The sequence below is a fragment of the Diospyros lotus genome, chromosome 9, assembly GCF_014633365.1.
Source record: "Diospyros lotus cultivar Yz01 chromosome 9, ASM1463336v1, whole genome shotgun sequence".
In the NCBI taxonomy this organism is placed as follows: domain Eukaryota; kingdom Viridiplantae; phylum Streptophyta; class Magnoliopsida; order Ericales; family Ebenaceae; genus Diospyros; species Diospyros lotus.
The window spans coordinates 4545828-4606775 of record NC_068346.1 but is presented as its reverse complement, the minus strand read 5'-3'; the positions used below and the strand labels follow the sequence as shown (position 1 = coordinate 4606775).

Here is a 60948-nt window from a genome sequence, read left to right as displayed (position 1 = left end):
TAGAATAACCCAAGAAGATAGACTTAATAGCTTTACTACCTAACTTAGGTTTTTTTGTTTAGCATTTAGTACATAAGCAATGCTACCCCAAACTTTGAAATAACTAATGTTTGGTTTCCTTTTGTTTAATAATTCATAAGGTGTTTTATCTTGTCCTTCGTGTAAAACCCTATTATTAATATAACATGTAGTGTGTAGTGCTTCACCCCATAAACTATTAGGAAATTTAGAATGTAAAAAGATAGCACTGACAATTTCTAATAAGGTTTTATTCTAAGGATAGCACTGACCATTTTGTGGAGGAGAGTTAGGAACAGAGAATACTTTTATTATACCATATTGTTCACAAAAAGAAATAAATTCAAAAGTTTGAAATTCACCACCTCTATCCGACCTAATCATTTTAATCTTCTTACCGGTTTTGTTTTCTATTTCTTATTTGAAAATCTTGAATTTTCCAAATGTCTCATCTTTTGTTCTTAGTAAATACACATAAGTATATTTGGAAAAATCATCTATAAAAATCACAAAATAACATTTACCTCATCTAGGCAAATAATCTTTATTATCACATAAATAAGTAGGAATAAATTCTAAAAGATATGTGGTTTTGAAAATGGACTTAAAAGATGATTTAGTGATCTTGGCTTGTGCACAACATTCACAATTTTTGTAGTATAAACATGAGAATACTTAAGAATATAGTCATGTGAAATCATACGATGCAAAGCATGACTACCTATATGACCTAATTTATAATGCCAATAATTAGTCACATAATCAACAATATAAGCAGAAGCACTTGTATCTTTATTGAGACTTAGAACATACATATTGTCTTTGACATATCCTTTCCCAACAAATAATCATTTCTTTGAAATGATTACACTTTGGGAATCAAACATGATTTTAAATCCATGATCATCAAGCTTCTTAATAGAAACAAGACTTTTCCTAAGTCTAGGAATATGATACACTTCATTGAGTGTAAGAATTTTTTCAAAAAAGAGATAAAGTTGCACGGTGCCAATTCTCAATACAACACAAATGAAGGAATTATCTATGTAGACTGTCTTTTCTTCATTTATTACCTCATAGGTCCTAAAGGCATTCATGTAGGGAGTGACATGGCATGTTGCTCTATAATCTAGCCATCATTCTTCATTCTTGTCCACCACTAGGATTTCAATGAGCATGGCTAGCATCTCATATTCTTTCACAACATCGGCTTCTTATTTCTTACATTTATGAAATCTGCACATTTTAGCCAAATGCCCTATCTTGCCACATACAAAGCAAGGTTCTCTCTTCTTTTTATTAATTCTTTGGACTCAAATCTCTTCTTCTTGTTTGAAAAGAATTTATTTCCATTATGAAACTTGTTAAACTTGGATTTAAAAGGTTTGGAAGAGGAATTCTCAATATTATGCACATTATCCTTATTAACAAGCATATCTCTCATCCTAACCTAATTCTCAATTTGAATGTGTTGAAATAGTTGATCTAAATTTAGAGATTTTATCTTATACTTTAACTTATTTTGGTAATCTCCCCAAGAAGGTGGAAGTTTACCAATTATACTGAACACTTGAAAAGTCTCAAAAATTGGTTCACCAACATCAGCACATTGAGAGACAATATCATTAAGTTCATTGACTTGATCTATAACATGCTTAGAATCATTAATTTTAAAGTAAATGTACTTGTTAATTAAAAATGATTTATTGCCACCATTCTTATTGATATACCTCTACTCAATTGCAACCCATAACTAATAAGCAGAAAAGCACTTGTGAAAGACGTTGAAAAATGCATTGCTCATGGAATTAAGAATCATTGAACGACACCCAAAGTCATCTTCCACCTAAAGTCATCCTCCATTGCTCACATCTTGTGGATATGGATAGGTTAAGACATATAGGACATTGGCCACAATTAGTTAGTACATGATCTTTATGCTCCAACGCTTGTAGTTCATGCCATTGAACTTTTCTAGTATTTCCACCTCTTGAACTTGTGGCTTACAAGAAGACTCTATAGGAATAATTATTGTCCTAAATTTCTTATAGTAATTAAGGAAAATGATAAAAGACAATAGAGGAAAAACAAAAACAAAATTAAAATATGTTAGGCAAGACGTTTGCAGGAAACTATCTTTAGGATAGTAATTTTCCCATTAGGTGCAAATAGTTTGATAGAAATCATAATCCTAGGATACAAGCCTAATTTTAAGAAATCAAGATTGCACTTTTTGATCTCTTTTACCACCAAAAACTCAACCAACAGTGAGAGAAAATAGAGTAAATAAAGAAATAGAAGACAACAAGTGAATGAAGAAGAGTTAATTGTATTGTGTATATTTGCACCCCAAATGTCCAAACTATTTATATGCAATGAAAGAGTGCTTCGAATAGACACCAAAAGAAATTAAAAACACAAATTATTTGAAAGAATCATGTCTATTAGAAATAAACTTATCCATTGGAGAAGTCACAACCCTCCAATTTAAAGACATGCCCCTTAAGTTAAAAGTCACATTGGTTCACTTTCTGGCCGTTACATTTTTAACGTTCAGATTGAGAATCAACTCTCAGGAGCAATAGTTGACCTATTCGAGAGCCTATTATGCAAAGTAGATCCAACCGAGAGACACTCTATTGGACAATCAACTCTTACACCATGATAGTTGACTTTCAATAAACAAATTATAAAAATTATATATAGTATTATTAGATAATATTAATATATAATAGTGGTCAATATGAAAATTAGAGAGAGGGGGGAAGAGATATAGAGAATTGATTGTACAACAATGGTGGCAGTGTTGATCAAGTAAAGAAAGGGAAAGAGCTCAATGGACGTCGATAAGGGAAGATCTAAATAAGTTGTGATAGTGATTGCAATAGCGATAGTGTTGATCCAAGAAGAATCAAGGGGAATATCTCAACAATGAGAGGTGAGACCTTAGCAATCAATAATTATGGCGGTGTTGATGGGAGAAGGATACAAGAGAAAGGAAGTGGATGTCAACGGAATGTGATACAGCTAGATGGTGGGTGACAAAAATGGTAAAAATGGGTTACGAAGTTAGATGTAATTTTTAAATTTTGTTGAGGGTGCATCAATTTTTTTTATCTAAAAACTCTAGCATTTTTGAAATAGCTTAAATGTTGCAAAAGAAAAAAGTTGGCTTATTGTATCTTTTCAAAACGCCAATAAGACAGTGCTTAAGCTATGTTTATTCCTGACCAAAAGAGGACGATCGGAGGCGGGATCACAACGGCATGGCGCTGGCTCTGCAAGCAGTCCGACGCTCGAGTCAGTAAAAAAGTAAGGAAAGATAGTGTATCAGTAGGTCAGAGGTCAGAACATACCTTGGCTCTGAGAAAAGTTGGCTGATATAAGAGGAAGAGACGTCCTCCTGCATGCATGTGTCGCACATTTGCAAGTGATGAGACTAACTATCCGACGTCGGTGGAAGTTCTCAGGTGGTAGCATGGTAGCGACGAGACCCTAATTAATATGGATGAGATCCACCATTAATAAGGATGAGATTCGAGACAGCCGCGCGGATACCCAGCAGAGGTTGTAATGATATTGTGGCAGGTTAACACTAGGCTGAGATTAGCCCTGAGAAGAGGGCCGATATTGGGGCTAAGGGGATGGCCGAGATTAGGCCTGAGGGGATGGCTGAGACTGGACCTGAATGGTCTAAGCTACACAACAGTTAAGTTAATTAACATAACCAAATGTATAACTCCAAAAAAGCTAGCCAACATTTAAGTTTTGAAAAAAGTTTTTAAGCAATCAACCCATTTAGCCAAACAAGCTTTTAGAGTCCTTGTATGAGAATGATGGAATTTTTTTTCCAAAGTAATACTTTAGTGAAAGTCAAGCTCAAAACAAAGATCAAATGCCTTGAGTTTGGATGTTTTACTTTTTGTGGGAATTATAAATAGGCTCTTGCCATGCACATGTGTGTAGTTTAAAGGCAAATGAGTTAACGTCATTGTGACTCATGATTCATATTATGTTATATTTTGGTAGTCTAGTAGTTTTTAAATTTATAAAAAGATATTGTACTATCAAATGATTTTTTTTTTTATTTACCGAGGGTGCTTGAAGTTCTCCCGACTAATCTCCAAAGACGGGTGACATTCCCTCATAATACACCTCTCGAGTAAATTTGGATGTGAACACAATCTATACATACTCAAAGCTAGACTTTTGATGCAGTCTATGCGAGATTTGCCTTCTAGCAATATTAATTATGCCTTCCAAATTGCCGCATTAATTTGAATCCCAATATTCTATGTAAATCTCTAAATATTTTACCACTACACCATATTCTTGAGGCACCATCAAACAATTTTCATTACACTAAATCTCCTAGGTAGGCAAAGGTTTAGGGAACACTCCCATATGGAACCTAAATCTTTTAACCCTAGAAATATTTTAATTATATGCTTTAATCTATAAAGCACTAACACTTTATATGGGATGTCGTATTAGTGTCATAGGTATGTTGGACACACTGACATACTTCAAATGTGTATTTAACACAATCAGATGGCATATCTAACACATTATTATTAAACTATTATAAAATAAAATAGGAGAGGACATGTGTAATAATTAATTTATAGAAAAAAAAGACTCGTAATAACTCACATTTCAAGAATAATATAACCATGGGAATTCGAGATTTTTTTTATAATTACACTCTGTCCCCAAAGATTCCCAAAAATCCATTTTACTTTCTTAACATAACAACCTCACTAACAATAAAGTTAACATGTGTAATATAGATATAATATATAATATAATATAAATCAAGAAATATAGATTAGAGTTTAACAAGAAATATAATATAGATCGAACCTAAATTTAAGTATGAAACTTCCAATAAATAATATTTGTATATATATCTAAGTTGACTCCAAATAACAATTTGAAGTTGTTTAATATGCAACATAAATAAAAGTGCAAATTCAAAAATTGAATTTAAATATGCAAGTGAGTTTGAAATTATAAGAATTAAATGTTTTTCGTGAATTGTCTATCAAATCTACACACACACACACACATATATATATATATATATTAAAGAAAATATATTTGGGTTGGGCTATATGTTCCAAAAATATTTTGCATAAAGTTTATGACATAAATAAATATTTTCGACAATTTAACACGCATCAGACAATACCACGAATTGCGTATTTATATATTTTTCAAAAATAACAACTAGCGCATGTAAGACCAATTTTCACATTTGATTACATATTGTTTAACAAAATATCATATAATCACATATTTTTATGTCAATTGTACAAATAAAATATCCATATCCCATACTTCAATTGTTTTCAAATAAATACTATAAAAATTTATGTTTGTGTTGGCTTTTGGTTTATTATTTGTAACCATGATGCACTAAAAATATTTTCCCAAGTCTTAAATGCTTATGAAACACTTTATTTTTTATATATATATTTTTCTTGATTTCTTTAAATTTTTCATTATTTTTATTTAATTTTTTTTCTTATTATTTTCTTTGTACACACTCACATGTCACATTACATACATCTCATCTCATTTGCATCTCACACTTACCTCATATTTGCATGTGTGATGCACTTGTTCGAACTATTTTCGTCTCTAGTTATCTTTTTTGATGACCTTTTCGTTACTGAACAATTGCAATGTCTTGATTCTTTTCTTTTCTTTTTTTTCTTATTTTATACTCTTTCATCTTTTTTTTTTTCTTTCATTTTTTTGGGGGGATCTCAAATCAATAATGAATCAATCATTGAACTGGTTTTATTCCCCAACACTATATTAGGAAAGTTACGATTTCACCAAAAAAGTCTCAACTTCAGTGAACGTCAATTTTCTAATAAATTATTAAAACTCACGCAAAATCCTACCAAGTCACTCATCAAAACACCCGATCAAATCTATATGAGCCCAAAAACAAAATTCAGCTACTCTAACTCACAATAATACCTCAAACTCTATCTATTTTGTAGACAATCGTGCATATTCCTCAACTAAGAATACTTATTTATAGTTGAAATTGACTAGTTAGATCATTCAAATGTTGTAATTTAATTTTTCTCTTCTTCTTCTTCATTTCTAAGTCAGGCTTTTCTCTTCATCTCTAAGTTTGACTTTTCTCTAGAGATTCAGCATTGGAAGGGTGGCAATATAGCAGAGCAAGTTACACTACAAGTTGCAAAATTTTCAAAAATTACACTCTGACCTTTTTATTTCATTTAGTTCTTAAAAGTGGAATTTCTTAAAAATTATTTCTTTCACGCCCCTTACTATTTCCAAAATGCCCTTAATACATCTAGACCTTTTGGCATGTTATTCAAATTGTCATTAGAATGTTCTCAATCACTTGCAATATTACAAAAATTCTCCGTGGCTTTATATTTTTTACTTTCACTATTTATGTAAACTTTTTTAAAATTTTGTTGATATTACAACACAAACACGACACTTATGCATTATATGCAAACACTTTAAAGACTAAAAATAAAATGTCATCTTTTTTACACTTCATTTTTTTCACTTGGTAATTGCACGATTCTTTTTTTTGTTTTTTCCATATGTTTGATTGTATGAATGTTAAATTTTCATACATGTTACACTTATATTCTCTAGATTTTTGAACAATGACTAGATTGGGAAGGACAAAAAGGATTGAATTGGATTGTAAGGTAATTGCTAAATAAATCATAGTTATTCATTTAGAATTTTGATTTCTAAATTTAAATATAAAACATTATTTTTAATTAACATATATTGACTTTGTTATGTTCTATATATATTTTTTAAATATATTGTGCCCCAAATAATGCATATTTTGTATTACAAGGAAAATATTTATACATTTGATATAGTAGGTAAAATAAGAATAAATTAATTTTGAGATAATATTTTATTTAACTTTTTAAACACTATTTGTTCATTTGTTTGAGGTTTTAAAATACTTTAAAATATTTACCAACTAATTAATTTTTTTTTTCAATATTTATTTCGAGATAATAGTTTAGAATTTTTCCAACTAAGTACAGATTTGTATTTTATAGTTTTCACATGATATTGGTATTTAAACTTAAATAAATATTTTTATTATTTAAGATAGTGTAGTTAGTTTACCACACATGTTATGAAATTTGAGATACTATAAGGTTGTTAGGTTTGATTTTGTCTCGAATTGTGCATTAATTATATCTATTTGACGAGTTAGACTTGAACTTTGGCTTGCGATTGACCTCATTTGTCATTCAGGTCGAGAAACAGATAAATCATGGGTTTATAGATATTCCATTTAACCTATTTGGTTTTAAAAACTAATTTTTAAATAAAAATATATATTTATCCAAGACAAATTCTATATTTAAAAATATATCATTTCATATATAATTTAAATAATATTTTATAACAAAAAAGTAAATAATATTTTGTATATAAAAAAATATGATATTGGTTTAGAAAATTTATTTCTTAAATATAAAATTTATTTAAATTAAATTAAATGTATAAATAAATAAATAAATAAGCCCATACTAAAAATAAAATATTAAAATTAGCTTTATAAACGAGATAAAAGTTTGGGATTGTAATCCAAACACGGCCTCGGTCCGTTCCCGTTAGATGAAGATAAGAATTAAGGTAAATTATATGAAATCTCTTTGTATTTAAGGTCATGTGCAACTTATTCTCCTGTACTTTTGATTGCATGAAGATACTCCCTTACACTTTTAAAATATTACAATCATCCATAATATGTTATTATTATACAGAATTTTATGCAGTAATCTATATACAAAATACATAATTCTACATACAAAATTTAAAGAAATGTAAAATTTTGCATTAGTCAACTAATAAATTACACAAAATTATGTATAATAATAATAAATTGTGGTTAATTATAATATTTTGAAAATGTAAGAAATCTTTTGATGCAATTGAAAGCACATGAGAGTAAATTACACACGACCTTAAGTGGAGAGGGTTTGATATAATTTACCCTAAGAATTATTACAAAAGTTTATGTGTGAAGGAGGAAAATTATGCTTTTAGCCATGCTAAAGCAACTTCGACAGGAGTTGCCATCTAAGGTGCCATTTCTGTAGTTGCCAAAATGGCATCTTGTATTAAAATTTTTTCACTCCAACAAGAGTGGCATATGGGGTTACAAAATGGTAACAATTTTCTTGCGGTGCCATTTTTTCAATCCATGGAGAGAGAAAAAAAAAGAAAGATTGCATTTTTCAATGGTAAAATTCAACGGCTATATTTCAATTTCTACAAATACATGTATTACCTAAAACAAGGGTTTAGCAAGCGAGGTGAGAGAGAGCCAGAGAAGCAGGGATTGACTAGTGAGGCAACGATTGATCAACGAGCGACGGAGGGGCGAATGAGTGAGCCAACAAGGGTGAGGGCAAGGGCGAGACGATGAGCGATAGAGCAAAAGTAGTTGAGAGAGGCAGCAAGCGAGAGCAAGGCGAGCGACCGAGGAGAGAACCGACAAGGATGATGTGGCGACCAACGAGGACGAGCAGCAAAGAACAACCGAGCGAGGGCGATGGGTGTGAGCTATTGAAGGAAGAAGGCAATAAAAAGATACGCAAAAAGAGAATGAATGTTTTGGATTCACAAGTTACAAATCAATTATACATATAATTATTTTTATTTTGGTTAATCAATTATATATATAAATATTTGTATTTTAGTTAATTGTTAGAATTTAAATTAATTGTTATAATTTATTTTAATTAGCTATTTTATACTCATTTGATTATAATTTAAAATTTGAGATTTAAAATTTTAATTATATTTTTTAATAAAAAATATTAGAACATTAAAATAGGACTGACGTCTACCTAATTCAAAAATACCATAACATTATTTAAAATTATAAATAAATGATTTATTAGCACCAAAATGGCAACTCCCTTTAAGAACGACAACAGTTTTATTAAATAAGTGATTTACAAATAAGTGTTTTATTTTTCAACACAGTAATCACTTTCCTTGCTGACAACGAAAGCACTTTCCGATATCAGCTGCGGCCCGTGGAAGAAGGTTTCCTATCCCGACGGCTGTGGACAGAGATCAGAGATGGCGGATGCTCAGAAGCCCAGTCAAAGCGTTCTCATCATCTTCAAGAGCATTGCCAAACGATTCAATCGCAAATTTGCTCAGATAGTATTCGTTCTCGCCAATCACAAGGTACGTCCTTGAGATCCCCCGGTTTTCTGCATGGATACGACTGGACAGGTTAAATTGTATGTTTGGTTGTCGAGAAAACGCGAAAGAGAGAGAGAGAGTGGTTGTGGTTGAAGTTGAATCTGAAGATCTTATTCCTTCGTGGAAATAAAAAACTATGCCATGCACATTTGTTTCTCTTGACTTTAACACCTGTCTTCTCCTCATTGTCCGTTTGCTGCGAAATAGAAATCGTTTTATCTCGACTGCCTTTAATTCAAAATTTCGTCAATTTGTAAGATTTGCGCGTTTTTTAGTTGTTTTGTTCATACAATTTTACACACAGATTATCCAATTTATGAATAAGCCAATTTAGAAATGGCGTTAGTTCGCAGATGTTGGGACAGACAAAAGGGCTTCAATAAGATGATGGGGGCATATTGTTGCTGAATTTGAATGTATTCATCTGCGTAGACTTAGAAATGGAAGCTTCCATTTGTGCAGGGGAATTGTTTGTGAGTTGTTTGTTGGCTGTATACTTGCAGTGCAGTTTCTGCTAAAGATTGAGTTCCCAACACTTTTTTGTGATTCAATCTAAAGGTGCTTTGGTGATGGCTGTCATGAATTGGGGGGGGAAGTGTATGTTGCTCTTGCTAAAGGCATCTAAATATTACGTGACTAAGGATAACATGAAAGAACAAAACAAATGTGGCTGTTTTTGGAAGAAATTTTCCATAAGAGATGAATTCTGAAAGTTTGAAGAGGAAAGAGCAAAAAGGACTTGCTATCTAGAAGGTTATTGGATCTGTAAGGGTTTTAGTTTAGAAGTGAACATACCCCAAGGGAACAAGGATAGGGAGAGGGGTCCTTGGTCCAAACCTGTCCTATGGCCATTTCCTAGTGAATAGACTTATAGCTCAAAGGAATCTATTAGACACTTTGTTCTCTCCTCATTCTGATCCAATTGGCTACACTATTATCATACCTGTCATCTATAGCCTTCTCTTCTGTTTCTCTTGCCCTCTCTGCTTGTCATAGAACATCTTTTTGCTTCTCCTTTCATGTAACTCAAGTCTTTAGCCTTTCTGCTTGGAATTTCCTACATCTCTGCTGGGGCAAATCTTGCATCTAAAAGTTTCCAGTTGGTTATGTGTTGTAGTTTTCCTATGTACCTTGACTGACAGAGGTCATCAAGATCAAAAGATCTAGGTTCAGATTTTCCAAAATATTACATAATAATACATGTGTATGGTATCTTACATATTCAATATCGTCTTCCTGTATGATAGCTTGGTTTGATGGTATGAATTTCTCCTGCACTCCAGCCAATGTCATTTCACAAAAAGGGGGAAAATTTTAAGGATCCTCATTTTATGCATCTGCAACCAATCAAATCCAAAGGAATATGCCAAGTCAAACACATGTCCCACTGTTCGACATACATTTACTTCATGATATCATTGAAGGAAAATAACATGCTTGATATTTTGAGGTGAGCTAACAAAAAAGTAGAACTCGTTCCTAAGTGGAGTGTTTGAACTTGTGTTGGACAATCTGGCAGTTGCCTGTATGGTTGTGAGTACCATACTGGACAAGGTATTGAGTTTGCCATTGGTGTCATAGGGTATTTATCATGACCCAATCTCACATTGGTAGTCCATTGAAGAGGTGTTGGGTATATTACTTGGTCTAATTAAGCCATAAGCCACCTTTAAGTACCACTTTTGAGTGAAGACTCTTGCTGTTACAAGTGGTGTTTACAGCCAACCTGAGACCACTACAATGCCTAAAAGTGCTAGCTAAAGGTGACTTATGGGTTCATAGGACCATGTAATGTACCTAAGACATCTCTAATATACTAATGATATGAAATTGGGTCATGAAAAACTCCCCTCCCTTTTACTTTTGGTGCCCTTTATATGTTAGGAATTCCATATCTCAACCTAACTCAAGCTACTTTCAGAACATTTTCCTAATCTGCACCCATGTGGTAGTCATCCCAAGTTGGGTTTGACAGCAGTTATAACATCACATGTCCTCACTCAAAAGGGCTAGATAAAGTTGACTTATGGTTTCATATGACAGTAATATATCCAAGACCTTATCGGTAGACTATTGATATGGGATTAAGTCATGAAAAACTCATGTCTTTTAAGTCTTGGTTGTCACGGCTCTCCCGTGAATTTGGAACACTCCTAGCCCGGAATGGATTAGGAGATGGTTTCTATCGGAGCAGAACAAAACAGAGCGAGGAAGAAAGAGAGTGACTGGGAAGAGAGTGAGAGAAGAAAGAGAGTGATAAAAGCAATAGATGGAAGAAATCGATTCTGATATTCAATTTGATGATTCTCTTTCCAACATAGCTTAGGAATATATTATATACAATCGATAGATGGAGGTGTTGCCACAACAGATCCTTTCCCCATTCGGTTATAACCACCCATTTTGTCCTATTCTACCCCCTCCACGTGGGGAATCTTTCAGCCTTACTAACTAATATTAATAGTGGAGTTACAGCAATAAAAAGAGCAAAATTACAGCAATAGGGAAATTACATTAGTAAGCGAAAACAAATTAAAATTTGATCTACTTGAATCAGCTATTCTTAGGACCCTTTTGTGACAATTCCCCCTCCCTTACACCTCTTTTGTCCTCAAGAAATGCTGAGGAGGCTGGCAGCTCTTGAGAATCGCTCGAGTAAATCAGGCAGGTACTCCCATGTGTTGCTTCCTGTTGTACCACCCTGCCACTTCACCAGCACTTGGATGAGTGGAACTTTTTTGCTGTTGTCATGACCCTAGGGGTTACCCAAGGATATATTAGTAAATATAATAGTAAGAGTTTAAATTCCCTTTTGTATTTTCTGTTATAGGACTTTGTCTTTAGCTAATAGGTAGTTGGGTTGTTTGTTACAATGCACATGGGTGCAAGTGGGAGGCTGTTAGGCTATATATAAGTCACAGCTGAGGATGGAAGATCAGACTTGAATTAATTAAATGAATATTCTCATTTCTCTCTCTAAGATTTCTCTCCAATCTCCCTCTTGTTTCTTCCCCATTTTCTCTCAATATCTCTCCCTCTTTCTACTGATTTCCCCCTTCCTTCAATTCTGATTTCTCTCCTAATTCCTATCACAATCCTAGCTAACCATGGGAATGTGACAAATTAGTATCAGAGCAGTCGTTCCTCGACTGTGAGTTCTAACATTTAGTAGTTGTTCGATCCGATTTTGAAGTAAACAAGCCGATTTGAAGTAGAGCCTACAATTCTTGGCTGAAGGCGAAGAAGAATTCCAGAAACGATTTCATAGGCGCTGTAATCCAAGCAATATTACAACTTAATTCTCTAGAATCCTCTCTGATTTCTCTCTTTCTCCCTCATTTCTCTCTGATTTCCCTCTCCCAACTCTATCTCGATCAACCTATTGATTGAGAAATCCTTAGTCAGATCTTCCGGACCTGACAATTTGGTATCAGAGCTCGCTCTTGGGCGTCGAGCGAATACTATAATATTGACATAATGGTTGATGGGACGAGAATGAGGCAGATGGAGTCCCAATTACAGCAAGTGACGATAGCCATGGTGGAGATGCAGTCGAGGCTAGGATCCTTGGAGTCTTTGATTGGAACTGGGGTGGATACCCGTATTGATCAGGCGACGGGGAGGTGGCGTGAAGAAAATCGGGAGCAGAGTACTTTGTTGCATGAGCAGGTGATGGAGCAAATGCAAATGTTCATACGGATGTTTGCATCACAACAGTCGGGAAGGTTGTCGGTGGAATTTCTGCCTAGGGAAAGGACAGAGCCCATATTCCCTGGAGTAGGAGCGGAGCAATGTCAGGAGGGTACTTCGGACTTTGAATTCGATATAGAGACCCTAGGTGAAAATAGGAGGTATGGAGTACAGGGGAATTGAACCCAACCAAATTTTCTAGTGCTGAAATTGGAGATTCCACCATTTGAGGGTGAACATCCAAAATGGTGGATAAGGAGGTGTGAAAGGGTGTTCTCATTGTATCAAGTTCAAGAACAGCAGAAGGTAACTTTGGCTGCGGCTTACTTGAATGATATGGGAGATGCATGGTTTCAGGGTTGGCTTACATCGAAGGAGGGGAGTCCTTGGCATGTATTTGCAGAGGACCTTTGTGCGAGATTTGGAGATAGAGATTTGAGGGATGCGATCGAGGAGTTCAATAAGCTAAGGCAGGATGGGACAGTGCAGACCTATTAACTGAAGTTCGAGGAGTTGAGATCCCTAATGGTAATGCACCAACCCCACCTAATTGAAGAGTACTTTGTATCAAGTTTCACAAGTGGATTAGGAGAAGAAGTGAGATCCATGGTAAAGATGATGCAGCCCCGGATAGTTAAGCAGGCTACTGATAGTGCAAGGCTACAGGAGATGACTATCGAGGCCATGTTTAAGAAACAAGAGGGAGATTGGAGAGAAATCTTAGAGAGAGAAATGAGAATATTCATTCAATTAATTCAAGCTTGATCTTCCATCTTCAGTTGTGGCTTATATATAGCCTAACAGCCTCCCACTTGTACCCATGTGCATTGTAAGTTTTGTAACAAACAACCCAACTGCCTATTAGCTAAAGACAAAGTCCTATAACAAAAAATACAAAAGGGAATTTAAACTCCTACTATTATATTTACTAATATATCCTTAGATAATCTTTAGGGTCATGACAATTCCCCCTCCTTGAGAGAGTTTTTGTCCCCAAGACCTTGCAGCAAGTAGCTAGTGGTTCATCCAATTCCCACCTTCTCTATTTGATTTATCTTTATTTCTTTCTCCTTCTAGGCCTTTTCTTCTTCCTCATTCTTAAGTGTCCAAGATCAAACCCAATCCTAATTTGGCCTAGAACTTCAATAGGAGCAACCTAATAGAGTTCAAATCCAATACACCTACCTTCTACAATAGCTGCCCAATTAAGATTGGTCTCCACTTTAAGAATACAATCAGCCATTGGTTCATCCCACCATGCAGTAGACAACATCTCAGATTTTCCAAACAACAACAATAACAACATATCCAGCCTTTATCCCACTAGGTGGAGTCGGCTACATGAATTCTAGACTTTCATGTATTTCTGTCTTTTGTCATATCTTCATTTAGACCCATACACTTCATATCAAACTTTAATGTCTCTCCCAAAGTCTTCTTGGATCTGCCTCTACCTATTTTTTTGATTAATTGTTCAATTTCATCAACTCTCCTCATAGGAGCGTCTCTTGGTCTTCTTCTCACATGACCAAATCATCTTAATCTAGTTTCTCTAATCTTTTCCTCGATTGGCACTACTCCTACCTTATTACGAATAACCTCATTTCTAATTTTATCTTTTCTTATATGGCCACACATCCATCTTAGCATCCCCATCTCCGCTACGCTCGCCTTTTGCTTATGCTGGTATTTGACTGCCCAACATTCTGAGCCATACAACAAAATTGGTCTTATAGTTGTCCCATAGAATTTTTCTTTCAATTTTAATGGGATTTTACCATCACATAACACCCCTGATACATTTCTCCATTTTAGCCAACCTACCTTAATTCTATGCGTGACATCTCGTGAATTTCTCCATCTTTTTGAATCACTTATCCCAAATATTGAAAATGGTCTTTTCTTTGTATGATTTGGTCTTCCAATTTTATTATAACATCCTCTACTCTTGCATTCTTAGTAAATTTACATTCCATATATTATGTTTTCCTTCTACTTAATTTAAATCCATTAGATTCTAAATTGTTTATCGACAACTCAAGCTTAGTGTTCACTCCCTCTTTTGTTTCATCCACCAACACTATGTCATCTGCCAATAACATACGCTATGGCACCTTTGTCTGAATGTGTTTAGTGAGTTCATCCATTACTAAGGCAAATAAGTATGGACTTAGTGTAGAATCTTGATGCAGTCCCATTGTAATTTTAAACGGTTCAGTATCCCCTCTGCATGTTCTAACCCTTGTCTCTGCACCGTGATACATGTCCTTAAGGGCTTGTATATAGGCTATTCAGACTCATTTCTTCTCTAAAACCCTCCATAATACTTCTCTAAGGACCCTATCATAGGCCTTTTTTAGATCTATAAACACCATATACAGGTCCTTCTGATGATCCCGATACCTTTCCATTAGGCGCCTCAGTAGGTATATAGCTTCAATTGTTGACCTACCAGGCATGAAACCAAATTAATTTTCCGAGATGTCTGTTTCTTTTTTGAGTCTCTGCTCTATTACTCTCTCCCAGAGTTTTATGGTATGACTTATTAACTTAATTCTAATAGGAGTAAAAAACGACACAACAACAGAAGTCTTATTCTCTTCGATAACACCTTTGACTTCTTCAGCTACCTCCCTTAGCTTTTCCCCAGCTACCATTGGCTTCCAAAATTCCTCACCACTTTGAATCTGCTGTAGGTGGAGAGAACTACTTTTAGAATCATAACTCGTAAAAGATTTCCCTTGAATGAAAGAGAAATTAGCATCCAACAATCTTAACTACTTTTTCTGTCAGAATTTCCTGTTTCCATGTTGGCAATCCAACAACCTCTTCTTCTTTGTGTATGCTGGATTTTTCCTTTATATGAACTTCTTTTTCAAAAATATTCGGTGGCACCTTTGCATCTATTATCCTATCCACCTGATTGTTACCGATTCCCTTTGGATAATGCCATTCACCACCAATACCATTTCCGATATTGTAGTCATCCTTCTTGTTATTGCTGCTGAAATTAGAATACTTCTTTTTCAGCCCAAAATCTAAAGTAAGCAATGAATCGCTCTTCCATAATCTTAACTTCTCATTCGGCTGCTCCATTTTAAGGAAGTCCTATTTATTAAAATTTTCGTGATAATTATCGAAGTATTCAGCGGGGAAATTGTAATGATACTTTTTGATCAATATCATCGCAAACTCCTGCAGCTTCTCACAGAACATACGACCAAATTCCTCGCACTCTTCATGAATTCCACTGCTTGTTTCTTTGTCCCTTCGGCTAGACTCATTCTCAAACTTCCTTCCCCATGTTTGATTCTTCTGGCTACACTGCTTCTTATCCCTGTTGCTGCCAATTGAAAATGCAGCCTTCTTTGGCTGTCATTGAGGCTCCATTCCAATTGAAAATAAAGCATTCTTCTGCTGCAATTGAGGCTCCAATGGTCTCCTACGTGCACTGCTCCCCTTAGCCGGTTTTTCATAATCAACATACTTTGAAGACTAAGGAGCTATATACATACTGCTCTTCTTCGCCTCTCCAATTCAAACAAAGTTAACCAGAATTCAAAGTCGAAATTACCCTTTGTTTACCTTACTAGCAACCTAGAATTCGATTGGAATCACCTCTTGTGGAATCCTCTTCACTGATTCGCTGTTATTAGTCGTTGGACTTCTAATCACTAAAATTGATTGCCTCGGCCTTCAACTTGGATCTATCGAAATTGTTGGAGTTCATTGGGATTTGCTTCGCACTTCCACTTCTCAAGATTACCAGATTTCACAACCGAATCATCTCCTGTTACGCCTGCAGATATTCGAACACTGGCTGCTAGCTTCACCACTAGAATCGACTGGGCTCGAATCTGCTTTTCCTTCCACGTTCGGCCTCAGCTATCAGCCCAAGCTCAATCTTCGTAACCTTAAGAAAGTGATATGTGGGTAGTTGTTGGAACTTCCAGTTCCGTTGATTCACTAGACTTTGGAATTCGCTACTCAATCAATTCACCAGAGTTGCCGAAAACATCGTCGCACCTGCCAGGCTAAGTCACCTTCAAGCCTTCTCAACCTAGACCTTAACTATGGAAACTGATTTCCCTGCCTTTAACTCAAATCAAAATCGTAGCCAAGGAACAACTACTGGCCAATCACCGTCCAAGGTTCCTAGCACAATTTGCAATCGCTTCTGATTCCAAAATCACCAAAATTCACTGCCAGTTCAATCGCTACACCCACTCTTGAGTCCAAATCTCAACACCCACTATATCAAGACACTCTAGAGTCCAACCCACTGCATCGCGGTTAGCATCGACACCTACCGTGGATTGGTGTCCGTCCTGGCTATAGAATTTTATTGGAATTTAATCTAAGAGATGTTCACCCGCTTCGATCTACTACCGGATCGCGAAATGCTTTGTGGTCACCTCCCTGAACCATGTTTGCAATAACAGAAATCCCGAATTTTGTCGTGACAAGGAAAGTTTGTCGGACTGCTCAATCACCTTCGTTCACCACTGCTCCAAAAATCGAACAAGCTTCTAGATCGCTGGAATTCCTCCAGATCCCCGAAATTCTCTGCTGGAATTGTCTGGGCAACTCACCTTCCTTGAGCGATTGTGATGCAACCAGTGAAATTCTCCAAAATTGAGAATCGATGGCTACAATTTCTTCAAAATTCTCCTGCAAACACCTCCAAGAATGGGAAGGCCTTGCTCGTCTTGGAGTTCCGTTCAACTAGAACTCCTGTAGGAGTCGCCGTTATCACGCCTGTCTCCACTACTCGCCTTCCTACTCTAGTTGCCTAATCGGATCCGTCTAATGGCCTGATGCTACTTCGTCTTTCAGTTCCGACTCTAGATCGCCTAACTCCACCACGTTTCGGACTTAGTCGACTCCAATCCTCCCTTTTGTTTCTTCCCCCTTTTCTCTTAATATCTCTCTCTCTTTCTACTGATTTCCCTCTTCCTTTAATTCTGATTTCTCTCCTAATTCCTATCACAATCCTAGCTAACCCTAGGAATGTGACAGTTGTAAACCACCCTCCTATCCAAAATAGCTTCCAATTCTTCCACTTTACTCGCCTCTTCTTGAATGTTGGGCATTGCTGGGTTCACTTACTCAGACCCTGCTATTTCCTTTAGTAAGGAAATATGGAAAACCGGATGGATTCGGGTCCCCTCCAGAAGCTATTGACAGTAAGCCACCTTACCCATCCTCTCCAGTATGGAAAACGAACCAAAATACCTGGGAGCAAGCTTTGAGACCAACCTTTGAGTAATAGCCTTCAAATGGGGTTTCCTCAATCTCAAATATACCTTATCCCCCACCTTAAATTCTCTATCACTTCTTTTCTTATCTGCAACTTGCTTCATCCTATTTTGAGCTAAACCCAACTCTTGTTTTAGTTGTTGCAATACCACCCTTCTCTACTGCAAGTATTTTTTACTGAGGCTGTAGTGGGATGTTCTCTTATAGCCGGTAATAGAGGAGGCTTGTACCCGAAGAGAGCTTCAAAGGGAGACATTTTTAAGGAGGAGTGGTGGCTAGAGTTGTACTACTACTAGGCTAAGGAGAGCCATCTATGCCAACTCTTGGGCTGGAAGATGCAAATACACCTCAAATAATTTTCCAAGCCTTGATTTACCCGCTTAGTATTCCCATATGTTTGGGGATGATAAGCATACGACATATTCAACTTAGTGCCCAACACTCTCATAAGCTCCTTCCATAGAATACTTGTAAAAACCTTGTTACGATCAGAGATAATTGTCTTAGGAACCCCATGTAGAGCTGCCACCTGATCCATAAAGATTCTAGCCACTTCTTAGACTATATAAGGATGGACCAATCCTATAAAATGAGCAAATCTGGTGAATCGGTCTACAACAACCATTATATTGTCCTTCCTTTCCGACTTAGGCAACCCTTCGATGAAATCCATAGAGACACTAGACTAAGATTGCTCGGGCACTAACAGGGGTTGTAAGAGTCTAGGGTAGGCCACATTCTCAGTTTTGCACCTTTTGCAAATGTCACAGCATAACGCAAACTTTCTTACCTCGGCCCTCAACCCTGACCAATGAAAGAGTTGCTTCACCCATAGGTAAGTGTTCTGGATCTCCGAGTACCCCCCAATGGAGACTCGTGTAGTGATTGCAGGATTCTCCTCCTGAGATCTTCATTATTCCCAATTACAATTTGGCCTTGATATCTCAACATCCCATCCATCAAGGTATATACCCTTCAACCCCTTCAGATCCCACGGCTACCTTTTTCAGTAATGCTCTCACTTTTTCATCTCTTGCATAGCTCTTTATCACTTGCTGGCACCATTTGGGAATGACAACGGTTATGGCTGTTGCACTTCCCTCCTCATGACACCTTGAAAGTGCATCTGCAACCACATTTTCTTTTCCCTTCTTGTATTGTATCAAGTAGTCTAAACCCATCAATTTGGCCATGCCTTTTCTTTGCAATTGTGTTTGTAGTTTTTGCTGTAACAGAAACTTTAAACTTTTGTGGTCCGTTTTGAATATAAACCTACTCGCTTCCTAGTAATGCCTCCATTTATCTACAACCATCAACATTGCGAGAAACTCCTTCTCATATATGCTAAGTCCCAAATGTTTTGGGCCCAAAGCTTGGCTTAAGAATGCCAATAGCCTCCCTTTTGAGCTAGGACCGCTCCTACAATACTCCCACAAGCATCTGTCTCTAGGACAAAGGGCTTACTAAAGTCAGGCAGCCCTAATACCGGCACCCCATTGATGCCTTCCTTCAACTTCTCAAAGGCCCCTTCAGCCTCAAGCCCTAGCTGAAATTCCCTTTCTTCAAAAATTTTGTTAGTGGCTTGCTAAGGATTCCATAGTTTCTAACGAACCGACGATAATACCTAGTCAGTTTGAGGAACCCCCTTAGAGCTCTCATTGAATTAGGCCTCAGCCAGGACACCATAGCTTCCACTTTTTTTGGATCAGTGCTAACCCTTTCTTTGGATATGATGTGTCCCAAATATTCCATTTGCCCTTGACTAAATGCACACTTAGATTTCTTAATGAAAAGATGGTTAGATCTGAGGATGTCCAGAGTGGTCTTAAGATGAATTAGGTGCTGGTTAAGGGAAGGGTTGTAGACTAGCATGTCATCAAAGAACATAAGGATACATTTTCGAAGGTAGGGTTCGAATATTCTGTTCACTAAGGATTGAAAGGTGACCGGGGTATTGGTAAGCCCAAATGGCATCACCAAGAATTTGAAATGCTCACGGTGACTCCTAAAGGCTGTCTTATGTATATCTTCCCGTCTCATCCTAATTTGGTGGTACCCCGAACGCAAATCAAGTTTTGAAAAGAATTGGGCTTGTTGAAGTTCATCTAAGAGGTCTTCCACCAAAGGTATAGGGAATTTGTCTTTGATGGTCATGGCATTAAGTTGGCGGTAGTCTACACAAAATTGCCATGATCCATCTTTTTTTTTACTAATAAGACAGGAGAAGCAAAGGGGCTTTGGCTGGGTCTAATAATGGATTGTTGGAGCATTTCCCTAACCATTTTCTCTATTTCACTCTTTTGAAGCGGAGGATATCGATAGGATCTCACATTAACAGGTTCGGTATTTGTCTTTAGGTGAATTGTATGATCAAATGATCTGGTGGGAGGTAGGGATTTGGGTTCCATGCAAAGGTCCTCATATTCTGCCAGCAATTCATTATTACAATCTAAGTGATTTACTTGGTTAGGGAGTTCCCCAATTGAGTTGACAGTCAGGTAGGCCTTCCTGTGCCCTCCTTGGAGTTCCTTGGCTGCTATGATGGAGAAAAGACTAGCAAGCTGACTCCATTTTCCTTTAAGTAGTTTCTGGAACCTCTTCCCTGTTATTATCTTGCATGTCCTGGCCTCTTTACCTCTTGTCAATATCATCATTTTCCCCTCCTTTTCAAATGACACCTCCATCCGGTTAAAGTCAAAGCTAATTGAGCTTATTCCTTTCATCCAATCTACTCCCAATACTACATCGCATCCCCCCAACTGTAACAACCTTAGGTCTGCTTCAAATTTTTCACCTTGCATCTCCCAATAAAACCCATTACAAGCTAAGGTACTCATCACCCTTTGGCCATTAACCACGATCACACTCAAGGGTGGTGTCCTTGTGAGTTGACATTTCAGTTTTTAGCCATGCCTTCATCTAGAAAACTATGGGTACTTCCACTGTCAATTAAGACCATTAGGCCTTTTCCCTTAGTTTGTCCTTCCACCTTTATTATTTTGTTGTTGGCTACCCCTTTCAAGGCATGGATTGATATTTCTCCATTGTCTTCCTTGGCCCCTTCCTCGTCTTCTTCTGTTAACTCTTGGTCAGTCTCCTCATCCCCTTCTAGCAGTACAATCTCAGAAGCACAATCCCGCTAATCTCCTTTGTTCCCTTTGTTGCTCTCCTAAAGGAGTTGGGTTAGGGCCTACCACCCCTCTCACCCTGCTATTTCCTTTTATCAGATCCCAGTTGGGGTTCCTTCCAACTGCACTAGATGATCCTACTACCATTCCCTTCGTTTGGTTCTTTGCTTCCTCATTAAGGCTTCTACTACCAACTCTTGTAGCCTAGCATTCTCTGAGGTGTGCTCCACTAACTGAGGCCTCAACACCTTCACCATCGGCCTGAGCTCATCATTAAGGACACTTAGATAACTCGACACAAATTTGGTCTCTGATAGGTGAGGATTATGTTGGATCATGAGAGATCTCAATTCTTCAAAACATTTTTGTTAGCTCTCCACACTACCAGTTTGTTGAATTCTTCTATAATGTCCACCATACTTCTCTCCCCAAACCTTTCACACAACCTTTTAGAAAATTCCTCCCAAGTGTAAATCCTCCCGTCTAATGCTCCCTTGGTACCATGCGTCAACCACCTCATTGAAATAGGCTACAACCAATGGTACTCTCTGTCTCTCGCGAACACCATACCACTCGAACATCTTTTCACACTTTCTCAGCCACCATCGAGGATTGACTCCCTCGAATGTGGGAATCTCCATCCAGGGCATTGGAAACCCCAGATGTTGATGATTTACAAGGCCTTCCCGATCCCTGCCCATCAATCCTACTAACTCCTCCTCAGGGTCCACCTCAATCTCCGAAGTCCCCTGTCCCCTGTTCGCCCTATTCCTTTGTAGGATTGGTTATGTATGCTCTCTAGGTGGAAAATCAGGAGACAATCTTACCTGGTTCAGACAAGCAAACATGACTATGAACTGTTGCATTTGTGCACCCAGTTCATCTTGCACCCTTGCAATGGACCCTTCCAACCTCCACTCTAATCCATCCATGGTGCTCTCCACTCGACGATCCAACACCATGATCGCTTCATGACTTTGGGTAGCTCCTAATTCCAACTGATCGATCTGATTTTTGCAATCGGTCATGGCCGAGCTGGCTTGTTGCAATTGGGATTTTAAATTCTTCATGCGGGTCCCTTCTGCCATCATCGTCTTCCTCCTAAACCGACCGAGGAAAGGTGGCTCTAATTCCAAAATGTCACGGCTCTCCCGTGAATTTGGAACGCTCCTAGCCCAGAATGGATTAGGAGATGATTTCTATCGGAGCAGAACATAACAGAGCGAGAAAGAAAGAGAGTGAGAGAAGAAAGAGAGTAATAAAAGCAATAGAAGGAAGAAATCGATTCTGATATTCAATTCGATGATCCTCTTCCCAGCATAGCTTAGGAATATATATACAACCAATAGGTGGAGGTGCTGCCACAACAGATCCTTTCCCCATTCAGTTATAACCACTCCTTTTGTCTTATTCTACCCCCCTCCACGTGGGGAATCTGTCAGCCTTACTAACTAATATTAATAGTGGAGTTACAGCAGTAAAAAGAGCAAAATTACAGCAATAGGGAAATTACATTAGTAAGCGAAAACAAATTAAAATTCTATCTACTCGAATCAGCTGTTCTCAGGACCCTTTCGTGACACTGGTGTTCTTGTCAGGCCAAGAATCTCATATCTCAATTTACCTACTTAACCTAAACTGATGCAGTAGTGGTGCTGGGTTGACTTTGATACCACTTTTAACACCATGAGTCCTTGCTCAAAAGTGTTAGTTGAAGGCAACAAAGGTGACTTATGGGTTTATGGATCAGGTAACCAATTGAACAGCATAAGTGAAATAACCCAAATGTACCTTACATGTCTGGTCTGATGATTTCCTGGTAGAACTGATTAGTTTATAACATTTATCCTCATTTTTAGAGGGCTGGATCACTAGGAGCTTTGGCAGGTTTTGCAATTGCTGTACTATTTACATGGAAATTCTTGAGGTCACCAGCAAGACCCCGGATAAGGGAGCAGCAAGAAACAGGTTCCACATCAACTAATATTGGTCCTTGTCAGCCAGTTGAAAGTGCGAAGGATGTTGAATTAGTTGATGACTTCCGTCCTCCAGCAGAGGTAACTATTACAAGTTGCTAAATATTTCACCTTCTTCTCATTGACTCAACTTATGTTAGGATCGGTGTTTGTCCAATTTGTAGTTATCACTTGCACAACGAATAAAGAAGAAATTGCATGGCAGCAGAAAGGTACGTGTTCTTTCTAGATGTTCATATTTTGGAAAGGTTATTTCTTGTGTGAGTGCTGCTGATTTTTTTGCTTCTCTGTAGTTTGCCCAGTTTAGGAGTTCTATTTGCCCTAGTTTTCTTCTATAAATATGTGGGCATAATTCTTGTAATTTTAACCTACTCAAATAGTGAAAAACACCTAGTGCAGCCCTAGACATAGGCATTCTTTACTGAACCATGTGAATTTTGTCTTGTGTGTGTGCGGGATTTTGTTCCAAGTTTTTTTGAAGGCTTGGTTTGTTCCCTAACATCTCTCTCTCTCTCTCTCTCAGGTGACCTGCCAGTTGCTTGGAGTGGTTCTTGAAGAGAGCAGCCCTGAAGAACTTCAGGTTACTTTGACTGCCTTTTGTCATCTGCTAGATGGTTTTAATCACTGAACTTAATAGTTTCATGATCTTGTAGGAGCATGCAACTGTAAGATCATCTGTTGTGGAAATTCTGCTAGAAATCAGTAAAATCTGTGAAATATATCTGATGGAAAGGATTCTTGATGATGAAAGCGAGGTGAATACTTACTTTTATCTTGTTGAGCTCCAAATAATTCTTAAGTCTCCTTGTTAGCATTTGTGGTCATAATACAAAATTCCTTTGAAGCCATCTTGTTGAAATTATTTTTCCAGGCATTGGTCTTGAGTAGATTCAGATAGGTCTTGGAATTCAGAAGTGTTAGTTTTTCAATAAGAGTAAAATACTATTGGAAATTCTGATGCAAAACTGATGGAGGAAAAGAAGAAGAGGACAAAGAAGAAACCAGAGAGAAGAGAAAGGCAGATAAGACAAAGGAACAAAGGAAGAGAAGAGAGAACTAGCTCAAAGCTATGTGAAAATTTAACTTTTATCCGTTAAAACACAACCTGATACATCAACTAGTCATATGTGTATGCTTGATAAAACTCCTTATCCTATCTAATTACTAATCTATAGCTTTAAGTCCATCACAAAATCTGTTAAAATTTCTATAAAAAAAATACTTGAAGATAAACTTACATGGTACTAATTATATAAAACTAGTACTAATTGTCCTAATCAAATAAAAATTAAAAGATCTTAAAATTTATGATTATCCATTGGGTTCTTGACTGTATCAAGTTCTCTATTGTTGTTATCTTATAATGCTTCTAATGCATTTGAGTTGAGCTTTTTTTTAAGTTGTCTGAGGCTTTGTAGCTGTCTTTGTGAATGTTTTGATATAATTCTAAACCTAGGAGAAGTCAAAACCTAGTTGTGATACCTAGAGCTAGGTATGCTTTGACTTTCTCCTTCTTACGTCCAACATTAAGTGCTTTTAGCCTGCAAAACTTCAGAAGATCTATTTTAAGCCTTTTCCAACCCCAGAAAATGTATTTCACTACTAATTAATTGACATAACAATTATTTGTCCTAGTTTCTAATGAGTAATGAGCATGATTGAAAACTTCTGGAACAGACCCTGAACCCTTTTATTTACTTATTTAAATGCTAGTATTTGAATCTTTTTTGGAAGATTTGGCCTCATAAAACAACAACAATCACAAGTAATCCCATTAGGTAGGGAAGATTTGATCTCATAAACTAGTAATTAAGCCCTAATATAGAGCCAATCTCTGCTGTAGCTTAATAATTTTGGATTCACTACTTGTAAGATGGTTAATCTTGCACTTGTGTAGCAGCATGCCCAAGCATGGTACTCTATTTTAACTCATATATTGACCTGCCAAGTTTGGTAATATTCCTACGTCGAGGCTTAGTTATTTCAGGCTGGTTGTAAACAACTGGTTTGCTGTGGCCTACTTGGGTGATTTCATGTTCACAATGTTAGGATGGACTTATTGATCTCTTATTGTGGGTAGGGCTTTGTTCTCCTTTTTATACAGGGTTAGCCTCCTTGCTTGCAGTTTTGTTGTATAATATATAACCATTCACTTAAAAAGGAAAACACAATCAGGGTGGATATTTACTAGTCTGTCTTCTTTTGGCAGTTTAGTGAAAATCATTAATTGGACTTTGTTTTGGAGCAAAAATAGTTTGGGCATCTCACTTTGCAGGACTTAACAGTATTAGTTGGATTTTTGTGCCTGTTTTCTGTTCAAACCCGTAGTTCGTTACCCTTATTTAGTCCTAGGAACCTCCTGTGATTTTCTAAGGAGTGCTGTTGGAGAGGGATTTCCATAAACAAATTTGTGACTGAGGATTGGAGTAGTACAACTTTTCATCCTTTAATCTGCTTTTCTGTGTGTGCATGTGTGTCTATAAATATAGCACTTACTTGCAAAGTTGTTGCTTTTATAGGAAAGAGTAATATCAGCTTTGGAAAATGCTGGCCTGTTCACAGCTGGAGGCTTGATGAAGGACAAGGTAGTCCTAAAATTTGTTGTTTACTCGTCAAAGACTGTCTATTTCTGATGCTCATCGCACCCTCAGCCTCTTAATGCAAAACATTTGAGCCAGATCTAGGTCATTGGGATTTTTGACAAGTGGTGGTTTTAAGGGCATTTTTTGTATCGGTGCAATTTTTATCCAAGGATCACTATATGGTTGACTTCATTGGATTGGTTGTTTTTCTGTAACCATTTTTTGCAAATTCTCAGTCTGTTGTTTGTGAAGTCAAATCAATTTTCACTCTCTTTCTTCTGCAAATCCGGAAGCCATTTTCTACTTTTTAGAACTCTAACCAATAAACTCATTTCTTTAAGCCTACCACGAAAACAAAATGTATACAGTTTGTTAATAGCTTTCTTAAAATGATCTAATATTAATATCCATTGATGTGACTTAATCCTAATGACGCATAATACCAAGAAGCCCCATACATACAGAATGTACTAAATCAAGGCCTGGTCTTAGTGGAATACTTCCCACACCTTTTAAACTTTTTCAAAGGGCACTGCCATTTACCTGCTCTGTTTCTTCTGTCATCATGCATGTTCAATGTAATACATTGCCAAGTTTCTTTCTTTATTTCTTTACTTTAGATCAGTAGTCCTTCTCACTTATGAATGATAAAATTTTATAGATTTTCAAGGGATCAGTTAATTCATTCATTTAATTTTCTGTAGGTTCTATTCTGCAGCACCGAGAATGGCAGATTATCTTTTGTTAGGCAACTAGAGCCAGATTGGCACATTGATACAAATCCGGAAATTCTCACTCAGTTGGCTGTACGTTCTTTTACCCATATTACTACAGATTGTCTTTCATTATTGTTACTGATCTGCATAATTTTCTTTCTTTTTCATCTGGTTTGACCTCAGAGATTCATTAGAAATCCACTGTACATCTCGCCCAGTGAATCGGGTTTCAATTCAGGGTCCAACATTTTAAGTTCAATGAGTTTGGAATTATATTTTGCCAAGGAAAATGTTTCATAGACCATTCTGCTTCAAGGCTTGTTTCAAGAAAACAAGAATTGACAAGCTCAGATCTTCAAATCAGTTCTGGGAGATTACAATCGGAAAAACATATGGTTGCTTTAGAAGCTGCTGCAATCAGGTGGTGAGGCAAGTTTTTTCTTGTTTACCATTCATATTATTCTCCATGATCGGCAGGTCTCGACTGTATTTGCTGCTTCTCTTTTGGATTCCTTACTCAGTTGTAAACAACTGAAGGGAATAGGAAAAAGAAAAAGGGAGAAGGAAAGTTTTGAGCAAGACCATTTAGGAATGAGATGGACTGATTGCACTTATGCATACATAGAGATCCCGACACCATAGTATTCCATCTAGGATCAGGAGTCTTGGTGGCTTACTTGTTTCATACTAGTTATTTGTATCCCTTAAATTCAGATGGCTGGATGTATCAAACTCCATTTCTGGTGAAAAATATGGATGATCTTTGCAAACTCAGTTCTAGTGGTGTACATTGTTTAATTTTCTAATCTTCTTCTGGTTAGTTATTTTGCTAAATCGTAGCTAGAAAGGGATTTAGTTCATGAATGAGAAATATTTGAAACAATCAAAAAAGAAAAAAAAGCAGTGGGAGTGGTTCTTACTTCTACAAATTAACCTTAGAATTTAGTGCCTATACTATGTCCAGAAATTTGATCACAATGACTTAGAAGTGGATAATCTGTTCAAGCCAACTCAGGCCATCAATTGGTAATGCACCAGTGGCTCAGTCCTGGCAATTTCATAGCCTCGACATAATTCTGTGTGGATTCCATAGTTTTCCTTGTTACTTAACAAGTTGGTCTTGTAATGAAAATGCTATATGTTTGTTTGCTCTTTTTATGGATAAAAGAAAAAGAAGAATAACATAACTTTTATTTCTTTTTGAATGTTTCATTGAATTCCTATTTACTGTTCATGTCTAAATGAACTTAGATGATCAAAATGGGAGAAATTAGGAGCAAAATTAGAATGATTGCTGTTTGAATGGAAGACATTAGCATCCATGTGGACTAGGTTGGATTTGTTTGTTTCTAGTCCGGACTGGTAGAAGTGTTCGAAACTCACTTAGTTACATTCACTGGAAAATGAGATGTGCATACTTGACTATGTCCAACATCTGCATTATGACTCTGATTGAGGATGGTAGTTTTACAGATTATGTAACTGGTGAAATATTAAAACTCTGAAGATACTGATTGATTACATGCTATTTATCAGTTTTAAACTCTTTTCTCATTTTCTGTAACCTTCAACCATCATATCGGTTTTTAAACTTTGAACCGCTTGATAGCTATAGCTGTACTTCCTGACATGACATGACTTAACTGTTAATTTACACAGTGGATGATATCATCATGGCAATGAAAGTTCTAGTGTGCTCTTTTGAGTACCGTTTAGTTAAGCACCTCACAGGGCCTAGTCCATCACATTGATTGATAACTGTTTAGTTTGCAGAGATGATGAGTCTAAAAGGGTGTCCACTTCCACTTTACATGGGTAGGAAAAAGTTGTTTTTGTATACAACTTTACACTTGCTTTACAAATAAGATGTTTCACATTCAGAACCTATAGATGAGGTTATGAGTCTAATATAAATTATTATCCCACCTATTTGCCATGCAGTAATAAAATATTAAGTGTTTTATCTCATTATTTGCGGTTGATTATATAAATTTTAGCTCGTCAATTATTTTTATCCTCGTGACCTTATGTCTTACAAGGCCTTTATAACTTAATATACTTAATTATTTTGCACCAAGTTTTTTTTTTTTTTTCTTCTTTTTCCTTCGGCTCCTACCTTTATTACTAGATACTTGTTTCATTCATCTACTATTCTCATTCTTCCGTCTCCTTTATGTCTATTGTTAAATTATTATTTCATTCATCTACTACTTGCATAAAATTTTTATTGATTTCTTTTTTTCATGATCAAATCATCTTATTGGATCTTACCTATTAAAAACAAGTGAATATTTGTGTTCTCTTGAACCAATCCCATGATATTTCCTCCCTTGAAAACTTGTTCTTTGTGGGCGTGCCTACCAAAAGTAATAATACTAATTGCTGGTGGGCAAGGACAAGCATCTTTCCCCATAGAGAAAGTGATGTTTTTGGCTTGTCCTAGGGGACATTTTGTAGGGTATGCCTTCCTTAATGTATTGAAGAGAGTATCAGCTTCGCCTAGCTCCTTTAAAATGGTCAAAGTTATGGGATGAAAACATTTTATAATCTCCGAGAACAAATTCCCTGAAACGGTCATATGTCCTTCCAAATGAAGCTGGTTTTGGTTCCCTCTATTATATTTCTCCACACTAGACACTGGACTCGGGCATGTGTACTGGTTAAATATGTATCATTAGGGCAAGGTCTCCGCGTTTAGGGTTATCATTAATTGACTCGATTATCTAAAATGCTGCTGCTGCCATTAGACTACAAGTTTGAAATTTGTATCCTTCCAATTAACTAGTGTCTTAATATAAACTTATGTTGCCATCCCCACGGGTGATGGGGTCACAAATGTGCTGAATTTCTCTCATCCTCGGACGGCACAAGTTGTTAAAACATTGATGCTTAGTTAGGGGCGGCACTCACTAATCTTGTTGAATCCAGCACAATATTAATCCCCTCCTTGTCGCCTGCAAAAGAAAGCTATTTAAGATTGGTTCTCATATTTCCCCCCCCCCCCCCCCCTTCACCTTTTTTTTTTTATTCTTTTTTCGAATATGCCCGGAATGGAATATAGAATTTTTTGGTAGGATTTAAAATGTTTGATGAGTTGAATAAAGTGGTTTTGAGTTTATTGATTAAGCTTAGGTATCGTGATAGAAATAGCAAAGTTCTAAAGAGTAAAAACTGACTAATAGCAAAGGAAATTGACCAACAATATCTACAACAGTTATCCACAAAGGTGTTAATACATAACAAACAGATAAAATGTTTGATGAGTTGAATAAAGTGATTGTGAGTTTATTAATCGAGCTATATATATATATATATATATTATGATAGAAATAACAAGATTTAAAAAAGTGAAAATTGACTAACATAACAGACAAATAAAAGGTTTACTGAGTTGAATAAAGTGGTCGTGGATTTATTGATTGAGCTTAGATATATATATATATATTGTGATAAAAATAATAAAAGCTAAAAAAGAGAAAATTGATTAATAATAGAGGAAATTAACTAACAACATTTATAATAATTGAGTAATGTTTTCTTGTTCGGGTTTGATTTGATGAGAAAGGAAAGAGGGGGTGAGGTCCATACCCCCTAATGTTATTCATATTGGACAAACGTTATGTTACTCGATGCAGATGACATAATAATTTTATATAATAATTATTTATAAAAAATAAAAATTTATAACCAAAAATTATGGAAGAAATTAAGACATTTGTGCTATTTGGGTGGATTACATGAATAACTGTACAGTCCATGGTATTTTCAAGGGTACTTTTAAGAAGAGTACAAATGGAGGAGATATCAAGGGAGTGACGGTGGGTGCTGCTCCATCGACGGTCGGTTCTGCAGGAATGGCTTCTGGGACTTGGGTACGTTACCAAGTCAACTTTGGTGGGCTCTGAAGCGATCTTCTTTTCTCTGAGCTTTCTGGAAAAGTAAAAAAGGTTAAAAAGGCTGTGCTTAAGCGAGCAGCCATCATGCAATGAATTGGGCGCCATTTGGCTGCCAGCATTCGTTCACATTTGACGGTGAATCCCATTATGAATCAATCTCTTGGGCCATTTTGTTACTGAAACCTTTTGGGCTAATCAAAGTCAAACTTGAATAGATTATATTAACAGGTTGGTAGAGATAACAATACTCATGTTAGGGTAGTTCTATGCTTTATTGACTAACCAATCAGGTTAACAACCAATCAACGGATCAAATATGATGTTTCTTAATTCATTTGAATTTTGCGACCTAGTAGCCTTGAGTTAGCCTCTTACCCATTTTTTTTTTTTACAAAACTTGCATAAAAGATTTTGGGCATTTTAAAAATATAATTTATCATTTGGAATTTTGATGGAATAATTCTTTTTGCTGGTGACATCAATACTCAATAATAAGTTACATCCATTGCAAAAGTCAGAGGAAGTGTAAAGGCAGAGAGAGAGAGATCATTAAGCACCCAAAAGCAATTCACAAGTCAAAAAGCTATGAATCTCACTGGATGGTAAATCTCGAACCCTCCTTGCCCATAAATGGTCTAAATCCATCATATTTAGAGATTTTAACCTTTTCTTTATGGTGAAGTATGGTATATAGCTTCTAAGTGGTTGAGTTGAGAGTGTGGTTGGTTTATTTAATTATGGAACAAAAAGATAAAATTTGTACAATCAATCTACGTAATAAGATTAGTGCCCAGGATAACAATGATGATGATGACTAAAACATATATATATATATATATATATCTAGCCTTCACCAAAAATATCATTGTTATATTTGCTTTGATCGTATAATGTGTCAAGTTGTGTAAAAGTATCAATTTCATATTTGTATATCTAATTATGTATATATGGGTAAGTATGTATATTTCAAGGTTGAATAGTAATGGTACAAAAAACAATTTGGCAGACCTAGTCCATCATACAGAATTTCATAAACAGACACTACTCCCCTGGAGACAATTGTCACAATTTGGTAGCTTCCCACTTGTCCTCTTTCCCTTCGAGTCTGTCCTCTGTTTCCTTTCCAACCGTATAAATACCACCCCTCTTCCTCCACATGCTTCTCCACTACACAATCTTTCCATTTCCTTGTGCAGAAAAAAAAAAAAGGAAAAAGCTTCATCATCTGCAACTCTCTTTATCACTCACCACGAAAACAGCCATGGTTGAATCAACTCCTCCTCTACTCCATGACTATGGCCAACTTCTGGTCCACTCCGGCCAGGACTGCGCTGCTCGGCGCAGCAATATCTTCAGCCCTGAGGTGGTCATGGCGGAATGTGAGCTGCCATTGATAGACCTCAGAGGTTTAAGGAGTGGTGATGAAAGGGAGAGGGCTGGTTGTGCTGCCGCCATCTGCAGAGCCTCCTCAGAGTGGGGATTCTTCCAGGTGATCAACCATGGCATAAGCCCTGAACTCCTCAGGAGGATGAGGAGGGAGCAGGTGAAGCTGTTTCACGCACCTTTTGAGAGGAAGGCCACCTGTGGGCTCTTGAACAACTCTTACAGGTGGGGGAGCCCCAGGGCGACTTCTCCCAAACAATTCTCATGGTCTGAGGCTTTCCACATTCCCCTAGCAAAGATCTCAGAGGAAGCCTGTTATGGAGAGTTCAGCTCTCTGAGGTACTTGCAATCCTGCAAATACAAATACAAAATGATGTTTCTATAAAAATTTTGCAAAGAAAATCATATCTGTATAAGCATTACTTTTAATTGAGCAATAGAAAGATACTAACCAATGGGAGCCTCTAATGGGGATCTCAGGGGGGTGATGGAGGAATATGCAGCTTCAATGCAAGGGCTAGCAAGGCTGCTGGCAGGGGTTCTGGCGCAGAACTTGGGACACCAGAAGGGGGTCTTCGAAGAAAGCTGTGATGAAAGCACCTGCTTCCTCCGGTTAAACCGCTACCCGGCGTGCCCGATATCGCCCGAGATCTGCGGCCTGGTGCCCCACACTGACAGTGATTTCCTAACAATCCTTCACCAAGATGAAGTGGGCGGACTTCAGCTCATGAAGGACTCCAAATGGGTGGCTGTCAAACCCAACCCAGAAGCTCTTATTGTCAACATCGGAGATCTTTTTCAGGTAATGCCCACAAAAACTCTCTTAAGGTTGCCTCCCCATAACTGCAAGAAGGAAAATCACATGCCAACTGAAGTTCTTAGAATTCATATCCGGACATACACACGTACGCACAGAGAAATAACCAATCGGCATACTGCCCCAAAGCGGCTTTGTTTGGTGCTGTTTCCAAATCATCATAAAATAATAATTAAAATGAGCATATAATACTATAATAACAATAAGGATAGCAACAATAACAATGACAACAGCATGCATAATTCATTCTTCATTAAAGTAATTGATTTTAGTCAATTCTTGTTTGTGAAAGGCATTTTGGCATGTTGTGCTTGTCCAGAGATGAAATGAACCTAATCCCTCCTCAAACATTGTGGCTTCACCAACACGGTGCACAATTTATTTGCCAGTACAAACTCCTATGCATATATATACACACATATATATTGTAGACGCCGCTTCTACACATAAACACAAGATTTTTATTATTATTATTATTATGTCTAGAACAACTTTGTTCCTTGTCAATTAACGACACCATATATTTTGGCACTAATGTTTGTCTAAGCATGCCCCAGTCGTTTGTGCAACATGTCCCAAGTCAATAACTGTCTCTGCTTATTTTATAAATGATGGAGAGGAGGAGGGTCAATCACTAGTAAAAGCAGACAGATTCTTACTGTATTAGCATCTGTAAATGGTAACAAATAAACATATTGCAGGCATGGAGCAATGATGCTTATAAGAGTGTGGAGCATAAGGTGATGGCCAATGCTAAGGTCGGGAGGTACTCAATAGCCTACTTCTTATGCCCTTCTTATGAGTCTTCGATTGGGAGTTGCAAAGAACCATCAATTTATAGAAAATTCACGTTTGGAGAATACAGAGAACAAATTCAACAAGATGTCAAGATGACCGGCCATAAAGTAGGCCTTAGAAGATTTCTTCTTAATTGGTAGAAGCAATGTCGGGAGTGGTTGGAGAAGAAGAAAGATCAAGACAGACTCAGCTACCCTAAATCTTTAGGACACACCATCTTCTATTTCCAATTATACTGTCATATACACCCTTTGAATTTCCCCAAATCCCAACATGTATGAGAGATTAGCAAACAGTAAGAGTGGTTCCTGTGGAGAAAAACTTAATTTTATAAGTTGCACAGAATCTGAAGGTTTTGTATTACCATGTACCAAAATCAGTGATAAATAAATAAATGATAGCTCCTTCCTCTAAAGGTGTCTCCCTATGTACAAAGTTGGTAATAGTTTTTTGGATTGGTACCATATGACTAGTGCCTTCTATATTTAAAATGGTTAAAAATAAAAGATTATTTAACTAGCTAAATACAAGCATAACATATTTCAGACATGCTTCATCAATACTCATCCTCAAGGGAAAAAGCAAAATACTGGCAAGGACAAAAGACTAGCTAACTAAATGAATAACAAATTTCAGGCCTACTTGGCTCAGCAATATTAATCCTCGTGCGAATAAGAAAAGAGCAGTGACCAATACTTTTGCCTTCCATATGCTAAAGAGAATTAGATTCTCATCTCAGATCAGCACAAGAACAAAAGCGTGCAGCAAGCTGCATTGAAAAACCAAAAGACAGATGCAGAAAGAATAATCAGTGAACGCATTTAAAGAAAGTTTTCTGAATGAACTCTTCTTTTAAAGAGAAAATTTGCAGCATAAACAGAAAGCCAGCAGAAAGATATCAACTGCAATACCATCCTAAAAGTTGAAACAATCAGTTTTATTTTCTGATTCTGAGTTTGTGCAGCTTTTAGAATAAATGAAACATGTATGAGAGAAATGGTTATTCTAAAAGAGAAACAACTCAGAATAATTCAGAACAAATTCTCTAGGCTTTGAGAGCTCATGTGATGGAACAGTTAGTCACACTTATAATATAGAACACCACAGATTCTCCACTAACCTTTCCGCACACATCAATAATATCAGGGTAAATGTTCTTGATAAAAGGGGAAAAACATTAACCTTGCAGTATTTCTGGCTAACAAAATGTTTCATCCTAACTAAGCAAAAGTAGGAATCATTCTCTCAGAGCAATCTGGGCTCAGTTTGGATCTTTTAAAGAAGTTAAAAACGAACTCTGAAGAACGGGCTGAAGATTTTATTGTTGTGAAATGTCTACTCAAACAGCACCATACGTTGAAAGTCAAGCTTATAGTTTCAGGGCCTCTTCCAATCTGAGACCAACCTCTGTTGTTGTTTCATCTTAATTTGATTTCATTAATACAGCGAATAAAAAATATATAAATGCTATAGCGACAACTCATTGCAACAATCTTCCAGTGAGTTCCAACATCTAAGGGAGAGTTAATAATTTTCAAAGACAGCTTTTACCAGACTATCTGCTGTCTAAAAGGAGGCGCTTGATCGGCTTCTAGATTTTCATGTATAACTTTCAAATTGGGAAAAAATTGGCCATTGCTTAAATAGAATAAAGTGCAAATATATATTTTAACCTCTGTATTTATGTTTTTTTTTATTTAGACATTCAATTTTTTTTATTGTTTCAATTACACCTTTATTGAAATTTGTTGAGAATAATAAATTCAAGAGTATAATTGAAACAACAAAAATTTCAAACGTGCAATTGACTCGAAATTACAAGTTTCAAGGTATGTTTGAAATAACAAAAAATTTCAAATGTCGAAATAAAAAATAAAAATAAAAATGCAAGTACAAGAGTTATGTATTTGCCTAAAATAAATGGTCATCTTAGTCTTCGTGGCGACTTTGTTTGGTTTGTCAGCCAGCAGGCAGGCACCGTATGTGTAGTACTAGTATATGTTACAGAACCACAGTGCAGAATAAGGCTCACTGAAGGTTCAACATCCACCACTGTTCTCCATATCTGTCCAGGATACACTTCATGTCGACAAATCTTATCCTCGGAACAAACAAGCAAGATAAAAGTTAAAACCTTAACATAATCATTATGGCCAAGCTACATCACATTGCAAATACATTTCATCCAAGGATCAGGTTGAGAAAGAATTTCATGACCATTACTTTTGTCACTACCTTTCCTCACCCCCCTGTTTTCCAATATAAAGGTGAAGACACCGTGTTCCTGATGAACTTGCCTTCTACATTTTTGGACATATACCACTTTGTCCAATTGATTGAACAGCTGGCATTCAGATCATGGAGCAGAGAGAGTTGGTTGAAGTGCTAATCGTCCAACCAGGGAAAACCACCAAGGAAACGCACAATTATAACAGTTCAAATCACCATAAAATAAATAAAGTATAGGAATATTTAGCCAAAAAAAAACCAAAAAAGAGTAGTATAAGACTCTATTGTATGGACCCCATGACAAGGTCATAGATTTATTCAATTTCTACATTCATCAATTCCAACCCTGCAAATACAAAATTATCCTGCCAAATTCATTAACTTAAGAACAAGACATAATTGTCAACACTTACTTGAACATCAAACATGCTAAAATCTCTAAGCTCCAGCTAACACCAAATAATCCTTCCTTACTTTTTAGTTTTACTGTTACACATTTTCAAGTAGCTAGAAAATTAGTACATACAACTATCTCAATTTTTTTCTGGGGCAACAGCCTTTGTAATATCAATTCTTAAAGATATTTTAATTCCAATATACAGAGTAACAACTATTCCATGTGCATCAGCATTTTCCATGATATACTTCCATCCAGCCAATCGCAATGCCTCGTAGCTGTACAACATGAGAGCAAGGATTAATTGTAGCCAGTGGATGGATGATAGATACGTATAGGGAACATGTATCTCTGGTTGGAATGTGACAAATACCAACTAAACCAGATGACTAGTTCACGAGAATCAAGAAACAGGAGAGTCCAGTAACTCGAAAAGACAATATCTCCATTTTCTGCTTTTCTGTACCCCATGGTTTACTCTAACAGATAAACCATTCAGTCAAGAAACATCGACACTTTGTCCCTGAGACTACTTTTCTTCTTTGTCAATGGGACTACTTCCTCTGTAGTGGTATTGTTCTCTCTTTGTTTTTTGCTCTGAAATGCAAAAGTCATTTCCGCTTTAAAAATTTCAAACTTGTTTTCCTCTGCTGGGGGTTTCTTCAGCAATGGGCCCAAAAACAGATCCAGCATGTCTTGAGCAGGGTCCCCTGTTCTATTGAGATTAGCTTCAATTGCTCCACTTGCCAAAGGTTCAGATGAATTAAGAACAGACATTACTTCTTTGTCCTTGGGTGACCTCTCGTTGCTTTGAGGTGCGTCAGGGAGCCCTGCTGAGCCATTTGCTGATAAGGCAGTATCTGCTACTCTTTTTTCCAGTTCCTCCTCTCTAAGTGGTAACCGTGGCTGCTCCATGTGTTCATCAGTTCTAACATACTGCACAAGAGCAAGAGCAACATGAGAGTTCCTTATATTTTTCCTGTTTGAGTCACCCTTTCTATGGGGCAAGCCACCAGCTCAGCCTGGATCTCCAAATAAAGAGACTTTAGTTCAAGTCCCATTTAAGCTACCCATTAAAAAAAAGTCATCATACCTTTACAGAAAATGAAGTTGTGATCACATAGCATAATTCAACCTATCTAAACTCATCACTTTTTAGGTTATATACAACTCTAATATCATACTTGACACTGCATGTGAGTATGAAAGCAATAGTCTGTTTTCAAATATTGAAATATAAAAATAGAAAATTTTCTTCTTTTCCTATCAATAATTGGGGAAGAGGAGGAATCACCTCTTGTGCAATGCTCATTAAATCTTCCACAGTCAATTCACCATCGTCTTCACCTGGAGATGAAATTTCAATTTCTTCACTACTCTTAGACTTGCTCAATCTATTGACTCTTCGTCGATTTTGAGGAACAAAATCCTGAAATTTCTCCCCAATTCTGCTGCATCTTTTCTTCTGAACCACAGGTTCACATGCTTCATCATCGTTACCTGCATCTTCTTCTTGATTTAGTCTTCTCCTTTTTTGTTTCCTTGTCATGCATTTTTTCACTGAACAAGTTTTCTCTTCTGCAGTCTCTCGCTGCTTCGAGAGAGGAATGGCTTTTTTAATCTGTTCACCCCTGGCTCTGCACTTGGGATTCGGCTGAACAGATTGAGATACTATCCCTTCTTTCACATTCACGTTCACGTGTATGTGTTCTTCTCCACACTCACTTACTCTGTCAGCAGCAGTAGCTGCCAACATCCATGGGGGCAATCGCCGCCTCTTACCCTGGCCATCATCCATTACTGATAGATTAATACGTTATCAACAGCTTTTGCTATCTCCTTTCAGTTTCAGATGATCAATGCCCAACAACTTACCACTCTGCACAGAAACAGACAACCCCTTTGGTTCCTCAAATAAAATCATTCTACTTCAATTAAACTAATTCCAATTCTGTAATCAGCTAACCCAACGTTCCCACAGGCGCAACGCATAACAAATTGACGATCTCCCAAACTTTTATTAAACATATATATTTGAAACAAACTACTAAAGCTACACTTTCGCATTTCTTCTTTTATTTTTCAACCAAACAAATTCATTGTTCAGTAACTCCAGTTCATTACGGCGGTTATAGCGAACGCATATCAATAAAACACAGTGAACATATCAAAATGAAGAACTTTTGCTGTAAGAATAAACATTTGGATTTGTCACAAAATTTGACCATCATTATGCGCTGTGATGGAACGAACAAACAAATGGAATAATGAAATTCGTTAAAGTAGTGAAGTACCCGTTGATAGGGTTAGGGTTCTCGGTGCACAGCCTGCGATCTCCAATTTGAGCAGGCGAATGAAATGCATTTGGCGATCTGCGGTTTTCGATAATTCAGGGATCAGATGATCCGTACGATTTTTCAACCCGGCCCACCAGGGCACCACCTGAAATGGGAAATTACACTTCACACCCCTTATGGTTTTATTTTTTGCTAACACAGCCTCGATTTTGTTTAAAACACATGATCCCTTCCTAATTTAAATTCGAAAAATTACACTTAACACACTGCCATCATCTCCCAGTTCATTTAAAAGGGTTACATAATTTCACTAATCATGCTATGTTAGGCCATTTTTAATGCATAGCAAATGCATAAGGTAAATTTTTGCCAAGCCAAAATTTAAAAAATAAATTATCGAAAATTATCTTTAACGGGCTTCTCTATTTGCTTTGTTCATTCCCTAATTTTTATTAAACTTTAAATGGCTCGTTAGAATTGATGAGTGAAAACTTATTCCTTATTGTATTTGTTCCATTAGTTTTTTGTTGCAGATTTGAAATTTGAAAAAAATATTGACGACAAGCAATAGAAGCGGCTACCAGTGATGAGGAGTAACAGCAGCAGCAACAAAGAAGAACGAGTGAAAGCAATGGAGACCAACAGTGACGATGAGCAAAACAACAGCCGAATCTGGTGTTGGCAACGAGCAGAACGTCATTTTCTTCGAGCTGAACGAATAGCAAATCAAGGAAATGATTGTCTTATTCGGGAATTTTTTGTGGAATTTTTTTTGTGTATTTAGTTATTGATTTTGTGTATGTATATGCTTGATTATTTTATGTATTTAATTATTAATTTTATTTATGTGTGTATTTGATTATTTTGTATATTTAGTTATTAATTATGTATTTAATTATTGATTTTGTGTATATGTTAAAATTATAAATAAAGTAAAATAAATAAATGAAATAGGAAGTGAAACATAAATAAGAATAGAGAGTGGGGTTAAAATACGTACAATTTTTGAGGCAAGTCAAAAATATAGAATAATTTATTTATAATATAATAGAGAATGAAATAGAGATGTTGGTTGGAGATGGTTTTAGTTTCTATAATTAAATATTGATGCAACAATTAGAAACAACTAGTTATTGACTCATGCGATGCACGAAGTACAATATCTAACAAAAACATGTATAAAATAATAGTTCAAAACATAGAATGCACATTACATCAAATTTAATATACTATATGAATTAGTGAAGAAACAATAATTTTATTTCGTTGTGATTAAAGTAAATTTTGGAAGACTTTTTTGTATACAACATTTTGTGGTCAAAGTTGTTTGTTCCACCCTCTTTATCACATATTGACATCTTCAACCCATTGCGACTTGTGACTCTTGATATTGCAACGTACAATTACCCATGACTAAAAACATGTTCCTTCAAAAAAGACATACATGGGTCAAAGACTGGCCTTGAGTCTTATTGATAATCATAGCATATGAAACAATCAAGGGAAATTGTATTCATTGAAATTTGATGGGCAACTTTGTATCGAACGGAGTCAACGATATTATCAAAATGAACATTTTATGCCCTGCATTAGTACTCGACAATATTGTAGCCTCCAATACATGACTTCCAAGTCTTGTAACAATTAGTTTAGTCCCATTGCAAAGTTCGACAGTATGATCAATGTTCCTCAACAACATAACCAGAATACCAACCTTTAATCTCAACTCGTGGTTAGGGACACAAGAACATTTGATGTTGTTTAAAAATTATGTGGAATGAAGATCTTCCAACAAATCAACATTTGTATTTGACCTGTAAATCGTATCTAAACTAAAGTATGTCATTCCTTCACAATCACTAATAGAAACTATGTAATCGTTGACAGATTCAACGACATCCAATGTTAGTGCAAGAATGGCCCTACCTTGCAAGTAGAATGTATTACCAACGTTGTTTAAAAACGATGGATAAGTGATCTCAACAATCAATTCAATCATACTATCAGACTCATGTATCAAAATATCATCCAGTATTTCTACAATTGCATGTCCATCATTTCAGCCACCTAAAATCCCGTCACATATGTTTGATATCCATTCAGAAAATTCTTTCAAGTCAACACTGTTGGTCCCTTAGAGTATGACCACTCAAAAGGGGGGTGAATTGACTGATTAAATTTTTTCTCAATTTTAATAAATATTATTAATTAATGATTTTATTGAAAAATATATATTTGATAAATATAATAAATTATATTTTAGATTAATAATAAATGTAAGTCACAAGATATAACAAAAATAAATACAATGAGACACAACACAATTTATAGTGGTTCGGTATCTTCACACACACTTAATCCACTCACCCAATGTTTAACCACTCTTGGGGTTCCACTAAAATAATTTCACCAAGATTTTCACACTAGCTCATATTGAAAATTAGATACACACCTAGATTACAACGGGTTTTATGCAACCACTACACTAAAGTTTTCTTTCTAGTTTACCTTAGAAACTAGATTCACCTAGATTTTAATGGTTCTAGGAAACCTATATAATCTACAATAGTAATTTAAATGTTACAAATAATTTATCCACACTTAGACACAAATAACCAATTAAGAACAAATTATACAAGACAATAATATTTAAATAAATAAATTTGTAACCTCAAATGGAGAAATTCGGATTTGTCGTATAAAACTTGAAGAACTTTTATTCTCTTGCGTTGTGGCTCTTCGATGCATGTGCAATAATATTTCGAGAGACTTGGATTGCTTGGATGCTTTGCTTGAGAGCGTTTGAAAGCTTTCAGGTGCTTTGAATATGCAATAAAAATACTTTGATTCTCAAAAAAATGAGTTTGAGGGGTATTTATAAGCATTTTAGCCACTAAAGAAAAGGTTCATATGAAGTTTGAAATTCAAAAAATGTTTAGGATTTCTCAAATAATAAGAAAATATGTCTCACATTTAATTCAAAATAAATTTACTTTTTGCATAAGAAATCAATATTTGAAAATTCAAATATAAACTTTTGAGACATAAATGATTAAAATATGAAAATATGTCTAAAAATAATCTCATTTAATTCAAAATAAATTTACTTTTTGTATGAATAAGAGAAAACATGCTTAAAAATAATTCTCATTTAATTCAAAATTTAAAAATTCAAATATAAGTTTTTTAGACATAAATGATTAAAACAATAAAACATATCTAAAAGTAATTCTCTTTTAATTCAAAATAAATTTAATTTTTCATGAGTAAGAAAAAAATATTTATATCATAAAAATATATTTTTTAATTATCAAAACTTAATTAATATGAACAAGTTGGCTCAACAAACACTATGATCGCTATCAATGAGATTTTGGAGTCTCATATTTTTTGTCAATTTCAACACCTTAACAATGTTGCCACAAATAAAATGAATTAATTGTTACATGCACAATATCTTGCCTACTACCTTTCGGTATGATTGGTAAAATCTGCTTAAAATCCTCACTAAACACCACATTTTTTCCTCTAAATGGATGGTCTAAACTTGATGGATTTTTGAATTTTATAATATCTCGCAGACTTTTATCAAGCACCTCGAAGCAGTATTTGTGCATCATAGGGGGTCATCCCAAATAATAACCTTTGTCTTTAATATCAATTCAGCCAATGGATTCCTTTGTTTAATGTTACATGTGGAGTCTTCGATCGGATTGAAAGGGATCGTAAATCTGAAATGGGTTGTTCTACCATCGGGCAAAAGCAAATATACAATTCCACTTGATGTCATATTTAAGACAATTTCCCCTTTTAATTGCAAACATGTAGAAAGGATTTTCCATACAAATGTTTTCCCCCATGCCACTACATCCGTACAAAAAGAATACACCACCTTGATCAGACTGAACAACACTCGTTATCGTATCATAAACATTTTTTTGCTAATCTGTCAGTTTGGAAACAAACAACTTGTGATATTCGATAAGAGACCTTCTATCATATTGCATCTCATCATGGATACGCCTATTTTCTGAAAGAGAAATGTCGACCTCGTACGAGAATGGCATTGATTTAAATTCACGAAGACTCTTCTTTCTGCTACGCAATATCTTTTCAATCTCCAAAATAACATAATTTTTCAGTTCTTCTTCACTCAGTCCCAAATCTGTGGCCATTTAAAACAACCAAATAAATAGTTATAAATTTGAAACATATAAGTAAAACTTGGACAACATACAAAATTAATACAAACTAATTTTTGCACAAGTAATTTGTGATATTAGTTTTGGTTGGAAAAAATAAATCTAAAACTTCTCATCAACATGTTAAGAGATATTAATGTTGAGCCAAGTTGCTTCAATCAACCTATTGTGTATTTTGATGTTTAACAAAACATAATTTTAGTAAAACTATTTTTGGTATAGTTAAAACCCCTAATGGATTTTTTATGTGTTATGTATTGTATTATCAAAATAAATCTTATTTTTCTGAAATCTGGACTGAGAGTCGACTCCCGGTGAGGGACAGTCTACTGTAAGTCAAAATGACAGTCGATTGTGGATGTGCATCAGTCGATATAACCGAGCATTGTTTATGCAGAGTCGAGATAACCGATAGTGGGTTTTGGCCAGTCGACTGTCGAGTTGACTGTTGGCCAATGGGAGTCGACTGTCTATGAGAAAGTCGACTGTGGGTTGAGCGAGAGTCAACTATCAGCAGCGAGAGTCGACTGTGGGTGTCGCAGAGTCGACTGTCAGTTAGAGCAGTCGACTGCTAGACTCCAACGGTCGGATTTTTGGAGCCGTTGTAGATCGTTTTGGGAGCCTCAATATAAATATCAAAAGGAGAAATCTTGAGAAGGCTAATGCTCTACCATTTCCAATCTTCCTAAAGCACACCCAATCTCTCAAGCACTCAATCAAAGCAATCCAAAGCCCAAAGAGCTTCAGAGATCTATCCATTGGAGCCTCAAGGCAAAGAAGAAGTTTTTTTTTCTTATTGGTAACTTGTATCATTTCATTTTGCCTTGTATATTATTCTTGTATTGATATCCATTGTAGTCCAAGTGTGTTGGACATATGATTGATTTATTTGTATTAGATTATGGATTGTGAGTGGCATCCTAGAGCCCAAGTAATCTAGGTGTATTATTGTGTTGTATTAGTTTTCGGGGTGAGCTAAGGGGAAACCTCGGGGTGTACAAGTTTGCTAGGTGTTCTTGTGTGGAAAACTAGTGGTGGTTTTAGTGGAATCTCAAGTGTCGGTTTGACCTTGAGAGAGTGGAGTAGGTGTTAGATACATCGAACCACTATATATCTTGTGTTTATATTGTGGTTGTCTGTGTATTTATATTGCTATCATTTCCAAATAACATATATATTTATAACAAGTGTGTTTTGTGTATAAGAAAATCTCAAGAGTTTTAAAAAGGAAAGAATCGATTTAATAAGTTTTTAATCACTCAATTCACCCCCTCTTGAGTGGCCATTGTGTGTGTCAAGGGACCAACAATTAAGATCATTAATTCATAAAAAATCACAGAGTATCTTCATGAGCTAGAACATTCTGCTGCCTATGAAGAATATCATCAGACAGTAACAACCAGCATTGTTCCCAAACATATTTAGGTCTTGATAAAGAATCAAATGCAAACAATGTTGTGAATAGATTTCTCAACGATTGCGTTGAACCCCAATGACTTGCTTCAACAATACCGTCGATGTATTCTTTATTGTCATCCAACAAACCCAGTGCATAGCAAGCATCCCTGAATGAATCATACTGCACACTGTTAACACACCTGATCTCTTCATAACTTTTCGGACCCTGTACTATATTGAGAAGGGTTCTCAAATAATACATCTCTCCATACCTTGGAGGAATGTAAAATATACGGCCTATTGAAAAGACACATTATCTTGGAAGCCATTCTCTCTGTTTATGTTTCCAAACAAATTTAGTTGGAAATTTTGCATATGTAAATTCCCTTGCAACTTTATACTTTATGTTAGTATCCATCTAAGCACTGAACATATTTTCCTTAATTGAAAGACGACTCAGAACATCATCCATATGATCAAAGTAGAAAAAGAATATATTTTGTTGGTTTGGTAAATGAAATGACAAGCGCTCAACTAGGGGATCCCTATAATGAATGTCATAACCAAACATCCTCCAAGTTGCCTCACAAGATGATATATATCTACAATCACAGTATGTGTTTATCTCATTAACCTATTTATTAGTGTTTTCATTTGCAACGGTTTGATAAAAACTGGGTGTGACACAATCATGGCTGTAACACCCCACTTTTCTCTTATAGAGCGTGTCACTATGATGGGGTTCAAAATATACATAAATTATTTTTTCTTTCTTTCTCGGTACATAACTTAAACCTTAAGTATCGAATTCCAAGCAAAACCCCCAGCAAATCACTAAAAATGTAGAAGCGATAATCGAAACCTAATATGGCACATAATCAATTCACTTTATTTATAACATAAGAATCAGTACCATAATTAACATCATATCCTCAATATTGAAATACATAGATACATGGCGATTCCATAAGATTATAACAAGACTAATCATCAATAAAGCATTAGTTAAAACATATCCGAGTTAGCTCGCTGAATCCATCGGCCTCGCCATCACGTGCCGTCATATCTCAACCCGTTCCTTGCCTAGCCTGCAAGTCTAAATTGGAACGTTGAATGTTCCAGGGGCATAACCCATTAGAAGATGAAACTTCTAGTGAGGGTCTAAAAACATATCTATGAATACATGATGCGATAACATGAACAACATTTACCCTTAATGTAACTTCCCAAGCCCACCAACTTGGCATGGAATCCTAGGCAAATCTTGAACCTCTGCAGAATAAGTCTAACGTTATTCCATCATTGCCCTAAGGGAATTACGGCTACACTCTGGGGGCGACATTCCGTTCCCATGCACAAATATTGATATGACAATAATATCGTGTCATGCAATTATCACAACTTTCCATGCAATATGACAAAAATGAATATTGCATTCATAACAACATGCATATATAACAACCATATCGTGAATATAAGTTCTTGTGAGAAAACCACTCACTAAACCATAGTTATGATAAGAAAACTCACTTTTGCCCAAAGATCAAAACACCTCGAAAAGCGTGTGTCGCCTCGATATGTGTGTCCGACCTCGATTCTCATGCCAACTCTCAAAAGTTGTATCAATCACATCATCTAGATTACCTCAATCATAAAATGATATTTAATCACTAAATATTCCATTTATTTAATTTTCTTTAATTTTTCCTTCTAAAAATCCCAATAAATATCATCGAGACTTTTTCTTAAATCTAATTCCATAACAATTCATCATAGGCTATGAACTTCAAAGAAAAAATACTGGACTTATCCAGATGTTGCATTTTCACGCAAAATGAGGTTCTTTGGTGCTAAAATCGAGACATCGGGAATCCCAACTTCAAAACTTTTTGCATGGACCCCCGTAAAATATTTTTCTATAATTTTAGGGATTTTTTTCCAATTTTTCGAAGGCCCCACGCGCCCTCACGCGCTGGCGCGTGGGCTACGCGTGCTGACCAACGCGTATGGCTCACGCGCCGGTCATCTTCTCCGGCGCCGGCCATGTCGGCGATGTTGGATTTCGATGCCATTCTCTTGCCCTCTTTGAATTGATCCAGATGGCCAAGTTTGAGCCTCAAACGAGTACCAGAAGACCTCCAACCGGCTAGCCAGACCGCCTGCCTCCAAACTCCGGCGAAGCTGGAATCGCCATCAAACTTGCTCCAAAATGCCTCAAACTCTCCAGATTTGATCTAGCTCTGATAGGCTTCAAAAGCCTCTTATTTTGAAGGCTCAATTCTTTCAAAAAGCTTGTCGATTTTAAGCTTTAATTTCTTGAAACTTTCGGCCAAGCTATTGCTATTTATAGCAAAACCCGAGCCTCGAAACCCCTTTGGCCACTCGACCCATTGCCTTAGGAAGGTTTACCTACCTTAGATCGACCTCGAGGCACCCTTATCCGATCACAAAAATGAGTTGCAGGTGCTCCATTGCGCAACCACTTTTGGTTGCTTTTTCTTGCTTTTCTGGCCATCATGATGGCTGTTGTCGACTCAACCTTTTACAAAAGAGGCTCCCTAACCATCCCTTATGCCCTCCCTATGGCCAAAATCAGCCATAGCCGACCGGCCATGTGCTGGTCATTGGCCAATTTTTGTTGTTTTTTTTTTTTTTGCAATTTGGCCCCTTAACTTTTGGCCTTTACCTTTTTGTCCCTTTTTACTTAGCCCATGAACTTTTCATAATTGCTTTCAAGACCTTCAAGTCCTAAAACATCAATTTGACCCCTGAAGATTCCAAGAAGTTATCGTTTTGACATCTGGCAATTTTAAAAAACTACACTTAAGCCCGAATCTTCGTTTTGACCTTAAACCTCTTCGTTTCTTCCTGAAACCACTGAAGGGTTGTTTTTTATGAAAAATCGAAGTCCCCTCAAGCTTCTGTTGACTTTTGGGAAGTCGTCTATAACAATTCGATATTGCAGCCTAATTGGCAGCTGTTATTTTAACTGTACCGAAAATTATTTCCGATCCGATTTTTTTCGACACCATAAATCCTATCTCGGGGTGCTCATTAATGCCACAACATTTTCCTTTGGTATCTCGGCTCCAGGGCATTCTCGATAGTCGATTTAGTCATTCATACGGTAATAAATTACTGTTATACCCTTCATTTATCCTTAAATTCCATTTTTTTGCCCCTAAAATAATTTACCCTTGAGTCATTTAGAATTTCTCGAATATTACAATGGCCCTTGTTCCCATACTTGAAAATATATTTAATTGAAACTCAACATGTACTTATGTGTGATAGTCTTGGATGTCATAGTATTATGATCAATTACAAAATTTTTCATTACGTACAACTTGTGCTCTTCAATTTTATCCATAAAGTAACGCATCAAGTTTTTCTTGATTATTGCCTGCATTCACAAACCTTACACAACATGATAAATTAATGACACATTGCACATATTATGTATTGATGAACGACACTTTGCATGATAAATGACACATTGTTTATATTTTGGTAATGTTCTAACACAATTCATATTATTCCTAGCATGCATAAATAAACTATTAAGCATGTACATTAGTCAAACAAATTAGATTTTTTTGAAATTCTATAGCATCAATCAGTATTGATGACACATTGCACAGATTATGTATTGATGAATGACACTTTGCATGATAAATGACACATTGTTTATATTTTGGTAATGTTCTAGCGCAATCCATATTATTCCTGGCAGGCACAAATAAACTATTAAGCATGTACATTTGTCAAACAAATAAAAACTTTCTGAAATTCTATAGCATTAATTAGTATACTCACACCCATTTCAAAGGTGTCACTCATAATAGCAGTCAGTACGAAAAAGAAAAGAAAAAACTCATTATAATGAGGGAGGAAAGAGACACAACAAATTAAAACGTGATTAATTACATGTTTTACTAATTATTTTATTCCTAACAAATTTGTGCAAGATAACGAATAATTTGAATGTCATATTTGTATCACACATCTGTCGCTACAATTTGACATTACAAAGCTCACACATACAACAAAGAAAAAAAATGTGGATGGAAATAACAAAAAGATCAAAAATAAAACTACAACTTAGTGGCACATATGGAAAATACAACAAAAGTGCACGGTAAGAACAAAAAATAATATTTTTTGAACATACATGTTTGCCGAACAACACTAAAGCGACACTGTTAACCTCATTCTGGTTATGATAATTGTAAACTTTTCACTTTTGGACGACTTGTATCTTGAACGCCCAATTCACGTGAGTGTTGTGAACATATCTTAGCATATGCAAAATCTAAGCCTTGGAAAATATTGGGTTTCAATTATAGTTTGCAGAGAAATTGATTCAATGAATAAAAAATTTATGATGATATGTAAAAGTACTTTTGTTGGCTTGTATAAAGAGCCATAAATATGCATGCAAATTTATTTTTTGATGCATTGGAACCTTTTATATTCAATAAATTGAATTGTTAATTAACGAAAAGACAGTCAAAAGGGAATGCTTCAATGACACGATTTGACTAGTGTAAATGTGAAACAGAAAAAGAATGTAGGCAGAATAATAGCTCGGAAAAAAAAAAAAAACATATTAGTACAATTTAGACGATAAACTATGTGAGTCAACTTTGTGCAATGACTATCTCACTTTTATATATATAAAGATAAGGATTTAATTGAATAATGACAGGGTAATTAATGATTGTCTAGTCATTCAATACTTTATTTCTTTTTTGGATTTAATTATCACTAAACCATCTGAGACTTTTCCCTCCCTCAATCTCTTTTATTCATTATTTATCTTTTCTCTCAAATATACCTAAAAGTTTGACCACATTAAAGGTAACTTTTGTTAAAATGAGCAATAAAATATTTTATTAAAATAATGTTGTAATGCTTTTCGAACCAATATATAAAATTATCAAGATAAGATTAGAAAGTATTTTAAGATTTTTATTAAATTATTTGTTAAATTTTTTGGAGGATATATGTGCCTTATTTTCTTATCTGTAAGATCCAAGATAAATCTATCTAGAGGGGGAGAGATAAATTTATCTAAAAAATCCTAGATAATAAATCACGTGACTTATTTTTCAGTAGTCACCATATAAATTTAACAAACATAATTGAAATCACTTTTATTTGAGATATTTTTTATGTTTCATATTTTTTTAATTTATATAGGTGAACAAATATTACCTAAATTGATAAGCAAAAAATCCCATCACAACAAGATATCAGGAGGATAAAAATGTCATAAGTGATATCTTTTTAAGTAAAGAGTTGGGATTTAAAGATTAAATATTTATTACTTAACAAATTAGTTTATGGGTAAATGCTATATGTCAATGAACCATTTGTTAAAATAAATAGGATAAAATTGTATCAATATGAGGTTTAAATACTTTATGAACTAAGATATGAAATGATCAATATAAGGTTGAAAAATATTTAAATATTTATATCATATTATTTATTTATTTTTTTAAATGCACTGAGGGTGAGGGTTTTTTGAGATGGGGGGCATATAGGTAATTTTTTTATTTGTAAAATCCTAAATAAATTTAATTTGTCCCATCCAGATAAATTTATCTATAAAATTATAGATAAAAAGTTACGTGACTTATTTTCAATGTATTTTCAGATAAATTTAACAAATATGATAAAAAGCATTTTATTTGAAATGCTTTTCATATCCTATTTTTTTCAATCGATATCTTAGTTAGGTATTATTTGTTAACTAATATATAGGCTAAAAAAAGTGAGATATGAAAAATATTTCAAACAAAAGTATTTTTCATTGTATTTGTGAAATTTATCTGGAAACCATTGAGTAATGTTTGTTAAAATGAGTAAAATAAGATTGTATCAAGATAATGTTTGAATGTCTTTTAGATTAATATATGGAATGGTCAAAATAAGGCTATAAAGCATTCAAAATGTTTTATCAAACTGTTTATTAAATTTTTTGAAATGTACTTGAGGACATATGCATAATTTTTTTTATTTATAAGGTTTAAGATAAATTTATTTGAAGAAGTAGAGATAAATTTATTTGAAAAATCTCACATAAAAAGTTATGTGACTTATTTTTTAAAGATTGTTAGATAAATTTAACAAATATAATGGAAAACACTTTTTTTCTAAAATATTTTTCATATCTTATTTTTTTTCGATCTATATCTTGGTTAACAAATATTACAATAGAAAATAAGTCAGGTAATTTCTTATATAAGATTATCTAGTTAAATTTATCTTGAATCTTACGGATAAGAAAAAATAACTTATATACCTTAATGGATTTAAAAAATTTAACAAATAGTTTGATAAAAATCTTAAAATATTTCTCATATTTATCTCGACTATTCCATATATTAGTGTAAAAAATATTTTAATTTTATCTTAATACAACCTTATGTTACTTATTTTAACAAATGATACATTAACAAACACTGCATAAACTTATTATAATGTTAACAAATTAAAAGATAATATAGTATGTCCTTGGTACCTCAAATCTGTGCTTTCTAATTGGTAAAGGAGGGCAAACATGACAATTTTACGAAAAGCTCCTTCGAATATTAAGTGTAAAAAGAAAAAAAGTAATTTATAATAGGCACGTGTAATTTTCAGAAGTTGAGGGTAATCATGTGATTAATAGATATCCATGGGGTGGTCGGTGGAATTAGAGCAAAAACTAGGCGGTTAGGAGTAAATCTGATCACTTGAAAGTGAAATCAATGAGGATGACACCGAAGCTGGGGATGAATTGACCAGACTATCCTCCCCAGCTGTATAGCCGATCTTCCTTCGGTCTCCATCTGGAAGCGCTGTTTTGATGAATCATGAGATGCAGTAGAGAGAGAAGACGAGAATAACAATCATAATACGAGGGAGAGAGAGAGAGAGAGAGAGAGGCAGATCAGACATAGTAGAGAGAGATTGAGAGACAGCAATGGGGGCCTTTACAAATCTGGACGATTCTCCGATGTTTCAGAAGCAGGTGATTGATTTATCGGCTTGTTTGTTTTTACTTTTTAATTTTACATGCATACTTATATGTCTGCAGATTTAGGCGGAATGGTTGTGTTTTCTATTTGCGTCTTCTTTGTCATCATGTACTTGTGCGTATACACTGTATTTTTGATTTACGCATTCTGAGGTTGAAATCCCGGTAAAAAACTGGTGAAACTAGAAATGAATCCCCTACATTAGATTTGAAATTGAAGGCCAGTCTTAGTTCAAAATGGGCTATCAGTCCGCTGAGTGAACGATACCAGCAGGCAGGACTTATGGACGCTTGGTCTATTATTTTTGTGGAGACAAATTTTTGATCAACTCTGCCGGTTTAGTGACCAAATCTCCTCCTTTGTTTTGATGAGTTTTGCCCTTTGCTCTCTCTCTCTCTCTCTCTCTCTCTCTCCTTCTTGTTTTTGTCATGTACCTAGGGTTATCCTAGGGTTTAGAATGGAATTTGGGAGATATCGGGAAAGATAGAACAGCAAGATAGGGAGAATTAGAGCAGAAAGAGAGAGATAACAAACAGAATTAAGAGGTAACAGAGGGGATCGAGAGAGAGGACAGAGAATTGGGAGGGAATAATAGAGAAGTCAGAGAGGAAAAGTCTGAAATTCAATTATCATTCAACAACATATCCTCCAAAACAGTCTTCAGTAGCTTTATATAGCTACTCTACAGAAAATAACAAACTAACAGAAAAATATATCTGGGGAATGTTATCCTAGGACTATGCGGAATGACCCTTAGATGGAATATGCCTCTCTCAACACTCTCAAATCCACCCAGCAATTATAAGAATTGAAAACAGAAAATATAAGCAATCAAACAGAATGAAAATAAGAACAAGAAACAGAAAGCAAATACACAACGCAAAGATTTATCCTGGTTCGGTTTCCTTTGAGGAAACCTACATCCAGCCTTCAAAGAGCCCTCCTAGCAGTCTTATTAAGAAGAAGAACGATCAATACAGCAGTAGAATCCCTCCTTCTAACTATCCCGAGTACACGCCAACAACTTTCCAAGATTACAAAGCTTTAACGGAAGGAAACACCCAGCTTTTCTCTCAGAACAGTGCACTCGTTACATAGAAACAGAAGAATAGAATCTGACTTAACTGGCTACCCCTTGCCCTATTTATAGAATGATAGGGCTGACATGACAATGACAAGAATTGGATAATTACAGTTTCACCCCACAACTATTACTAATTACACATGGGATACAACTATCTTTCTAAGCCTCCAATAGCCAATTATATCACTGCATGCCTTCACTGATCTTCTAGGATATACTCGAGACAACATTTCAACAGGGAAAAATACAGGTAAAATAGACTAATTACTGTTTTAGCTATAAGAAAACCCTAGGGTCGTGACAATTCCCATTCCTTGAAACATTTATTGTCCCCAAGTGATGCCTAAAACCTCCTAGAAAAATTGCTCAAGTGGATTAAATAACAGTGCTGCAAGCAGTATAATTTAACTCCACAGCTTCCAATCTGCTTTTTCCTTCTCTTCCACAGCTTGTCTAGAGAATTCTTGAAAAACTTCTTTCCCTTGGCTTCTACCTTCCTTTTTTGAAATCTTGTTAGAGATTATTTGTTGAAGCCATGCTCTCTTGCATCTCCAGAATAGTATTTTGCTTTACTGGCACAAATTACCATAACCTTCCCTGAGAAATTGAATTGTCCAACTCTTGTAAAACCTTGTTTCCAATTGTAAAACCTGCTTCAGTTCTTTTCCATTGCCGTCCTTCAATTACATGTTGTCTCAATATTTCCCTTATCAAATCCATGCACCTTCACAACATTGGGAGATATCTTAGCTGAGGATGAACTCCTGCAGCTTAAAGTAGCGATTTCTACTTTGAAACTTTGAATTTGTTCCTCAAGGAGAGAATTCTTGTACAGATCAGAATGAACAAGAGACCTTCTCGCAGCCTCCTCTTGGACCAAAAGCAAAGGAGCCATAGGCATAAGAACAATATTATGAGGACCTCCTTTACGATAATCATTCCTTCCAAGGTCCCAGTCTAGGACACTAGCCGGTTCCTTAGACAATGGACTCATCACCAGGGATGATGTAATAAACTTTGCTTTCTCTGTCACTCCTTCTATTAGTTTCTTATTTTCCTCTTGGAACCTCTCAATAGGCACATCACTAGTCTTGACAATTGCAACTGGTTCCTTCACATCACTGCATGTCAATTGCTCATTGCAAGAGATTGAATCAATTTCAACTTCAAAAGATCCAAATGCTATTATCTTCGTCTTTGAAAGTTCTCTACGATCTTCTTTCATTTTTTATGATTGATTATTTGAATCAATCACCTCTTGATTAAAACTTCTGAGATAGTCATCTAAAACATCTCCTTCCGACTTATCGAAGAATTTAGCTAGAATACTGACTTGATACATGTTAGACAACATCACCACAAAATTCTATATTTACTTGCGCATTTGATTACTCTGTTTGTGCATCTGATTGCCGATTTCCTTGCGCAATTGATCGACTACACTGTCCAATTTCTTTTCCACCACTGATTCTATAGATCCCTCTATTGATCCAATACGAATTTGCATCTCCGACATCATCGCCTTCACTTGTTGCAATTGTGACTCCATTTGCTCCATTCTAGTTTTGTCTGCCATTGTTGTCTCCGCCAAAGTCTAGATCTAAGGTAAAGAGCAGCTTTGAACAATTCTCCTAAGGACTGAACAATTGATATTATCCTCCGGAATTGAGAATCAATCATTGCAATTGCCTTTGGAACCACTTCCAAATTCGTAATCGGTTGCTCTGAATCTGCCTGCTATGTTGATTGACTCTAATGCAACTAATGGAATTTTTTCCAGATTTGCTTCACCTTTTGATTTCAAACAAGACTTAATGGATTTCACAATCGAGAGTCAATCGCCTGCTTCGCCTTAAAAAATTCGAACCGAGAATTGCTTGCTTGCTCAGTTATGACCTTCAATTGGCTTTGTTGAATTTGCCAGAATCATCGGAATTCGCTGCTCAACCGATTCCGCCGAGAGTCGTCGAAATTTCACCTAGTCTAGCTTGCCAAGAGAACGCTGGAGTTAATTGCTAAGAGAATTTGCAGGAATCACAGCCAAGGACCGTTGGTTTTGATGCCAATTTGTCATGTACCTAGGGTTATCCCAGGGTTTAGAATGGAATTTGGGAGAAATCAGGAAAGATAGAACAGCAAGATAGGGAGAATTAGAGTAGAAAGAGAGATATAACAGATAGAATTATGAGGTAACAGGGGATTGAGAGAGAGGACAGAGAATTGGGAGGGAATAATAGAGTAATCAGAGAGGCAATTGAGAGAGAATTGATGAGAGGGAAAGTTTGAAATTCAATTATCATTCAATAACATATGCTCCAAAACAGTTTTGAGTAGCTTTATATAGTTACTCTACAGAAAATAACAAACTAACAGAAAAATACAACTAGAGAAAAATACAAGTAAAATAGGCTAATTACAGTTTTATCCCTAGGAACCCTAGGGTCATGACAGTTTTTTACGAGAGGAACATTTCATGCAATGTGCTATGACAGGTAGAGTGCTTTTTTAACCATGGTGAACAAAGGGAATGAAAAGAGAAGGGTAGGAAAAGAAGAACTGTTTGGTTTATGAAATTTTCAAGTCTCTGCAACTCATGGAACACTAGGCTTATCATATCATCATGGTGTTAGGTGACAGTCTGGCTGAGCTACCTTAATTGCACTTTTAAGCATATGCTGTATAGCTTCATATGTGACAAATTTCCACCAAAAATGCCTAAGATTACCAACTTCATAGAACACCATTTAAAAGTGATATTTCATCTTGTCTAGTTTGATGATATCAGATACAGATTGATGTCTAAGGGACTAAGGCCCAAAGAAGCACAATTGTCACCCATGCTTTGAAAGTTAATGGAAGTTGTGTATTTGTAATTTCTTATATCTCTTGAATTAAATGAAGGTAAGACCAATTTGCATGTAAATTGACACTATCAACTCACAACTTCATAACTAACCTTCTTAACAAGTGAGAACTTAAATTCCACATTCTGTTCTCCCAGTAGCCAAAATGCTGCTTACTTTTACACTTTGCTGGCATCAATGGTACACACATCCTGGGTCTCATCACCTTGATGTTATCAAACTGCATACTTTTTCTATTTTCTCGGCTACTGAGATGGTTCATTGAAGTTGTCTCTGTTGGAGTGTGAAGAAGGCCTGGTTGTGATTGTTTAGTTTTTTGCTTGTCTTCCTTTCAACAGATACATAGTTTGGAGCAGAATACCGAGGAGCTAAAAGAACGCTGTCAAAGGCTGTATAAAGGGTGCAAAAAATATATGTGAGCGCTTCTCCATATTCTTTATTATGTTTCATTTTTGAGTTTCCAAATTATTTCCTCAACTCCTATCCTATTATCACATTGTTCAGCCTATGGTAAAGGTTGTTACATTCTTTTCTCGAGGAGATATGGTTAAATATTTTGATCTTCATTCCAAATAAAATCTCATGATTAATAGATTGGTACAGGGTTTGGCCTTTTATCCCTTAATAAGTAATAATGTTATTAATGAGGAACCAAGGGGGTGCCACTGAGATTATATAACCTCCATAAAGGAAAGCACAACACCTCCTGAGAACTAGTTACACTGGAAAGCAACAATTCACAACCTCGAGAGGCTATTCTAATATTTTCCTGCCAAATTGCCACATTAAAGTATTTGGAACCAAGCTTTTTGTTAAATTGTTAATCGCCATATATATCATCAAAAAGCCTAAGCTTGTGGAAAAGAATTGTGAGAAAATAATTATGAGAGAAAAACCTAAGAGATTAATCTCTCTTAGCTTGTTATTTATAATAGGTATAATGGGTCTTAAACACCTACGGGCTTAACCTATGGGCTTAATCTAATTATAAATAAAACACATACATGCAATAATTACAATATATACAATTATACTAATAATTTTAACACTCCCCCTTAAGTTGGAGAATAGATATCATATGCACCAAGCTTGTTACAAATATATTCCACTCGAAAACCCTTTAGAGACTTGATGACGACATCTGCAAGTTGATCATTAGAGTTAACAAACTCTGTAACAATAACACATTCAACCAGTTTTTCTCTAATAAAGTGATAGTCGATTTTAATATGCTTAGTCCGCTTATGGAACACTGGATTGGAAGCAACGTGTAAAGTAGCCTGATTATCACAAACAAGCCTCATAGGGGACACTTCACAAAACTTGAGTTCTTGCTGGAGTTGTTTAAGCCAGATGAGCTCACAAGTTGCATTAGCCATAGTTCAATACCCTGCCTCTGCACTAGATCTAGCTACTACATTTTGTTTCTTACTTTTCTAAAAAACCAGATTTCCTCTCACAAGAACACAATACCTAGAGGTTGACGATTAGAAGGAGATCTTGTCCAATCTGCATTTGCATAACAACAAATATCTTTGTTCCCCTTATCCTCATAGAGTAGCCCTTTACTTGACACTTTTTTGATATATCTCAGAATCCAGATAATAGCATCCCAGCGAGAATCACATGGAGAACTGAGGAACTGACTAACTACACTTACATCAATAGCAATGTCGGGACGAATGACTGTGAGATAGTTCAACTTGCCTACCAGTCTCCTATACCTTCTAGGATTTAAATAAAGCTCCCCCTGTCTCGGCAAGAGTCGGACATTTGGATCCATTGGGGTGTTAATTGGTTTGTAGCTCACCATACCAGTTTCTTCTAAGATGTCAAGGGCATACTTTCTCTGAGAAATTGAGATGCCATCTCCTTGATTGAGCAACTTCAATACCCAAGAAATACTGAAGTTGGCCTAGCCGCCTAGGTCTTTGGTATGAAAGTGCTGATGTAGATGTTCCTTCAGCTTCTGCATTCTAACCTGATCACTCCCTATTATAACCAGTGTTCGAAAATTCGGCCTAGGCGGCCGCCTAAGCGTCGCCTAGGCGCTGAGCGACAACAGGCCGCATCGATTTAGGGCTACTCGGTAGCCCTATGCGCCATGGCCCTACTAATCGGTCCGCGGCGCCGCCTAGGCGGACCAGGCGACGCCTAACTGCCTGGGCGGCCGCCTGGGTCGCGCACGACCTGGGCCACCTAGGTCGTGCGCGTCTTGGGCCAACCTTTTTCCCCCTCCCTTTCTCTATTTCCCGATCCCCTTTCCCTTTCTCTCTCTGGTTGTGTTCATCGCGGCTCCTCTCTCTCTCTCTCTCGCCTTCGATCTCTTCTTGGTTGTTCGCCACCGCCATTGATCTCTTCTTTTGGTCTTGCTCTCTCGTTGCTGCCGACCTCACCTGTTGCCTATTGGTCGTTCTCTCTCGTCGCCGTTCGTGTCTTGCTGCGGTATGTATCCAACCATCCATCTTCCTCCGCCAACGCAAGCTTGCCTTTCTGCAGCAACTCAGCAGCAAGCAGCAACGCAAAGCTACTCATGGCTCGCTTGCATATTGCTTGCTTGCTGCTTCAACGAGCAGCAAGCAGCAGCAACTTGCTGCTCGTTGAAGCAGTAAGCTTGCGTTGCTGCAGCAAGCAGCACAGCAAGCGTGCGTTGCTGCTTGTTGCAGCAGCGAGAATGAGCCAAAGGCAACAAACTATTAGTGAAGCACTATTTAAAGAGAGAACACAGTCTGTTCGTGAATATTGTGCTAGATGGGTGTATGAAGCTGGTATACCTTTCATTGCGATTGACAATGATAGCTTCAAATTGTTTGTTGAGGCGGTTGGTCAATTTGGGCCGGACTTCAAACCTCCCAGTCAATACCAATTGAAGGAACCACTATTAAAGGGGGAAGTTGACAGAATAAAAGAGTTATTGAAGAAGCATGAAGAAGAGTGGGCACGAACTGGGTGCTCCATTATGACAGATGCTTGGACAGATAGAAAAAGGAGGAGCATCATGAACCTATGTGTTAATTCTAATGCAGGTACTGCTTTCCTTTCTTCTAGAGAGTTTTCAGATGAAGCACATACAAGTGAACTTATCTTTGAGTATGTGGATAAATGCATTGAGCAAGTTGGGCCACAAAACGTCATCCAAGTAGTAACCGACAATGCTGCCAATAATATGGGAGTGGCAAAATTATTGAAGGTGAAGAGGCCAAATATCTTTTGGACCTCATGTGCTACTCACACCATCAATTTGATGCTTGAAAGTATTGGAAAACTGCCGAAGTATAAGAAAGTCATTGATCAGGCCAAGAGTTTCACAATCTTCATTTATGCACACCATAAGACCTTGTCCTTAATGAGGTCATTTACGAAGAAGAGGGATATAGTGAGACCAGGAGTTACTAGATTCGCTTCTGCTTTCTTGACTTTACAGAGTTTGATGGAGAAAAAGGCCCAATTGAGGGCAATGTTTACCAGCTCCGAATGGGAGGAGTGCAAATGGTCAAAGATTGTTAAAGGGAAAGCAGCCTATGCTACTGTGATGAGCATTGCTTTTTGGAATGGTGTGACTATATGCCTTAAAGTTTTTGCACCTTTGGTGAAGGTGCTTCGAATTGTTGATGCGGATAGAAAGCCTTCTATGGGCTTTTTATGTGGAGAGATTAAGCAAGCAAAGGAAGATATTAAGGAGGCCTTAAATAATCTTGAAAAGAACTATAAGCCTATTATGGAGATTATTGAAGCAAGGGTAAAAGATAGGCTAGATAGTCCACTACATTTTGCAGTTTACCTTTTGAATCCCTACTACTTTTTCAAGGATATGGATATACAACTTGATAATGAAGTGATGGATGGGCTTTTTAACTGTGTGGAGATGTTTTATCATTATGATGGTGAATTGCAAGGCCATGTTATAAATGTTGAGTTGCCAAAGTATACTCGTAAAGATGGAGCTTTTGAAAAATCGTGGGCAACTCAAGGGTGTGCGAAAAATGATGACAATTATAATCCAGGTATAAAATTCTTTTAATCCTTTCTATTGTGTATTAGTGTATAAATTAAATTTGTTTACTTTATACTTGTTTGACCTATGTAGTTACATGGTGGATGACTTATGGAAATCAAACTCCAAACTTGCAACGAATGGCGAGAAAGATTCTCTCGTTAACCACTAGTTCATCCGGTTGTGAAAGAAATTGGAGCACTTTTGAAGGGGTTAGTGTATATATGAATTATATTTATTTACTATCAATTAGTTATCCTTATTCAGTTATCATTTATATTGATATTGCTTTTATTTTATTTATGTAGATACATACGAAGAAAAGAAATAGACTAGACGTGAATCAATTGAACAATCTAGTCTATGTTCAATTTAATGCGAAATTGATGAACAAGCACAAAAGGGAGAAGGAAAGGAATGTTGATGTGCTACTTGCTAGTGATGCTAGTAATGCACAAGGATGGATCGTTGATGGAGAAGATGATGAAGAAGTTGAGCCTGGTACGGGGCTCACTTGGGAAGTGGTTGGTGAAGCATCGGGAGCAGACGAGATGCTTCAAGCTCGAAGAAGTTCTAGGATGAGAGAGCTTCATGAAGATGATTTTCAATCAGAAGAAGAAGATGAGCAAGAAATCAATGAATTTGATTTTGAGTCCGATGAAGATCGTGTATTGGAAGAATATGGAGAGGAAGAAGACCAATTAGATAGTTAGACTTAGATTCTTCGGATATGGTTTATGTTGTATTATTGCTACTTCTACCTTCTTGAACTTATAACTAATATAATAGTTTATTTTTTGAGTCTTAATTCCATTATTTCACTTGTCTTTTCAACTTTGATTTACCTGAAAATAATATCAAATTACATCAAAAGGTTTTTAGAAAAAAAAAAAAAAAAATCATTTTTCCTAGTTGCCGCCTAGGCCCCGCCTAGGCGCCCTAGGCGCTAGGCCCCAGCCTGGCGGCCGACTAGCGCCTAGCGCGTTTTTGAACACTGATTATAACAATGTCATCTACATAAACAATAAGATAGATACATAAGGAAGAAGAATGACGATAAAAAACCGAATGATCAACTTCACTTCGATTGAAACCAAAGGCTTGAATCACTGTGCTAAACCTGCCAAACCACGCCCCTGGAGATTGTTTTAGACCATAGAGAGACTTCTTGAGTTTGCAGACTACTGAACACAAACAAAGGTAAGAGTAAAGATAACATAACAGTTAAGGGTTTTGGTGAGTTGGATAACTAAAATCAAATTAAAAGGATCATCAGGAACATATCAAATAGAATTTAATGAGAAAGACAAGGTGGGTTTGATTTGGCCGATCCCTTTAATTGCAGTTTTGGTACCATTAGTCAAGGTAACAGTAGGCAAGGTATCAAAATAGGTAAGTGAGGAGAAAATAAGTTCATTACCACAGTGGCGCTAGAATCTATAATCCAAGGACTAACAGATGAGGTTTGAGCAACACAAGCAACGGAATTATCAGGATGAGATTGCTGGGTGGCCTGGAACTTTAGGAATGCATCATACTTAGCTGCAGACATAGGTACCAATTGCGAACCTGGTGGAGATTGAGTAGGACTATGATCGCTCTAAAATACATGAGCTACACTGTCAGATGATACAGGTGGAGCAACTGGCCGACCATGTTTCTTCCAGCATTTGTCCTCAAGATGACCCAGTTTCTTATAAAAGGTATACTGTGGACGTGGACGACTATTATTGCGTCCTCTATTTCCTGATACGGTGGAAGCCTGAGACACAAGAGTTGAAGATTCGGCTGGAGGAATAACATGAGAAGAAGAGGATATACCATGCGCACCTGTCATATTCAACAACATTTTAAAAGAGTCCTTCATGGTAGGACTAGCGAAGCGGATACAAGATTTGATGCCTGATGGCGTCAAACTCTGGTTTCAGGCCAGAGAG

General features: G+C 36.2%; 5 protein-coding genes and 1 long non-coding RNA gene across 9 annotated transcripts in view; 4 read left to right on the top strand and 2 right to left on the bottom strand.

Moving 5' to 3' along the window:
- Positions 1 to 9040: 9040 nt before the first annotated feature.
- On the top strand, positions 9041 to 27422 carry LOC127809887 (peroxisome biogenesis protein 22-like). Its single transcript, XM_052349041.1, has 8 exons — positions 9041 to 9255; positions 23210 to 23407; positions 23491 to 23538; positions 23850 to 23906; positions 23980 to 24081; positions 25846 to 25911; positions 26613 to 26714; positions 26808 to 27422. The coding sequence occupies exons 1-8, from the start codon at positions 9145 to 9147 to the stop codon at positions 26922 to 26924; spliced, it is 801 nt and encodes a 266-aa protein (XP_052205001.1). The 5' UTR covers positions 9041 to 9144; the 3' UTR covers positions 26925 to 27422.
- A 4254-nt stretch (positions 27423 to 31676) lies between these two features.
- Positions 31677 to 33931, top strand: LOC127809486 (gibberellin 2-beta-dioxygenase 6-like). Its single transcript, XM_052348316.1, has 3 exons — positions 31677 to 32242; positions 32384 to 32705; positions 33422 to 33931. The coding sequence occupies exons 1-3, from the start codon at positions 31677 to 31679 to the stop codon at positions 33656 to 33658; spliced, it is 1125 nt and encodes a 374-aa protein (XP_052204276.1). The 3' UTR covers positions 33659 to 33931.
- On the bottom strand, positions 31745 to 34880 carry LOC127809487 (uncharacterized). Of its 2 annotated transcripts, none has more exons than XR_008025118.1 (4): positions 34701 to 34880; positions 34161 to 34287; positions 32356 to 32746; positions 31745 to 32254 (listed from the first exon to the last, which is right to left on the bottom strand). It is a non-coding gene; the product is annotated as an uncharacterized LOC127809487 (long non-coding RNA). The 2 variants fall into 2 exon arrangements; XR_008025119.1 differs by lacking the exon at positions 34701 to 34880 and adding an exon at positions 34430 to 34668.
- Positions 34881 to 36197: 1317 nt separating this feature from the next.
- On the bottom strand, positions 36198 to 38581 carry LOC127809423 (uncharacterized). 2 transcript variants are annotated; one of them, XM_052348185.1, is made up of 3 exons: positions 38439 to 38581; positions 37439 to 38023; positions 36198 to 37080 (listed from the first exon to the last, which is right to left on the bottom strand). In XM_052348185.1, exons 2-3 carry the CDS (start codon positions 37940 to 37942, stop codon positions 36640 to 36642), a joined length of 945 nt encoding a protein of 314 aa, XP_052204145.1. In that variant the 5' UTR covers positions 37943 to 38023; positions 38439 to 38581; the 3' UTR covers positions 36198 to 36639. The 2 variants fall into 2 exon arrangements, with proteins under 2 accessions (XP_052204145.1, XP_052204147.1); XM_052348187.1 differs by lacking the exon at positions 38439 to 38581 and having other exon boundaries at positions 37439 to 38043.
- A 12246-nt stretch (positions 38582 to 50827) lies between these two features.
- The window catches only part of LOC127810146 (ADP-ribosylation factor GTPase-activating protein AGD2-like), a 60894-nt gene continuing 50773 nt past the window's right edge, over positions 50828 to 60948 (top strand). The window contains exons 1-2 of one of the 2 annotated variants that reach the window (XM_052349427.1): positions 50828 to 51062; positions 55356 to 55432. In XM_052349427.1, the coding sequence (XP_052205387.1) occupies positions 51015 to 51062; positions 55356 to 55432 (125 nt within the window). In that variant the 5' untranslated portion in view covers positions 50828 to 51014. The remainder of the gene's footprint in view (positions 51063 to 55355; positions 55433 to 60948) is intronic. The other variant, XM_052349428.1, reaches the window with a different exon arrangement.
- LOC127810147 (uncharacterized) lies at positions 58093 to 59974 on the top strand. Its single transcript, XM_052349431.1, has 3 exons — positions 58093 to 59021; positions 59105 to 59223; positions 59320 to 59974. Exons 1-3 carry the CDS (start codon positions 58184 to 58186, stop codon positions 59722 to 59724), a joined length of 1362 nt encoding a protein of 453 aa, XP_052205391.1. The 5' UTR covers positions 58093 to 58183; the 3' UTR covers positions 59725 to 59974.

Bases quoted from the DNA above. Each gene is read 5' to 3' on its own strand.
- LOC127809887 (XM_052349041.1), top strand. From the start codon at position 9,145: ATGGCGGATGCTCAGAAGCCCAGTCAAAGCGTTCTCATCATCTTCAAG. The intron at 9,256-23,209 runs GTACGTCCTTGA...CCTCATTTTTAG, and splicing joins TCGTTCTCGCCAATCACAAG to AGGGCTGGATCACTAGGAGC. The intron at 25,912-26,612 runs GTAGTCCTAAAA...AATTTTCTGTAG, and splicing joins GAGGCTTGATGAAGGACAAG to GTTCTATTCTGCAGCACCGA.
- LOC127809486 (XM_052348316.1), top strand. From the start codon at position 31,677: ATGCTTCTCCACTACACAATCTTTCCATTTCCTTGTGCAGAAAAAAAA. The intron at 32,243-32,383 runs GTACTTGCAATC...TGGGGATCTCAG, and splicing joins GGAGAGTTCAGCTCTCTGAG to GGGGGTGATGGAGGAATATG. The intron at 32,706-33,421 runs GTAATGCCCACA...AACATATTGCAG, and splicing joins ACATCGGAGATCTTTTTCAG to GCATGGAGCAATGATGCTTA.
- LOC127809423 (XM_052348185.1), bottom strand. From the start codon at position 37,942: ATGGATGATGGCCAGGGTAAGAGGCGGCGATTGCCCCCATGGATGTTG. The intron at 37,081-37,438 runs GTGATTCCTCCT...GCTCTTGTGCAG, and splicing joins TAATGAGCATTGCACAAGAG to TATGTTAGAACTGATGAACA.
- LOC127810147 (XM_052349431.1), top strand. From the start codon at position 58,184: ATGGGAGTGGCAAAATTATTGAAGGTGAAGAGGCCAAATATCTTTTGG. The intron at 59,022-59,104 runs GTATAAAATTCT...TGACCTATGTAG, and splicing joins TGATGACAATTATAATCCAG to TTACATGGTGGATGACTTAT. The intron at 59,224-59,319 runs GTTAGTGTATAT...TTATTTATGTAG, and splicing joins ATTGGAGCACTTTTGAAGGG to ATACATACGAAGAAAAGAAA.